A 71007-nucleotide genomic window follows, 5' to 3' on the forward strand; every position below is an offset into this window, starting at 1 on the left:
AGAGTAGCAGAGGCACACAATGTCTCATCTCATGACATGGAGTCTGAGCTTGCTAAATACACTGCTCAAAAAAATAAAGGGAACACTAAAATAACATCCTAGATCTGAATGAATGAAATAATCTTATTAAATACTTTTTTCTTTACATAGTTGAATGTGCTGACAACAAAATCACACAAAAATAATCAATGGAAATCCGATTTATCAACCCATGGAGGTCTGGATTTGGAGTCACACTCAAAATTAAAGTGGAAAACCACACTACAGGCTGATCCAACTTTGATGTAATTTCCTTAAAACAAGTCAAAATGAGGCTCAGTAGTGTGTGTGGCCTCCACGTGCCTGTATGACCTCCCTACAACGCCTGGGCATGCTCCTGATGAGGTGGCGGATGGTCTCCTGAGGGATCTCCTCCCAGACCTGGACTAAAGCATCCGCCAACTCTTGGACAGTCTGTGGTGCAACGTGGCGTTGGTGGATGGAGCGAGACATGATGTCCCAGATGTGCTCAATTGGATTGAGGTCTGGGAAACGGGCGGGCCAGTCCATAGCATCAATGCCTTCCTCTTGCAGGAACTGCTGACACACTCCAGCCACATGAGGTCTAGCATTGTCTTGCATTAGGAGGAACCCAGGGCCAACCGCACCAGAATATGGTCTCACAAGGGGTCTGAGGATCTCATCTCGGTACCTAATGGCAGTCAGGCTACCTCTGGTGAGCACATGGAGGGCTGTGCGGCCCCCCAAAGAAATGCCACCCCACACCATGACTGACCCACCGCCAAACCGGTCATGCTGGAGGATGTTGCAGGCAGCAGAACGTTCTCCACGGCGTCTCCAGACTCTGTCACATCTGTCACATGTGCTCAGTGTGAACCTGCTTTCATCTGTGAAGAGCACAGGGCGCCAGTGGCGAATTTGCCAATCTTGGTGTTCTCTGGCAAATGCCAAACGTCCTGCACGGTGTTGGGCTGTAAGCACAACCCCCACCTGTGGATGTCGGGCCCTCATACCACCCTCATGGAGTTTGTTTCTGACCGTTTGAGCAGACACATGCACATTTGTGGCCTGCTGGAGGTCATTTTGCAGGGCTCTGGCAGTGCTCCTCCTGCTCCTCCTTGCACAAAGGCGGCGGTAGCAGTCCTGCTGCTGGGTTGTTGCCCTCCTACAGCCTCCTCCACGTCTCCTGATGTACTGGCCTGTCTCCTGGTAGCGCCTCCATGCTCTGGACACTACGCTGACAGACACAGCAAACCTTCTTGCCACAGCTCGCATTTATGTGCCATCCTGGATGAGCTGCACTACCTGAGCCACTTGTGTGGGTTGTAGACTCCGTCTCATGCTACCACTAGAGTGAAAGCACCGCCAGCATTCAAAAGTAACCAAAACATCAGCCAGGAAGCATAGGAACTGAGAAGTGGTCTGTGGTCACCACCTGCAGAACCAGTCCTTTATTGGGGGTGTCTTGCTAATTGCCTATAATTTCCACCTGTTGTCTATTCCATTTGCACAACAGCATGTGAAATTTATTGTCAATCAGTGTTGCTTCCTAAGTGGACAGTTTGATTTCACAGAAGTGTGATTGACTTGGAGTTACATTGTGTTGTTTAAGTGTTCCCTTTATTTTTTTGAGCAGTGTATATCAACTCACACTGGTTGAATCAATGTTGTTTCAATTAAATTATGTTGGACCAACGTGGAATAGTTGTTGAATTAACGTCTGTGCCCAGTGGGAAGAATCACACGGACCAGTTTCATGGGCTTAATAGCCACAAATGCAGAGAACTTGCCTACGATTTGGCATATCGAAACAACTTCCCTGATATTGAACAGAGAGACAAAACATTAGGAACACCTGCCTAATTAATTAAAAATATATATATTTTACCTTTATTTAACTAGGCAAGTCAGTTAAGAACAAATTCTTATTTACAATGACGGCCTACACCGGCCAAACCCGGACGATGCTGGACCAATTGTGCGTCGCCCTGTGGGACTACCAATCATGGCCGGTTGTGATACAGCCTGGATTCGAACTAGGGTGTCTGTAGTGATGCCTCACGCACTGAGATGCCACTCGGGCGCAGCGGGGAGTTGCACCCCCTTTTGCAATCAGAACAGCCTCAATTCATTGGCGCATGGACTCTACAAGGTGTCGAAATCGTTCCACAGGGATGCTGGCCCATGTTTAGGAACACGTGCTTTTCCTTTAGGAATACCTGCTCTTTCCATGACAGACTGACCAGGTGAATCCAGGTGAAAGCTATGATCCTATTGATGTCACTTGTTAAATCAACTTCAATCAGTGTAGATCAGGTATTCTCAAACTGGGGTACGCGCAATGCCATTGGGGGTACGCCAAATAAAACTGTGATTCACGTTTTCACATTTTCAAACACTACATTTATATTTTCCAACCGGGCTATACATGTGGGTGAGGTTTTGTTCTCGCCTGAGTAGCCTCGTTTCACTGCCAAAAGTAAAATTAAGCCATCTAGTTTTCAGCGAAATAACAACACAATGTCAAATACAGGTAGTCCAGTCAAATAATTAACATCCAATCACATTAACCGTTACTCTCTCGCGGGAACCTTCACTCTTGTGCAAACATTTTGAAACGAAACTTGACAATTAGAAAAATAAGCCAGAGGATTTTTTTGAGCGAGAATAAAGATGACTTTTGAGTAGTTAGACATGTGTAAAAGCAACAGATACCATTAATAAAAAGGGGCTAGAAGCATCTTATATGGTGAGCTACCGAATGGCTATGACAGGCAAGCCCCAGACTATTGTGGAGGACTTAGTCGGGCCTGGCACAGCTCCTGGTATATGTCCGTTACATTTATGGCGGATCAATTAAGGAAGACATCCTCTTCTGCAAACCACTGGAAACCAAGACAACATGAGAGGATATTTTTAAAGTACTGGACAGCTTTGAGACGTCAAATGGACTTTGGTGGTCAAGATGTGTTGGTATTTGTACTGATAGCGCAGAAGCCATGACAGGGAGACATAGTGGAGTGGTAACGCGCGTGCAAGCAGTTTCTCCCAATGTCACTTGGGTACACTGCAGAATCCACCGAGAGGCTTTTGCTGCCAAGGGAATGCCTGACAGCTAGAAATACATTTTGGACACTACAGTGAAAATTGTTAACTTTGTTAAAGCAAGGCCCCTGAAATCTCGTGTATTTTCTGCATTATGCAATGATATGGGCAGCGACCATGTAACGCTTTTACAACATACAGAAGTGCGCTTGTTATCAAGGGGCAAAGTATTGACACATTTTTTTTATTGAGAGACGAGCTTAAAGTTTTCTTTGCTGACCATAATTTTCACTTGTCTGACCGCTTGCATGATGATGAGTTTCTCACACAACTGGCCTATCCTATTTTCTCGGCTGAATGATCTGAATCTAGGATTACAGGGACTCTCCGCAACTGTAATCAATATGCGGGGCAAAATTGAGGCTATGATTAAGAAGTTGGAGCTCTTTTCTGTCTGCATTAACAAGGACAACAGACAGGTTTTTCAATCATTATATGATTTTTTTGTGTGCAAATGAACTCAAGCTTACGGACAATGTCAAATGTGATATAGCGAAACACCTGGGTGTGCAATTCCGCAGGTACTTTCCCGAAATGGACGACACAAACAACTGGATTTGTTATCTCTTTCATGCCCTGCCTCCAGTCCACTTACCGATATCTGAACAAGAGAGCCTCATCGAAACTGCAACAAGCGGTTCTGTGAAAATTGAATTTAATCAGAAGCCACTACCAGATTTCTGGAAAGGGGTGCGCTCAGAGTTTCTTGCTTTGGCAAATCGCACTGTTAAGACACTGATGTCCTTTGCAACTAGGTACCTATGTGAGAGTGGATTCTCGGCCCTCACTAGCATGAAAACTAAATACAGGCACAGACTGTGTGTGGAAAATGATTTAAGACTGAGAATCTCTCCAATACAACCCAACATTGCAGAGTTATGTGCATCCTTTCAAGCACACCCTTCTCATAAACCTGTGGTGAGTAATTCACAATTTTTGATAAACAAATAAGGTTTTATATGTAAGCTGGCTAAATAAAGAGCAAAATGATTGATTATTATTATATTATTATTTTGCCCTGGTCCTATAAGAGCTATGTCACTTCCCATGAACCGGGTTGTGACAAAAACTCAGTGTCATTCTTATGTTTAACGAATGTATCATATAGTGTGTGTGTGGCAGACTTACAATGATGGCAAAAAACAACATTTGAGAGTGCGCTGACCTTGGTGCTAGAATGTTTGAAGGGGTACGGGACTATAAAACGTTTGGGAACCAGTGGTGTAGATGAAGGGGAGGAGACAGGTTAAAGAAGGATTTTTAAGCCATGAGACAATTGATGCAGGATTGCGTACGTGTGCCATTCACAGGGTGAATGGGCAAAAAGTGCCTTTGAACGGGGAATGTTAATGCTTCTACATCTGCATTGCTTGTTGTTTGGGGTTTTAGGCTGAGTTTCTGTATAGCACTTTGTGACATCTGCTGATGTTAAAAGGGCTTTATAAATACATTTGATTGATTTGATAGTAGGTGCCAGGCGCACCGGTTTGAGTGTGTCAAGAATTGCAACGCTGCTGGGTTTTTCACAATCAACAGTTTCCTTTGTTTATCATGAATGGTCCACCACCCAAAGGACATCCAGCCAACATTTGTTTAGCATAGCAAGAACGAATGAATAGAACGATTAGAATGAACGACTGGGTCAAAACATGAAAGAACTAACGACCAGCCTGCTTGGGTAACAACTTCAGAATGCAAAAAACGAATGTACTCATTAAAATGATGAAAACATTGAATTAATATGTATAAATAAGTTGGCAACCATTTTATAAAAGCAATAATGCCCTCGAACCCTGGAATTATCGTGTGACAACTCCCTCCAAGGGCTGCATCCTGGCCCTTGACTTCGCCTCGGCCTTAGAACAGCCCTTGTTGGGAGTTGTCACACTATAATTCCCAGGTATTGTGCTTAATTGTTGCACTTACAACTTGTCTAAGTCCTATCATCAACTTATTTCAGCCAGTGTATGGCTGTGGATTTACTACATTGTTGGAATGGAATGTTGGCACATTGGCATTTAACATTTAACATTTAAGTCATTTAGCAGACGCTCTTATCCAGAGCGACTTACAAATTGGTGCATTCACCTATAATATCCAGTAGAACAAACACTTTACAATAGTGCATCTAAATCCTTTAAAAGGGGGGGGGTTTAGAAGGATTACTTTATCCTATCCCAGGTATTCCTTAAAGAGGTGGGGTTTCAGGTGTCTCCGGAAGGTGGTGATTGACTCCGCTGTCCTGGCATCGTGAGGGAGATTGTTCCACCATTGGGGTGCCAGAGCGGCGAACAGTTTTGACTGGGCTGAGTGGGAACTGTGCTTCCTCAGAGGTAGGGAGGCGAGCAGGCCAGAGGTGGATGAACGCAGTGCCCTTGTTTGGGTGTAGGGCCTGATCAGAGCCTGAAGGTACGGAAGTGCCGTTCCCCTCACAGCTCCGTAGGCAAGCACCATGGACTTGTAGCGGATGCGAGCTTCAACTGGAAGCCAGTGGAGAGAGCGGAGGAGCGGGGTGACGTGAGAGAACTTGGGAAGGTTGAACACCAGACGGGCTGCGGCGTTCTGGATGAGTTGTAGGGGTTTAATGGCACAGGCAGGGAGCCCAGCCAACAGCGAGTTGCAGTAATCCAGACGGGAGATGACAAGTGCCTGGACTAGGACCTGCGCCGCTTCCTGTGTGAGGCAGGGTCGTACTCTGCGAATGTTGTAGAGCATGAACCTACAGGATCGGGTCACCGCCTTGATGTTAGTGGAGAACGACAGGGTGTTGTCCAGGGTCACGCCAAGGTTCTTAGCACTCTGGGAGGAGGACACAAGGGAGTTGTCAACCGTGATGGCGAGATCATGGAACGGGCAGTCCTTCCCCGGGAGGAGGAGCAACTCCGTCTTGCCAAGGTTCAGCTTGAGGTGGTGAGCCGTCATCCACACTGATATGTCTGCCAGACATGCAGAGATGCGATTCGCCACCTGGTTATCAGAAGGGGGAAAGGAGAAGATTAATTGTGTGTCGTCTGCGTAGCAATGATAGGAGAGACCATGTGAGGATATGACCGAGCCAAGTGACTTGGTGTATAGTGAGAATAGGAGAGGGCCTAGAACAGAGCCCTGGGGGACACCAGTGGTGAGAGCACGTGGTGCGGAGACAGATTCTCGCCACGCCACCTGGTAGGAGCGACCTGTCAGGTAGGACGCAATCCAAGCGTGGGCCGCGCCGGAGATGCCCAGCTCGGAGAGGGTGGAGAGGAGGATAAGATGGTTCACGGTATCAAAGGCAGCAGATAGGTCTAGAAGGATGAGAGCAGAGGAGAGAGAGTTTAATTAGAAAAATTGATGGAATCATTCCTCTAAAACTGGCTGGCTGGCTAGCTATCACACATACAGTGTATGTATGATGTAGTTGTTCAGCGGCTTCACTGCAAGTATATTGTATGTTTCAGATATTTAAAAAAAAAAATGTTTTTAATTATGTTTGTTTTCCCCAATTTGTGGCCGTGGTTGAGGGAAATTGCTCCCGAGCATTCTCACTCTACGGGTGTGTTCATAAATTCAATCTGGAGTGCCTAGGGCAAGTAAAATGGTCGGAATGAGGTGTTCTCACATTTGTTTAGAAGTAGCTAGTAAACTGGCCAACGTTAGTCAGTTAGCTTGGGTGCTTGACTCAAGCTAGCTCGGTTCAACCCTACTCCTCAGCCAGAGCGTCCAGTGTACGCTCTGAATGCTTCGAGAACGAAACGATCTGAATTTACGAACAGACAATCTGACAACACTCTGAATTTATGAACACCCAGAGCACACTATGGGAGCACTCTGGCACTCCACATGGAATTTACGAACGCACCCTACATTGAATATTGAACAGTCTTTTTAAAAACGTCAGGTTTGTGATGACAACATGCAAGAGATCTGTCATTCATTCATTGATATGATCATTTATGTCCTGAAAAAGCTGTCACTTTTCCTTTCTTTCTGTGCCCCCAAATGTTTGGATATACTGGTAAATTTACCAGAGGGGTACCTACGAAACACATTTGAGGAGTTAGCCAGGTAACTTTTGGCAAATCAGGATAACCGGTCATACGAAAGTGGCTCATCCTTTTAGTCAGGTAAATTTCTATGGCAACGAATCCTTCAGAACTAACCTGCTCCAGGGCAGGCTAACTCACGGCTAACTCAAATTACCCTGAATGAAATGACAAGAGCTACGATTTGAGGACCAATTAAATCAGATTCCCTCCCTCTTGCAAAGATTGCGTCATCATTGCCTTCATTTGAGGAAGATGACTGATTAAATATTTTATGTTTTTTGTGTGTTAAAAAATGGTAATGTTAAAATATATCACATTACGCATTTAGCGAACTTCACGCACAGTAACACTTTTACATGACTTAATATAATTATAAAACATTCAGTTCTGCCTGAGTGTGACGCTGCTTACCGCAATATTCTGGAAAAGTGCCTAATTAACCTATACTCTAGACAGAATCTAGATCCATTGTCTTACCTACTACTCCAACAGCTTGCGTCAATTATTTGCCCTTTAAAGACACTTCTAATGATATTGCATATTTTATTTGTATTTATTTTATTTTACCTTTATTTAACTAGGTACGTTTGCCCACTGATAAAGAAAGGATCAGTCTATAATTTTAATGGTAGGTTTATTTGAACAGTGAGAGACAAAATAACAACACAAATATCCAGATAAACGCATGTCAAAAATGTTATAAATTGATTTGCATTTTAATGAGGGAAATAAGTATTTGACCCCCTCTCAATCAGAAAGATTTCTGGCTCCCAGGTGTCTTTTATACAGGTAACGAGCTGAGATTAGGAGCACACTCTTAAAGGGAGTGCTCCTAATCTCAGCTTGTTACCTGTATAAAAGACACCTGTTGTCACAACTGTCATCATGGAGAGAAGAAGTGGACCAAAATGCAGCAGAGTTAGTGTTCAGCATCATTTAATTCAAAAAAAGATCACTGGAACACTACAAAACAAGAAAATAACGACAGCTCAACAGTACTGACAGCATAACACACTGAACAGAAACAATTACCCACAACCCCAAAGAAAAACACACACTCCTATATAGGACTCCCAATCAAAGGCAACTCAACACACCTGCCTTCAATTGGGAGTCCAATCCCAATTAACTCTACATAGAAAACAAATCTAGAACCTATACCCACAACTAACTAACTAAACCTAGAAATACATAAACACAGAGCAGTGCCCAAAACCCCCGGAATACATAAATAAAACAACCTACTACCTACACCACCACCCCAAACCATATAAAACAAATACCCTCTGCCACATCCTGACCAAACTCCAACAACAAATAACCCTTAACTGGTCAGGACGTGACACCTGTCCACAGAAGCAATCAATCAGATTCCAAACTCTCCACCATGGCCAAGACCAAAGAGCTCTCCAAGGATGTCAGAGACAAGATTGTAGACCTACACAAGGCTGGAATGGGCTACAAGACCATCGCCAACCAACTTGGTGAGAAGGTGACAACATTTGGTGCGATTATTTGCAAATGGAAGAAACACAAAAGAACTGTCAATATCCCTCGGCCTGGGGCTCCATGCAAGATCTCACCTCGTGGGGTTGCAATGATCATGAGAACGGTGAGGAATCAGCCCAGAACTACACGGGAGGATCTTGTCAATGATCTCAAGGCAGCTGGGACCATAGTCACCAAGAAAACAATTAGTAACACACTACGCCGTGAAGGACTGAAATCCTGCAGACCCCACAAGGTACCCCTGCTCAAGAAAGCACATATACGTGCCCGTCTGAAGTTTGCCAATGAACATCTGAATGATTCAGAGGACAACTTGGTGAAAGTGTTGTGGTCAGATGAGACCAAAATGGAGCTCTTTGGCATCAACTCAACTCGCTGTGTTTGGAGGAGGAGGAGGAATGCTGCCTATGACCCCAAAAACACCATCCCCACCGTCAAACATGGAGGTGGAAACATTATGCTTTGGGGGTGTTTTTCTGCTAAGGGGACAGGACAACTTCACTGCATCAAAGGGACGATGGACGGGGCCATGTACCATCAAATCTTGGGTGAGAACCTCCTTCCCTCAGCCAGGGCATTGAAAATGGGTCGTGGATGGGTATTCCAGCATGACAATGACCCAAAACACACGGCCAAGGCAACAAAGGAGTGGCTCAAGAAGAAGCACATTAAGGTCCTGGAGTGGCCTAGCCAGTCTCCAGACCTTAATCCCATAGAAAATCTGTGGAGGGAGCTGAAGGTTCGAGTTGTCAAACGTCAGCCTCGAAACCTTAATGACTTGGAGAAGATCTGCAAAGAGGAGTGGGACAAAATCCCTCCTGAGATGTGTGCAAACCTGGTGGCCAACTACAAGAAACGTCTGACCTCTGATTGCCAACAAGGGTTTTGCCACCAAGTACTAAGCTATGTTTTGCAGAGGGGTCAAATACTTATTTCCCTCATTAAAATGCAAATCATTTTATAACATTTTTGACATGCATTTTTCTGGATTTTTTTTTGTTATTCTGTCTCTCACTGTTCAAATAAACCTACCATTAAAATGATAGACTGAACATTTCTTTGTAAGTGGGCAAACGTACAAAATCAGCAGGGGATCAAATACTTTTTTCCCCCACTGTAGGTGTTCCTTTTGTCCAGGTGAGAAAGGGCAGTGTGGCGTGCGATTGAGATTGCGTCATCTGTGGATCTGTTGGGGCGGTATACAAATTGGAGTGGGTCTAGGGTGTCCAGGAGGATGCTGTTGATGTGTGCCATGACCAGCCTTTCAAAGCACTTCATGGCTACCAACGTGAGTGCCACGGGGCGCTAATCATTTAGGCAGGTTACCTTTGCTTCCTTGGGCACAGGGACTATGGTGGTCTGCTTGAAACATGTAGGTATTACAGACTCGGTCAGCGAGAGGTTGAAAAAATCAGTGAAAACAGTTGATAGTTGGTCCGCGCATGCTTTGAGTACACGTCCTGGTAATCCGTCTGGCCCAGCAGCTCTGTGAATGTTGACCTATTTAAAGGTTCGGTTCACATCGACCTCCGAGAGTGTTATCACACAATCATCCAGAACAGCTGGTGCTCTCGTGCATGCTTCAGTGTTGCTTGCCTCGAAGCGAGCATAAAAGGCATTTAGCTCGTCTGGTAGGCTCGCGTCACTGGGCAGCTCGCGTCTGGGTTTCCCTTTGTAATCTGTAATAGTTTTCAAGCCCTGCCACATCCAACGAGCGTCAGAGCCGTGTAGTAGGATTCAATCTTAATCCTGTATTGACGCGTTGCTTTTTTGATGGTTCATCTGAGGGCATAGCGGGATTTCTTATAAGCGTCCGGATTAGTCTCCCGCTCCTTGAAAGCGGCAGCTCTATCCTTTAGCTCGATGCGGATGTTGCCTGTAATCCATGGCTTCTGGTTGGGATATGTACGTACAGTCACTGTAGGGATGACGTCATTAATGCACTTATTGATGAAGCCGATGACTGAGGTGGTGCATTTCTCAATGCCATTGGATGAATCCCAGAACATATTCCAGTCTGTGCTAGCAAAACAGTCCTGTAGTGTAGCATCCGCGTCATCTGACCACCTCCGTATTGAGCGAGTCACTGGTACTTCCTGCTTTAGTTTTTGCTTGTACGCAGGAATCAGGAGATTAGAATTATGGTCAGATTTGCCAAATGCAGGGCGGGGGAGAGCTTTGTATGCATCTCTGTATGTGGAGTAAAGGTGGTCTAGGATTTTTTTCCCTGGTTGCACATGTAACATGCTGGTAAATATTTGTTAAAACTGATTTAAGTTTGCCTGCATTAAAGTCCCTGGCCACTAGGAGCGCCACTTCTAGGTGAGCATTTTCTTCTTTGCTTACGGCCTTATAGAGTTAGTTGAGAGCGGTCTTAGTGCCAGCTTCGCTTTGTGGTGGTAAATCGACCACTATGAATAATACAGATGAGAACTCTCTTGGTAGATAGTGTGGTCTGCAGCTTATCATAAGGTACTCTACCTCAGGCAAGCAATACCTCGAGACTTCTTTAATATTAGACATCGCGCACCAGCTGTTATTGACAAAAAGACACACACCCCCAACCCTCATCTTATCAGAGGTAGCGTCTCTGTTCTGCTGGTGCATGGAAAATCCCGCTAGCTCTATATTGTCCGTATTGTCATTCAGCCACGCCTCGGTGAAACATAAGATGTTACAGATTTTAATGTCCCGTTGGTAGGATAATCTTAATTATAGGTCATCTATTTTATTTTCCAATGATTGCACGTTAGCAAGAAGAATGGAAGGCAATGGGAGTTTACTCACTCACCTCCGGATTCTCAGAGACCCCCCTGTCTCTTTTCCGGTGTCTTTTCTTAATGCAAAAGAAGTGGATCTGGGCCTGTTCCAGTGAAAGCAGGATATCCTTCTTGTCGGACTCGTTAAAGGAAAAAGTTTCTTCCAGTCCGCTGTAAGTAATCGCTTTTCTGATGTCTAGAAGTTATTTTCGGTCATAAGAGAAGGTAGCAGCAACATTATATACACAATAAGTAAAAAAACAAGTTACACAAAACGCTAAAAAATATCAAAATAGCACAATTGGTTGGGAGAATGTAAAACATCAGCCATGTTCTTCGGCACCATCTTATAATGAAGGGGAGAGGCTGTGACTATAATTGATGTAGTAAATTACTTTTCCTGTCAATTACTTTATTTGATAAACGTCCTTTTTTGTGAAGGTGTGTATCCCTTTTGAAGGTTTAATAAAAGCCAAGAAATAAATATTTTCACTTATGGAATATTCAGACTGAACAGTCATTGAGATAAATTATTTGCATTGCAGTTATGTGTGGTGTTGTTGCCACTCAGCCCCATCTGGCCTTGGTATGGAACAACTGATAACTGACTGAATACTTCAGGTTGTGAATGTTAGCAACATTACCTCCTCAACACTGATTCTCAACACGGGGGCCCCACAATGGTGCATCCTCAGTCCCCTCATGTATAACCGGTATACCCACAACCGCGGGGCCTCACACAGATCGAATTCCATCATCAAGTTCACGGACGACACAACAGTAGTAGGTCTGATTACCAACAACGACAAGACAGCCTAAAGGGAGGAGGTAGGCACTCTGACGGTGTGGTAGCAGCTAAAAAACCTCTCCCACAATGTTGGAAAAATGGTGAACTTCAAGAGGAACCAGGCTGGGCATGCCCCCATCCTCATCAATGGGCGCACCATGGAGACAAACGAAAAAACATAAAGTTTCTTGGCGTACACATCTCGGAGGAGCTGAGATGGTCAAACCCAGGGGCGAAAATCTGATATCAACTTTGGAGGGGACAATAACATTAAATTTTCTCAAGAGCAATTCCTGAGGGGGACACCAAAAGTAGTGCTGTAACACATAGCCTACATTTAATATGGTAAATGTATATTGAGGAACCAAAGAAATAAGGTGTTTGCCATACTCCTAACTACCGGTACCCAAAACTACACAACTAATCACAACAGCAATACCATTGCCTTTAACAAATCTTAGTTCAGTCAACAGTTTAAGTTGAGAGTGGGGGTATCCATGGCATTTTCCAATTATGTTCCTATTTTACAAGTAAAAAAAATTGAGAACCTTTCATAATGTTGCCAAACAAAGACTCAACAAACTTACCTGAGACTCCCTGTCTCTGCCAGTCTGTCCCTGCATATCTGTCCCCAACTCTGCTGTCTGTGTGCCATCTGTTGCCTGCTCTGCCTAATGACATCATTGTGAAACATTTCCATTAGAATTTCATTTCTTTCTTATGAACATTTTATCAACTAGTCTTTGAGATATTAGGCTACTAGGGTTCTTACTTTGCGTTTTGGTGTACTGAAAAATACTCTGATGTCCATCTTTTTTCTGCCATTTTCTACCTGGTTGGCTACACACACACAGTATGTAGGTTATTTACAGTAGGAGATGGGCTTCTATCCTCTTATCTTCTATCATTCTATATGGGCTTCGATCTAAAAGGTAGCTAGCAAATGTGAAACGGATTGCAGTGACAAGAGTTGACAGCTGTATGAGTTCACCATTTACACAACATATGCTGCAACCTTTTGTAATTTTAATAATTGGTACATATTGGCTGGCTTCTAACAATAGCTGAATTTGCAAAGCTAGCGAGCACCAATTCAGTGGTGTTTGCTATAATCTTTGCTACCCGGGTTAAATAAAGGTTAAATAAAATATATAAATAAAAGTTCCCTTGCGACAATTTAGCTATTGCAACGAGACCATTAAATATATTTAAAACAATGGTAGAAGAGAGTGTAGTTCTGTTCAGTTTATCGCTAACCTTATCACAGGGACTTTGAAGCACTAACTTACATGCATGCTGATCTTGGAATAAATTGACGACAGCAAAGATTCAATCTTTGACGACGCCACATAAATGGAATAGGTACTAGCTAGCTTAATAGTTAATATTTGCGCGCTAGCTCTGCAAATTCAGCTAGTGTGTGTGTGCGATTGACTGGATTAACCTCACGTCAGTTACGTGCATTAAGTGCCTTTCAGACAGTAGATACGACCTCTACGTCACCTAGCAAGCTAAGGAACTGGCAGTGGATCAAACCATTGTGAGGCAAAGGGTGGGGGGGGTCGCAATCTTTTGAAACTTAAACGCACTATTAAGTGTCTATAATCAGCACAATTGCTTTCATTGTGTATTATTAATATTATTTAAATTACATAGTTATGTTTCAGTGATATATTGGGGGGGACAAATCATATTTTTCCCAGGATGGGGGGGTCGTGTCCCCCCCGTCCCCCCCGGGATTTACGCCCCTGGTCAAACCACACGGACACAGTGTTGAAGAAGGCACGACAGAGACTCTTCAACCTCAGGATGCTGAAGAAATTCAGCCTGTCCCCGAAGGCCCTCATGGTGTTCTATAGGAGCACCATCGAGAGCATACTGTCAGGTTGCATCCCAGCCTGGTACAGCAACTCCATCCTTTGCCTTGATGACAGCTTCGCACACTCTTGGCATTCTCTCAAACAGCTTCACCTGGAATGCTTTCCAACAGTCTTGAAGGAGTTCCCACATATGCTGAGCACTTGTTGGCTGCTTTTCCTTCACTCTGCAGTCCAACTCATCCCAAACCACCTCAATTTGGTTGAGGTCAGGTGATTGTGGAGGCCAGATCATCTGATGCAGCACTCCATCACTCTCCTTCTTGGTTAAATAGCCCTTATGTCACGGCTGTTGTAGGAAGGAGCAGACCAAAGTGCAGCGTGTGTGTCGTTCCACATTTTATTTTCCCTGTGAAACTATGCAATACATACACAATAAACTGCACGAACAAAAACAACAAACCGTGACGCAGAGTAGAAACATACACTAACTGAAAACCAATCTCCCACAAACCCAGGTGGGAAAAACACCTACTTAAGTATGATCTCCAATTAGAGACAACGATGACCAGCTGCCTCTAATTGGAAATCATCCCAAACAAAACCCAACATAGAAATACAAAACTAGAACATGACAACATAGAAAAACTAAACTAGAAACCCCCCTTGTCATGCCCTGACCTACTCTACCATAGAAAATAACAGCTTTCTATGGTCAGGACGTGACACCTTACACAGCCTGGAGGTGTGTTTTGGGACATTGTCTTGTTGAAAAACAAATGACAGTGCCACTAAGTGCAGAACAGATGGGATGGCGTATCGCTGCAGAATGCTGCGGATCACCATGCTGGTAAAGTGTGCCTTGAATTTGAAATAAATCACTTACACTGTCACCAACAAAGCACCCCCACACCATCATACCTCCTCCTCCGTGCTTCACGGTGGGAACCACACATGCAGAGATCATCCGTTCACCTACTCTGCGTCTCACAAAGACACAGAGGTTGGAACCAAAAATCTCACATTTGGACTCATCAAAGGACAAAGGACCTAAGGACAGATTTACACCAGTCTAATGTCCATTGCTCGTGTTTCTTGGCCCAAGCAAGTCCCTTCTTCTTATTGGTGTCCTTTGGTAGTGGTTTCTTTGCAGCAATTCGACCATGAAGGCCTGATTCACCCAGTCTCCTCTGAAGAGTTGATGTTGAGATGTGTCTGTTACTTGAACTCTGTGAAGCATTTATTTGGGTTGCAAATTTCTGAGGGTGGTAACTCTAATGAACTTATCCTCTGCAGCAGAGGTAACTCTGGGTCTTCCTTTCCTGGGGCATTCCTCATGAGAGCCAGTTTCATCATAGCGTTTGATGGTTTTTGCAACTGCACTTGAAGAAACTTCAAAGTTCTTGACATTTTCTGGATTGACTGATCTTCATGTTTTAAAGTAATGATGGACTGTCGTTTCTCTTTGCTTATTTGAGCTGTTCCTGCAATAATATGGACTTGGACGTTTACCAAACAGGGCTATCTTCCGTATTCTTTTATTTTATTTATTCTTTATTTAACTAGGCAAGTCAGTTAAGAACAAATTCTTATATTCAATGACAGCCTATCCCGGCCAAACCCTAAGCCAGATGATGCTGGCTTAGGGTTTGATGATGCTGGCTTGGGAGTCCCTATGGGACTCCCAATCACGGCTGGTTGTGATACAGCCTGGAATCAAACCAGGGTCTGTAGTGACGACCTCTAGCACTGAGATGCAGTGCCTTAGACTGCTGCATACCACCCCTACCTTGTCACAACACAAATGATTGTCTCAAACATATTAAGAAGGAAAGAAATTGCACAAATGAACTTTTAACAAGGCGCACCTGTTAATTGAAATGCATTCCAGGTGATTACCTCATGAAGCTGGTTGAGAGAATGCCAAGAGTGTGCAAAGCTGTCATCAAGGCAAAAGGTGGCAACTTTGAAGAATCTAAAACATATTTTGATTTGTTTAACACTTTTTTGATTACTACATGATTCCATATGTGTTATTTCATAGTTTTGATGTCTTCACTAGTTTTCTACAATGTAGAAAATAGTAAAAATAAATAAAAACCCTGGAATAAGTAGGTGTGTCCAAATTGTTTTATTTCTTATTATTACTTTTATTGTCCTGCAATGTTGCGGGGTACAGATTTTTACTGTACCCCGCATTTACATCTGCAACCCTGTGACTCAGACAATATCAATAATGACTATAGCGAAAGGGGAGGGTCAGTGACTTGAGGGGGAGAAAGAACCAGTGGAGGCAGCAACAGACAGGTAGCAGGTAGCAGGGGCCAGGTGGGATTGGGCCAGGTGTCAGGCTAGGGTGTCCTCAGTCACGGTCCTAGAGCATCAGGCCCTCCGGAAGGAGAGACAGAGAAAGTGAAAAGATGAGGAATAGTGAGAGCATGTCTAAAACCATAGTACACCACATACACTGGGTGTAGAGAATAATCAGTAGTGTTGCTGTGGACACTGGATAATCTGACTAAGACACACACTTGTTTGACCTCGCTGTGATACTGTCGGCCTACTTATGTTACTTTTCTGAGTCAATTCAGGTAGCATTCAATGTTCTGCGTTTGTGTTAACCATGACAGCCAGCATTGAAAATAAAGAGATGTGCAGAAAGACAATCAGCCTCTGTGTCTGTGGATCCTTTCCCCTTAATGTATTTTTCATGTCAGCCAGGCCCTTCTTTTCAAAGAACCCTTACAAAAAAACATTGCAGTCAGAGTGAAATATATTGACTCAGTACACTGTCCAAAATACCACAGTCAACTGCAGTTTTGAAACTGCACACTTTTACTGCAGTTTCAAAACTGCAACCATTTTTTATAATCTGTAATTGAGTAAAATATGTAGTTTTGGTGTGGTCACAAGATAATCCAGAAAATTGCGGTAAACAGCGCCACACTCAGATAGAAACTGAATGTTCTATTCTCAGCCAGGCCCATCTTTTAAAAGAAAAAACAATTTAAACAGAATCTTTATTTGAAAAAAAATAACCCGTTTTGTTGTGATGACAAGAAAATTCTAACATAATCAGGTAATGATGTCAGACAGTCAGGCATAAAAATCTGAATGTTCTATCATAAAGTGAAAACCATTACTTTCCCTGGCTGTTTTGTCACCCCACACCAGACCCGATCAGCACACGCAGCTTGAAATATCAAAACAAACTCTGAACCAACTATATTAATTTGGGGACAGGTCGAAAAGCATTAAACCTTTATGGCAATTTAAATAGCTAGCTTGCTGTTTCTAGCTAATTTGTCCTGGGACATAAACATTGGGTTGTTCTTTTACTCCTTCAGGCTTCTGCTGCTTCTTCTTCTTCAGGCTGCTGCTTCTACTTCTTCAGGCTGCTGCTTCTCCTTCTTCAGGCTGCTGCTTCTTCTTCTTCAGGCTGCTTCTTCTTCTTCTTCAGGCTTCTGCTGCTTCTTCTTCAGGCTTCTGCTGCTTCTTCTTCAGGCTGCTGCTTCTTCTTCTTCCGGCTGCTGCTGCTTCTTCTGCAGGCTGCTGCTTCTTCTTCAAGCTGCTGCTGCTGCTTCTTCTTCAGGCTGCTGCTTCTTCTTCAGGCTTCTGCTGCTTCTTCTTCTTCAGGCTGCTGCTGCTTCTTCTTCTTCAGGCTGCTGCTGCATCTTCTTCAGGCTGCTGCTGCTTCTTCTTCTTCAGGCTGCTGCTGCATCTTCTTCAGGCTGCTGCTGTTTCTTCTTCTTCAGGCTGCTGCTGCTTCTTCTTCTTCAGGCTGCTGCTGCTTCTTCTTCTTCCGGCTGCTGCTGCTTCTTCTGCAGGCTGCTGCTTCTTCTTCAAGCTGCTGCTGCTGCTTCTTCTTCAGGCTGCTGCTTCTTCTTCAGGCTTCTGCTGCTTCTTCTTCTTCAGGCTGCTGCTGCTTCTTCTTCTTCAGGCTGCTGCTGCATCTTCTTCAGGCTGCTGCTGCTTCTTCTTCTTCAGGCTGCTGCTGCATCTTCTTCAGGCTGCTGCTGTTTCTTCTTCTTCAGGCTGCTGCTGCTTCTTCTTCTTCAGGCTGCTGCTGCATCTTCTTCAGGCTGCTGCTGCATCTTCTTCTTCAGGCTGCTGCTGCATCTTCTTCAGGCTGCTGTTATTTCTTCTTCTTCAGGCTGCTGCTGCATCTTCTTCAGGCTGCTGCTGCTTCTTCTTCTTCAGGCTGCTGCTGCTTCTTCTTCAGGCTGCTTCTTCTTCTTCAGGCTGCTGCTGCTTCTTCAGGCTACTGCTGCTTCTTCTTCAGGCTGCTGCTGCTGCTGCTTCTTCTTCAGGCTGCTGCTTCTTCTTCAGGCTGCTTCTTCTTCTTCAGGCTGCTGCTGCATCTTCTTCAGGCTGCTGCTGCTTCTTCTTCTTCAGGCTGCTGCTGCATCTTCTTCAGGCTGCTGCTGCTTCTTCTTCTTCAGGCTGCTGCTGCATCTTCTTCAGGCTGCTGTTATTTCTTCTTCTTCAGGCTGCTGCTGCATCTTCTTCAGGCTGCTGCTGCTTCTTCTTCTTCAGGCTGCTGTTATTTCTTCTTCTTCAGGCTGCTGCTGCATCTTCTTCAGGCTGCTGCTGCTTCTTCTTCTTCAGGCTGCTGCTGCATCTTCTTCAGGCTGCTGCTGCTTCTACTTCTTCAGGCTGCTGCTTCTCCTTCTTCAGGCTGCTGCTTCTTCTTCTTCAGGCTGCTTCTTCTTCTTCTTCAGGCTTCTGCTGCTTCTTCTTCAGGCTTCTGCTGCTTCTTCTTCAGGCTGCTGCTTCTTCTTCTTCCGGCTGCTGCTGCTTCTTCTGCAGGCTGCTGCTTCTTCTTCAAGCTGCTGCTGCTGCTTCTTCTTCAGGCTGCTGCTTCTTCTTCAGGCTTCTGCTGCTTCTTCTTCTTCAGGCTGCTGCTGCTTCTTCTTCTTCAGGCTGCTGCTGCATCTTCTTCAGGCTGCTGCTGCTTCTTCTTCTTCAGGCTGCTGCTGCATCTTCTTCAGGCTGCTGCTGTTTCTTCTTCTTCAGGCTGCTGCTGCTTCTTCTTCTTCAGGCTGCTGCTGCTTCTTCTTCTTCCGGCTGCTGCTGCTTCTTCTGCAGGCTGCTGCTTCTTCTTCAAGCTGCTGCTGCTGCTTCTTCTTCAGGCTGCTGCTTCTTCTTCAGGCTTCTGCTGCTTCTTCTTCTTCAGGCTGCTGCTGCTTCTTCTTCTTCAGGCTGCTGCTGCATCTTCTTCAGGCTGCTGCTGCTTCTTCTTCTTCAGGCTGCTGCTGCATCTTCTTCAGGCTGCTGCTGTTTCTTCTTCTTCAGGCTGCTGCTGCTTCTTCTTCTTCAGGCTGCTGCTGCATCTTCTTCAGGCTGCTGCTGCATCTTCTTCTTCAGGCTGCTGCTGCATCTTCTTCAGGCTGCTGTTATTTCTTCTTCTTCAGGCTGCTGCTGCATCTTCTTCAGGCTGCTGCTGCTTCTTCTTCTTCAGGCTGCTGCTGCTTCTTCTTCAGGCTGCTTCTTCTTCTTCAGGCTGCTGCTGCTTCTTCAGGCTACTGCTGCTTCTTCTTCAGGCTGCTGCTGCTGCTGCTTCTTCTTCAGGCTGCTGCTTCTTCTTCAGGCTGCTTCTTCTTCTTCAGGCTGCTGCTGCATCTTCTTCAGGCTGCTGCTGCTTCTTCTTCTTCAGGCTGCTGCTGCATCTTCTTCAGGCTGCTGCTGCTTCTTCTTCTTCAGGCTGCTGCTGCATCTTCTTCAGGCTGCTGTTATTTCTTCTTCTTCAGGCTGCTGCTGCATCTTCTTCAGGCTGCTGCTGCTTCTTCTTCTTCAGGCTGCTGTTATTTCTTCTTCTTCAGGCTGCTGCTGCATCTTCTTCAGGCTGCTGCTGCTTCTTCTTCTTCAGGCTGCTGCTGCATCTTCTTCAGGCTGCTGCTGCTTCTTCTTCTTCAGGCTGCTGCTGCATCTTCTTCTTCAGGCTGCTGCTGTTTCTTCTTCTTCAGGCTGCTTCTTCTTCTTCAGGCTGCTGCTGCTTCTTCTTTAGGCTGCTGCTGCTTCTTCAGGCTACTGCTGCTTCTACTTCAGGCTGCTGCGTCTTCTACTTCAGGCTGCTGCTGCTTCTTCTTCAGGCTGCTTCTTCTTCTTCAGGCTGCTGCTGCTTCTTCTTCTTCAGGCTGCTGCTTCTTCTTCTTCTGGCTCCTGCTGCTTCTTCTTCAGGCTGCTGCTTCTTCTTCTTCTGGCTGCTGCTGCTGCCTCTTCTTCTTCTTCTTCTTCTTCTGGTGGTTGGCAACCAACTTCAAAGTGCATTACCACTACAGACTGGACTGGAGCATAGACCTCAGTTCATCTTTCCATCACCGACGTGGGTATATGCTCCTAAAAACCAATGAGGAGATGGGAGAGGCGTTACTTGTAGCGCGTTAAGCATCACAAATAGAACCACGTTCTATTTTAGCGTCTGGCTATGCAGATGCTCTTTTACATGCGTGAGCAGTGTGAGTGTAATGATTGAATAACATGTATGTGTACATTTATTTTGCAACGCTCGCGCACAAGACACGAGCGGTGTGGTCTGGTCAGGATAGAAACAATAACGATAGGTGTGATGGAAACAGGAAGTTCCGGTAGAATTGTATAAATGCCGACAGATAACTTGTTTGTTCAACATGGTGGGATCTTTTGGTGCCGGTAAAATTAATAATATGAGAAATGGCGGTGGAAGCGCCTTTTTGAGCAAATATTGATATAATAACCATCATATTGAAGTAAACTTGGAGTCACACGATGATATGGTGTGTGGTCTCCCCACTACTACACTGGAAACCATGCAGTTTAGGCCTATTAGGCTACAGATTAAATAATTTACGATGAACTTCACAGGGTGGTGAAAATGCACGATGACCTTGATGCTCCTTTCCAATAAATATTTCAGGTCTTATTATGGTGACAAGATGATCAATGCTAGACCGCTGTTTTATAAAATAAAATGATCGCTCTTATCCATAATCTCATCATGTAGACTATCCTACCTGCACAGTATACGCCTTCCTAATATTGATGGATATCCTTTTGGTGATGGACACTTGTTGATACACATGGGAAACTGTTGAGCGTGAAAAATCCAACAGAGTCGTAGTTTTTGACACAAATCGGTGTGCCTGGCACCTACTACCATACCCCGTTCAAACGCACTTCAATATTTTGTCTTGCCCATGCACCCCCCGAATACACATTACACAATCCATGTCTCATTGCTTAAAAATCTTTCTTTAACCTGTCTCCTCGCCTTCATCTACACTGATTGCAGTGGATTTAACAAGTGACATCAATAAGGGATCATAGCTTTCACCTGGATTCACCTGGTCTGTCTATGTCATGGAAAGAGCAGGTGTTCTTAATGTTTGTATACTCAGTGTACATGCCTACTGAGATGTGAATTAAATGCATGTTACTGGCTTTTTATCTATTTGACCACAAGAGGGACACCTCCTCCTATACTGTAGACAAACCACTGACAAAGTCACTGTTACTCACTGATCGAAATACTCAACACCCACACATACTCTCAAAGGGACAATTATGCTTTCACTCTTATGCCCTCATTCTTTTGTGAGCCCTCCAGATGACCCTAATCAGTGAGCTCAAATCTCTCCACTAAAAATCCCTGTAGTCACTGGAAACAGTGCACAATAACTCTGCTGAGTTTAAATAATTATTTGCAACCTTTTAACATCGTCATTTCACTGAAGGGCCAGATGGGAGGAAGAACATCAACATCCTCTGAGGTAGGCCAGTTCTGGAGGAACACATTTACTAACATCAGAGGCATACTCTGTGTGAGCGTCAGGTCTGTGTGTGTGTGTGTGCACGTGCCTATGAGGGGCCAAGAGTGTGTTAAAAGAGATGCGATTTTGTATGAAATGTTTCCATGTACACTCAGTGGCCAGTTTATTGGGTACACCCATCTAGTATCAGGTTGGACCCCCTTTGCCTCCATAACAACCTGAATTCTTTGGGGCATGGAAACATTGCTCAATTGGTATCAAAGGACCTAATGTGTGCCAGGAAAACATTCCCCACACCATTACACCACCGCCACCTGCATGGGGCAATGGACCCATGGTGCTTACACCAAATCCTGATCCTGCCATTGGCATGGTGCAACAGGAACCGGGATTCGTCAGATCAGGCAATGTTTTCCCACACATCAATTGTCCAGTGTTGGTGATTGCCACAAGAGGCTGCTGAGGGGAGGACGGCTCATGATAATGGTTGGAATGGAGTGAATAGTTTCAAATACATGAAAACCATGTGTTAGATGTGTTTGATACTGTTCCATTTATTCTGTTCCAACCATTACTATGAGCCCCTCCTCCCCAATGAAGGTGCCACTGGCCACCGATGGTGATCGCATGCCCCCTGGAGCCGTTTCTTCTTGTTTTTAACTGATAGGAGTGGAACCCAGTGAGGTCCCCTGCTACAATAGCCCATCCATGACAAGGACCAACGAGTTGTGCGTTCCAAGATGCCGTTCTGCACACCACTGTTGTACTGCGCTGTTATATGCCTGTTTGTGGCCTGCCTTTTAGCTTGCACAATTTTTGCCATTCTCCTTCAATACTCATCCACAAGCTGTTTTCTCCCACAGGACTGCCGCTGACTGGATGTTTTTTGTTTGTTGCACCATTCTCGGTAAACCCTAGACACTTTCATGCGTGAAAAGCCCAGGAGGCTGTCATTTCCCGAGATACTGGAACCGGCACACCTGGTTGCTTCGGTCACTTGTTTTGCCCATTCTTCATTTCTTACCCCTTTTTCTCCCCAATTTAGTAGTATCCAATTGGTAGTTACAGTCTTGTCCCATCGCTGCAACTCCCGTACGGACTTGGGAGACGCGAAGGTCGAGAGCAATGCGTCCTCTGAAACACGATCCTGCCAAGCCCCTCTGCTTCTTGACACACTGCTCGCTTAACCCGGAACCCAGCTGCAGCAGTGTGTCGGAGGAAACACAGTACAACTGCCGACTGAAGTCAGCGTGCATGAGCCAGGTCCGCCACAAGGAGTCGCTAGAGCGCGATGGGACAAGGACATACTGGCCAGCCAAACCCTTCCCTAACCCAGACGACGCTGAGCCAATTGTACACTGCCTCATGGGTCTCTCAGTCACGGCCGACTGCGACACAGCCTGGGATCAAACCCGGGTCTGTAGTGATGCCTCTAGCACTGTGATACAGTGCCTTAGAACGCTGCGCCACTCGGGAAGCCGTTTTGCCCATTCTAACATTGAATGAAACAGTAACTGAATGACTCAATGCCTGTCTGCCTGCTTTATATAGAAAGCCACATGACTGATTGTGGCTCATTCATTGAGTTCAATTGAGTTACAATTGGCTCATTCATTTCCCCTCCTCTCCCCTGTAACTATTCCCATGTCATTGCTGTCAATGATAATGTGTTCTCAGTCAACTTATCTGGTGAAATAAGGGTTAAATAAATAAAAAAGAAATAGTCTGTAAAAGAAAACCATTTTTGTGAACGGCGTGGTGTACCTAATAAACGGGCCACTGAGTGTATATGACCATTGTAACACAACACTCAAGTCCATATAAGAAGGCAAAAAGGAACACACAGTCACACACGATGATGAGTCAGTGCCCAGTGGCAGGGACATTGAGTGGGGTAAGAGAGGTCATCAGAAGGGAGCCTAGTGTCCAGTACATAACAAGCAGCCTGGGAACAAGGACATTAGCATGTACACAGCTTTAAGACTTTTCAACTATATCATCTGGATGAGAATCATTTCACCTATATCTTACCCATGTCACGTGGCATCAAATCAAATTGTATTTGTCACATGCTTCGTAAACAACAGGTGTAGACATATAGTGAAATGTTTACTTACGAGCCCTTCCCAACAATGTAGAGAGAAATAAAAACATTATCCCAAAAAATTGGACACGAGTACTAAATATACAATGAGTAACGATAACTTGGCTATAAACTGTACATGGGGTAGCAGTAGCAAGTCGATGTGGATGGGTAAGAGGTAGTTGAGATATATATGTACATATAGGTAGGGGTAAAGTGACTAGGCAACAGGTTAGATATTACATATGGCAATTCTTAAAACATTTGATGAATAACTAGCTTTATCGGCTGTCTGCTTTTCAGGACTGTTCCTTGAATATTTACAATGTATTAATTACATTTTAGTCATTTAGCAGACGCTCTTATCCAGAGCGACTTACAGTAGTGAATGCATACATTACATACATTTTTTTTCTCCATACTGGTCCCCCATGGGAATCAAACCCACAACCCTGGCGTTGCAAACACCATGCTCTACCAACTGAGCCACACGGGACCACATTAATCTGAATGAGTTTCTATAATCAGGAAAACACATCTACACACACTACTTTACAAAGTGACTGACTGTCCAACAGTTCATTGCTGAATGACAGAACAATCTAAAGCAGAGTTTCCCAAACGCAGTCCTGGGGTCCCTCCTGGGTGCGTGTCTTGGTTTTTGCCCAAGCACGACACAGCTGATTCAAATATCCAAAGCTTGATGATTTGAATCAGCTGTGTAGTGCTAGGGCAAACAACTAAACATGCACCTGGGGGATGGGGGAGTCTACTGCAACCCACTTCAATGTACTGTATCTCATCCATTGTCTAGCTCTTTTGTCATTCAAGCCTTGGATAGATTAGTAGTGGAAGAGATCCTTACCGAATGCTTCCCTCACCTTGCTGTCAGGTAACGGACCACACAGAGGTGCAGTGTACAGTATGTGCTGCTGGAGACAATTACCATGCTGAGAAACAAAAGGCATCTTGTTTTGAAAATAATCACATGCATGTCTGTAATCCATTAAAAAACCAAGAACATTGATTCAGTCAATGCACGTTTCCCTGCGAAGTCTAGGGTAGTATTTGTGGCGAGATCACATCCACTGGCCAGTCTGTCCCCACAAATAATTTAGTCACTTGTCCTTAACTTTGTCTTTCTCCTCTGTAGCCTTGCCTGCAATTGACCTCTATGCAAGACTAGTGTCTTCTGAACTAGGAAGGGTAACATATGCTGCCAATTGGTTACAAAAGCATGACTAAGATTAATATAATTAGGCCCCATTATCAATATTACTGCTCAGTTGCAGAAATAAATACTCAGGTTATTGGGATTGAACACAAAGCGTTCGCACTTCAGTGCTGAAAAGATCCAGAGAAGCACACATGCTGCCACCGTGGTTAACTCATTTGCCAGCCAATACCTGTCCTGATCAGTCTCTACATTGTTCCTGTTTGGGTGTGTAGTAACCTTACTGAAATCTAATGGCCAATAGCCCAAAGAATGTGTGTTGGATTCAACCCCCCATGGTTTTGCAGTACTGGCTACACATTCTACTGCATAGTCAAAGACATGGTTAAATTAGCACATCTGAAAGTGAACAGAATACAATGAAAACAGTGACTTGATTTAACATTTTATTGACTAAATTAAAGTTTTACTGGACAACTTTACCCCTTTAAAAGGGATACTTGGGATTTTGTCAACGAGGACCTTCATTTAATTCCCTGGAGTCAGAACTCGTGGATGTTATTTAGATGCGTTAAAGCAATGTTTGGAAGTATATGGTATCTACAAGCAACTTCCATTCATTGCACCAACACTAATTAATTAGCCAAACCATTTCCAACTTCCTTCCTACTAGTCCAACAAAAGGAATCCACAAGTTCAGCTGAGGAATTAGATAAAGGGCCTCATTGCCAAAACCCCAATTATTCCTTCAGTGAAGTGCAGTTGTACTCCCATGGAGCGAAGAGGTACACCTGTGCAAATCATATAGAAATTTGTATCAAACCATAAACAGAATAGAAACTACCAACAAGGCAGATGCAGTTAAATCACCAAGATATGTTAAGTCTACAAAAGGACCTAAATGCCAACATTCAGTCCTTTGTTGCACAGCCAGAATAGGTTCAAGTACAGATGGTGTCAACACTCTGCAAATGGAACCTCCAAGCCACCATTCTGAAAACATCTGCATGTTAACATAGGAAATTGCCAACACCCTTGCTATGCCAGAGGAGACATTCCACCTATGAGATGACTGGAAAAGGGATCAATAACAGCAGTTGAAAATCTGGGAAGATGTGTCCAAATAAATTGTGCTAGTCTCACTTGTACCTCTGGCAAGATACAGGCATTACAAACTGCTGTAGTAGTTCAAGGTCTGGAGCAACTAAGCACATTAAACAGTAGCACAGGAATCACTGAAAACAAAACAGCTCTCTGGGGTAAAGCAGATGCACGACTACATTCTCTAGCTTTCCTTTATTATACAATCAAAGGCCACTGTTAAAGCATTTACAACTTAAGTATAACAAAATGTAGAACAGCATGAACAAAAATCTCTTCCAGTTGCATTTTATGGCAACTAGTGAAAGTAGTATTTGTACTGTAACATATACACATTAAATATGGTACATCTTAGTCCATGCAGTTGCGCACAGCCAGTTGCGTATCATCATGGTATGTTTTCATTTTAATATTTGAAGTGTGTGGGAAGTTGTGACATCAGCCACCAGTGCATTACAGTCCAGGTTGGGAGGAGAAGCACTCCAGGCCTCAGAACTCAGCCAGACTTGAAGAGGAGGATGGCCACCTGCCCCAAATAGAAGTAGATGAAATGCTTTGTCTCATGAGTGACGTAGCTGCCGAAGTTCCTCCCAACAATGCAATGCCATGTAGGGTTATACTTCTTGTCAAATTCCTATAGGGATTTATAAAAACAAAACAGGGCTTTAGTAATCCATGACTACTTGAGGAAGAAAATGACCTCATGCTGCCCATTTGTCATATTTTAAACAGCTTGCACCATGGAAGACAATTGGAATACACAGGCCAAAAGTAGCAGGCCTGACTGGATTGATTCTCAATATGCACATTTCACCTTCTTTATGTAGGCCGCGATGTCCTTCTCTATATTGTACTTCTCCATGGCCTGGGTAGCACAGTCCACTGCATCCTGCTGCATGTCCTCAGACATGTCAGCATTCTTGATTACTGCCTTCCTGTCAGTCATGATGCCTGCAAACAAGAACAAAACGTCACAACTAACGTTGTCACTATAGATACAAAATTACAAATCTAGTGAAGTGATAAAGCCTGAATTCACAGGTAACCCTTGCAACTATGGGGACGCCAGGTAGCCTAATGGTTCGAGCATTGGCCAGTAACCGAAAGGTTTCCGAATCGAATCCCCGAGCTGACAAGGTAAAAATCTGTCCTTCTGCCCCTGAACAAGGCAGTTAACCCACTGTTCCCCGGTAGGCCGTGTAAATAACAATGTTCTTAACTGACTTGCCTAGTTAAATAAAAAAGGTTTAAAAAAACAAAAAAAATATTGCTTGCCCTTTGAACTTCACCATTAACTAACAGTCTTGTTTACTGTGAAAACCAAAGGACAAGCCAATTAAGTGCAGATACAATGTGACAAACAACTCGGTTCTATCAATGTATCCGAATGTACTGGGCTACTTTGTATTTCGACACTAGATTACGTTGTGACGACGACCCTGTGTAGGTTAGGTACAATACGAATAGGCTACGGAGAAACTCGATATAGGTCGAATTAAATTACAAGGCAAAAATCACATGGCGACATTACATTAATACAATTTGGAATTGGTCCCCTGGATGATGCAGTTCTAGTCTATTGCAAACATCAATGTACATTAGTTAGTCGTTAAATTTCTGCATAAAATCCTTTAGATTACGGACGATTGAACAGGTCCGAGGGAGATCTGATTCGTGCCAATCCCCTGCAGGTGGTAGCGACTGCGCATTAGTTCATAGATTCATCTTTACGATTTAAATCAAAATATTAAAAAAGTACACAACCTTGTATGAAAAACTTCGCTTCAATAAAAAAAAACCTGAATCACCACCATCCATGCAAGTCAAGGGTGAGTGCGTGTAGGCTACTAAATAAACATTGTCACTCACCTTATGTAGTAGACGAAGATACTTTCCACTTCGAAATCAAGTAATTCACCTTGATGGATATAAAGCTTTATTTACTTGCTAGATCGTGCTGCGACAAATTATTTTATAAGCTTTACTCAAAGCAAATGTGGGAAACTGCCCTGCAAAATACCTCCCCCGCCCTAACACGCTGCCCTACGCCACTTACACTGCGATTGGCTGCGCTGCCACCTCTTCTTGTGTTGCGAGCATTTTCTACCAGGTCCTCTATGCCAGCATCTTATTTCATCCCACAATGCATCGTTGACACTACATGGTGAGGTAGGTAGATAAGGCCCCCCTGGCAAACTCAGGTGTACGGAGTATTTATGCTCAATGTGTAATCTTATTGTTAGCAGCATCAATTAATGTATGCGTGATATCACATTATATAGGCTATGATATTACATTGTCTTATCATAGAAATACAACCCATGTTTCTACTGGACTTTATATTGTCTGTGTGAGATGTACACTGAACAAAAATATAAACGCAGCATGTAAAGTGTTGGCCCCATGTTTCATGAGCTGAAATAAAAGATCCCAGAAATGTTCCATACTCACAAAAAGCATATTTCTCAGATTTGTTTACATCCCTAGCTGTGAGCATTTCTCCATTGCCAAGATTATCCATCCATCTGACAGGTGTGGTATATCAAGAAGTTTGTTAAACAGCATGATCATTACACAGGCACACCTTGTGATGGGTACAATAAAAGGCCACTCTAAAATGTGCAGTTTTGTCACAGATATCTCAAGTTTTTCAAGGAGCATGCAATTGGCATGCTGTTGCAAGAGAATGTAATATTAATTTCTGTTTAATAGAATTTGGCAGTACTTCCAACCAGCCTCATAACCACAGACGTGTATGGCGTTGTGTGGACAAGTGGTTTGATGACGCCAACGTTGTGAACAGAGTGCCCCATGGTGTCGGTAGGGTTGTGGTATGGGCAGACATAAGCTACGGACAACAATCACAATTAAATTTTATTGATGGCAATTTGAATGCACAGATCTTACCGTGACAAGATCTTGAGGCCCATTGTCGTGCCATGCATCCACCGCCATCACCTCATGTTTCAGCATGACAATGCACAACCCCATGTTTTAAGGATCTGTACACAATTCCTGGAAGTTGGAAATGTCTTGGTTCTTCCATGGTCTGCATACTCACCAGACATCGAGCATGTTTGGGATGCTCTGTGTTGACGTGTACGACAGTGTTCCAGTTTCCGCCAATATACAGCAATTTCGCACCGCCATTGAAGAGTGGGACAACATTCCACAATCAACAGCCGGGTCAACTCTATTTAACCAGGCAAGTCAGTTAAGAACAAATTCTTATTTACAATGACGGCCTATACTGGTCTAACCCGGACAACGCTGGGCCAATTGTGCGCCGCCCTATGGGACTCCCAATCACAGCCGGTTGCAATACAGCCTGGATTCGAACCAGGGTGTCTGTAGTGACACTTCAAGTACTGAGATGCAGTGCCTTAGACCGCTGTGCCACTGACTGGTTTTCTGATCCATGCCCATACTTTTCAAAGGCATCTCTGACCAACAGATGCATACCTGTGCTCCCAGTCATGTGAAATCCATAGATTAGTGCCTAATGAATTTATTTCTATTGACTGATTTCCTTATATGAATTGTAACGCAGTAAAATCTTTGAAATTGTTGCATGTTGCATTTATTTTTGTTCAGTATATAAGCACGTCTGCTTGACATGACATTTTCCTGAATACTTTTCATTTCCTCACTAATACATACAACTCAAAACAGGTAGTTCTATCACTTATTGACAAGTTTATATTCAGTTATTTCATACAACCCATGAGGTTGGTTTCCTGATTAAGCCTAGTCCTGGTCTAAAAGGTTTGGTCAATTAAGAATCTCCATTGAAATATACTGAACAAAAATATATACACAACATGCAACAATTTCTAAGACTTTTCTGAGTTACAGTTCATAATGAAATCAGTCAATTTAAATTAATTCATTAGGCCCTAATCTATGGATTTCACATGACTGGGAATACAGATACGCATCTGTTGGTCAGATGCCTTAAAAGAAAGGTAGGGCTGTGGATCAACAAGTCAGTATCTGGTGCAACCACCATTTGCCTCATGCAGCTCAACATTTCCTTCGCATAGAATTGATCAGGCTGATTGTGGCCTGTGGAATGTTCTCCCACTCCTCTTCAGAGGCTGTGCGAAGTTGCTGGATATTGGCGGGAACTGGAACACGCTCTCATATACGTCAATCCAGAGCATACCAAATATGCTCAGAGTGACATGTCTGGTGAGTATGCAGGCCATGGGAGTACTAGTACTGGGACATTAACTTCCAGGAATTGTGTAAAGATCCTTGCGACATGGGGCAGTGCATTATGGTGAAACATGAGGTGATGTGGCGGATGAACGGCACAACAATGGGCTTCAGGATCTTGTCACGGCATCCCTGTTCATTCAAATTGCCATTGATAAATGCAATTGTGCTCATTGTCCGTAGCTTATGCCTGCCCACACTATAACCCCACGGCCACCCTGGTGGCAATCTGTTCACATAGTAGACAATAGCAAACTGCTCGCCCACTCGACGCCATACACGAGGCCGGTTCGACGTACTGCCAGATTCTCTAAAACAACACTGAAGGCGGCTTATGGTAAAGAAATGAACATTACATTCTTTGGCAACTGCTCTGGTGGACATTCCTGCAGTCAACATTCCAATTGCACGCTCCTTCAAAACTTGAGACATCTGTGGCATTGTGTTGTGACAAAACTGCACATTTTAGAGTGGGCTTTTATTGTCCCCAGCATACAATGCGGCTGTGTAACGATCATGCAGTTTAAATCAGCTTCTTGATATGCCACATCTGTCAGATGGATTATCTTGGCTAATGAGAAACGCTAAACAAATTTGTGCACAACATTTAGGAGAAATAGGCTTTTTGTGTATATGTAACATTTCTGGGCTCTTCATGAAACCAACACTTCACATGTTGCGTTTTTACTTTCTTTCAGTGTAACTTTAGTCCAGGACATCGCCCCATAATGTAATACATTAGAGTAGATGGTCTACTGGGTTATTCTTCAATTTCGCCTCTTATTACATCATAGGGCCATTAAGTTCATTTTTACATTAATTCAAAAGAAAAAAACAACTAAAAAACAGGTACGTCTTTTCAGGATTTTATTGAAAATGCTAAACTAAAAGAGTAAATTATATTTAAGAAAGACAGACTAACTATACTAAATATAATACCCAACCATCACAAATTTGAATCCCTTATTTACCAGACTCCTATGTCTCCTTCCATTCTTTGATCCAACTTCCTGGTCCTCAGTTTCCTTTTCTTACTCCAAAAACGTAAATAATCCTTATCCATATCCTTTGACTCTGCGCATATTTACCGCTCAAAAATTGAAATAAACTGGGCCATTCAAAAAGTTGCATCTAGGATTCCTTAATTAGTTCAATTGATTTGATTCCTGGAAAATGGATCCCGCTCCAAGCATCCATTCTTGCCTATCCCTTCCCTAAACGCTCCTCTGATCCGGCTCCAAGCATCCATCCTTGCCTATCCCTTCCCTAAATGCTCCTCTGATCCGGCTCCAAGGATTGGGATCCACTGAGCCACTCCTCCAATCAAAACCTTGAAATACCAGGAAAAAAAAAATCAGAGGGAAACCATTAGAATCATGTCTGATTTGGGCCCAGCCCACTTCTTATTTTGTGCACTCATGACATGTGACTACTAAAGATCAATTTGAAAATGTCAGTGAGCACCCAAACCATCAAATTCTTACTTTAGAAAATGTCTAATATTTCTCAATGTTTAAGCTGAAACAAGCCCAGAGCCACTGTCTAATATTAAAACAGCATCTTTAAAAAAAAAAAAAATTATTAAATGGTTCTTATGTAGCATTAAAGTTAAAAAGGTACATCTAAGAAGGACCTTTGTGCTGGCACAAAACCAAAGAGATACACTGTTTCAGTGCTAAAAAGGTTGCCAAACAATAGATAGGGCAGGAAAATTGTACTATATTCAAGGGCAGGAAAATTGTACTATATTCAAGAGACAATCATGCATCCTGTAGCAACCACTTTATCAATAGATGCAAATAATCAATACTAAAGCATACCATTGCCTCGACCTGACTCCTCCTAAGATGTCCTATCCTGATCAAACAAATGAAATGTGCTCCACAACTTTTATTCCAAATCACTCTTTAATCCTTATCTTCAGATGTCTAAAGGAAGACACAAGGGTAAAATACAGTTTAGCAATGAGACTCCCGCCATCCCATGAAAAAGTACATACATTTTCCAATACTTACAAAAACATTGAACTTGTTAAGATCAACATTTTTGAAGTTCAGAGCAATAGGGTTTCAAATGTTGCAACATTTTTGGAGGAAAGACAATAGGTAAATTAAAATGAATTGAGAAAGGAGATGAAAACAAAAGGACTAAAGTAGGGAGGGTCAGGGAGGAAAGGTGACAGGAGGGGGATTCACCTACATACCAACACCTTCCACTAGGACATCAGGAGATGGAATGCAAAAACTAAAATCTATAGTTGACTTCTGAAAAACTCAAAAGGAGGTAAAAACAAGTGGAAAGAGGAACTGCTAACAGGGGATCCACCAAAAGGGCAACACAGAGTTTAGGAACGGGAGCGAGAGCGGCTATGGCGAGGAGAGTAGCGAGGAGATCCTCTGCCACCACGGGCACCACCACCACGAGAGTTGCTGCGGCTGCGACTGGCGGCACTGCGGCTCCTGCTTCGACTGCGGCTCCTGGAACGGGATCTTCCATAGCTCGGGCTGCGGGGACCATCTACTTTCACGCGAACGTAAGCGGTCTCTCCCTGGTAGACACACAAAAAGAACTAGACGTTGAAACAAAAAGCATTTCCACCTCAAACGGTTCCTTCCATTGCATCAAAACAAGCCTTAAGTTCTTGAAAGGCTGCACAAGTAGTCACTGAAAATGGGGAGAGGTTGAGGGGAAAGATTCAATAGTGTTGGTAGTCACTTTACTTACCTTTAACGAAAATATCATCCTATCCTTATAATCAAATCCAATTAAACCTAAAAGCATACCTCGTGTGATCGGAATTTGGTGTTATCCAGCTTTCGAACAGCGTAGGTCATGTCTTCCTTGCGCACAAACTCCACAACTCCAGTTCCATCTCTGAAAACGTCAGCATAACATACATCCCCAGCCTCACGCATGTGATCCTTGAGGTCCTGCCAGCTGCCACTCTGGGGAAGCCCTTTGGAGAGAAGAGCGAATAAATTAGATGTTTAACTCAAAGTGATTACTTTCAACACTTTACTGAAATGGTACAAACTTGCTCAATAGATCTGTGGCATAGCAATATAAATCAGAATCTGCAGAGACCAACTAAACCAGGCTGGTTCTACACAACCAGAAACAATGAACTAATGTGGAAGGAATGGATATCACTATTTAGCAGAGACCAGTGCTTCTGTCTGGTGAAAAAGGAACTAGCCAATTAGACAGTAGCCTCTGCAGAGTCCCCAACAACCGGATGTTCTGGTTTTCAGGGGAAATGGAAAGAGCACCGGTGACATGACTTCTGCTTTTGGAAGTTAAGGCGACACCCCATCTTAACCACTCCTCCACATTTACTGGATTGGTTGAACAGTGCAGAAGAGAACCTCCCGACAGTTTATTTTCCTTCTTGTCAAGACCTGAGGTGCATTCAGTACGCTTCAACGTTTGCTACATTCTTGAACAGACTGAGGTTTGCTGGGTATGGTGAGTTTTTAAATGGCAGTGGCCATGTTGACAGCATTCCCTAAACCCTGCCAGTCTTTCAACTGGCCGTTCAGTACAGCAGGGGACCTAGTTTCAAGTGTTTCTTCTTTTTTTGTTGTTTTTTTACACCTGCTACGTTACAGTAGGTCAATCAGGCGGTAACACAGGGAGTCTACTTGTTAGTGAAATAGAGAAGACCACCAAGCACAGTGTCATTGAAATATTAAAGACCGGTAAGTTACCAATTGCACAGTGCGGTAGGTCAACCTGGTGGCGTGCAGTGCAACCAATGATGTATATAAACCCAACCCACATTATACTTGGGTGTTAAGTGACGAAACAATGGACACTAGGTGAGAATTCTACAAAACTGCAATAAATCAAATTCATTTTCACTAATGTGGTCATACAAAACTCAAAAGGCACTCGCACATCTGAGCAATCTTTTTGCAGGTGCATGGTAACAGTTGAACAAGATGAAGGAAAAAGGAAACCGCACACTGCTCTTGATAGTATAACTGACCTTTAATAAGCTTACGTATCGGCCTCAAGGCCTTCGTCAGAGCTTTTGTAATGTGGTCATCAAAATATAGAAACAATTTGAAAACATGAATGTGGAAGTTTTAACCTTGTCTAAAAATCACAATACTGGAAGTTTTGATATTTACGTGATATGAGCCCAACTGTAAAGTGCTGTGCTTAGAACGTTCAATTCTGTGGGACACCATTTTTATTTTATTTTTTAAACGAAACAGTCAAAATCTGAGCTTTCATATTTGCTCTTTGCAATGGGTATTCATCACTACCAGAGTAAGATCGATGTGACATTGTATTGCCAACAAGTATGGGAATGTTTAGAGGGTGTTTTACAGTCATCAGACGTCCTTGGACTGCAATTTAAGGTAAAAGGTTTTTCCTTCCCCTTCGGTCATTCCATTATGGTCTCAGACTAGACTTAACATAGTGAATGTAAATCCAGGACACTCAAATTAGTATGATATGTTAGGTTCTTAAGGCATAACAGAAAGGAGGGCGGACGGTCGGGGTGGATGGGTGAGCGTATAACGCCAACATCTAGCAACCCATAGGTTGCATGTTCGAATCTCATCAAGGACAACTTTAGCAACTACTTACTTTGTAACTATACTGAACAAAAATAACACATGCAGTGTTGGTCCCATGTTTCATGACCTGAAATAAAAGATACCAGAAATGCTAGCTAACATTAAACTTATCTTATAAAAAGCAATCTTCACATAATCACTAGTTAACAATACATGGTTGATGATATTACTAGGTTAACTAGCTTGTCCAGCGTTGCATATAATCAATGTGGTGCCTGATAATTTATCATCGAATCACAGCCTACTTCACCAAACAGGTGATGATTTAACAAAAGCACAATCGTTGCACGAATGTACCTAACCATAAATGCCTTTCTTAAAATCAATACACAGAAGTATATTTTTTTAAACCAGCATATTTAGTTAAATGAAATTCATGTTAGCAGGCAATATTAACTTGGGAAATTGTGTCACTTCTCTTGCATTCATTGCACGCAGAGTCAGGCTATACAGTGGGGAAAAAAGTATTTGATCCCCTGCTGATTTTGTGCATTTGCCCACTTACAAAGAAATGATCAGTCTATCATTTTAATGGTAGGTTTATTTGAACAGTGAGAGACAGAATAACAACTAAAGATTCCAGAAAAACACATGTCAAAAATGTTATAAAATGATTAGCATTTTAATGAGGGAAATAAGTATTTGATCGCTCTGCAAAACATGACTTAGTACTTGGTGGCAAAACCCTTGTTGGCATCAGAGGTCAGACGTTTCTTGTAGTTGGTCACCAGGTTTGCACACATCTCAGGAGGGATTTTGTCCCACTACTCTTTGCAGATCTTCTCCAAGTCATTAAGGTTTCGAGGCTGACGTTTGACAACTCGAACCTTCAGCTCCCTCCACAGATTTTCTATGGGATTACGGTCTGGAGACTGGCTAGGCCACTCCAGGACCTTAATGTGCTTCTTCTTGAGCCACTCCTTTGTTGCCTTGGCCATGTGTTTTGGGTCATTGTCATGCTGGAATACCCATCCACGACCCATTTTCAATGCCCTGGCTGACGGAAGGAGGTTCTCACCCAAGATTTGACAGTACATGGCCCCGTCAAATGATGCGGTGAAGGTGTCCTGTCCCCTTAGCAGAAAAACACCCCCAAAGCATAATGTTTCCACCTCCATGTTTGACGATGGAGATGGTGTTCTTGGGGTCATAGGCAGCATTCCTCCTCCTCCAAACACGGCGAGTTGAGTTGATGCCAAAGAGCTCCATTTTGGTCTCACCTGACCACAACACTCACCAGTTGTCCTCTGAATCATTCAGGCGGCATGTATTCTTGAGCAGGGGGACCTTGCGGGCGCTGCAGGATTTCAGTCCTTCACAGCGTAGTGTGTTACCAATTGTTTTCTTGGTGACTATGGTCCCAGCTGCCTTGAGATCATTGACAAGATCCTCCCGTGTAGTTCTGGGCTGATTCATCACCGTTCTCATGATCATTGCAACTCCACGAGGTGAGATCTTGCATGGAGCCCCAGGCTGAGGGATATTGACAGTTCTTTTGTGTTTCTTCCATTTGCGAATAATCGCACCAAATGTTGTCACCTTCTCACCAAGCTGCTTGACGATGGTCTTGTAGCCCATTCCAGCCTTGTGTAGGTCTACAATCTTGTCCCTGACATCCTTGGAGAGCTCTTTGGTCTTGGCCATGGTGGAGAGTTTAGAATCTGATTGATTGCTTCTGTGGACAGGTGTCTTTTATACAGATAACAAACAGATTAGGAGCACTCCCTTTAAGAGTGTGCTCCTAATCTCAGCTCGTTACCTGTATAAAAGACACCTGGGAGCCAGAAATCTTTCTGATTGAGAGGGGGGCAAATACTTATTTCCCTCATTAAAATGCAAATCAATTTATAACATTTTGACATGTGTTTTTCTGGATATTTTTGTTGTTATTCTGTCTCTCACTGTTCAAATAAACCTACCATTAAAATTATAGACTGATCCTTTCTTTATCAGTGGGCAAACGTACAAAATCAGCAGGGGATCAAATACACCCCCCCCCCCCCCCAATGTATGCAACAGTTTGGGCCGCCTGGCTTGTTGCAAACTAATTTGGCAGAATTTTACATAATTATGACATAACATTGAAGGATGTGCAATGTAACAGCAATATTTAGACTTTGGGGTGCCACCCCAGAACGGTTTCGTATTTCACTGAAAGAATAAACATTTTGTTTTTAAAATGAGTTTCCGGATTTGACCATATTAAAATGACCAACGGCTCGTATTTCTGTGTTTATTATATTATAATTAAGTCTATGATTTGATATTTGATAGAGCAGTCTGATTGAGCGGTGGTAGGCAGCAGCATGCTCGTAAGCATTCATTCAAACTTTACTGCGTTTGCCAGCAGCTCTTCGCAATGCTTGATCACAGCGCTGTTTATGACTTCAAGCCTATCAACTCCTGAGATAGGGCTGGCAATACTAAAGTGCCCATTAGAACATGCAATAGTCAAAGGTATATGAAATACAAATGGTAGAGAGAAATAGTTGACACATAATTCCTATAATAACGGCAACCTAATATTTCTTTACTGGGAATATAAATAAAAAAAACAGCTTTCATATGTTCTAAGCAAGGAACTTAAACGTTAAGCTTTTTTACATGGCACATATTGCACTTGTACTTTCTTCTCCAACACTGTGTTTTTGCATTATTTAAACCAAATTGAGCATGTTTCATTATTTATTTGAGACTAAATAGACTTATGTATTAAGTTAAAATAAAAGTGTTCATTGTTCATTCAGTATTGTTGTAATTGTCATTATTTCAAATATATAAAAATTGCCCGATTAATCGTTAGTGGCCTTTTTTGGTCCGCCAACAAAATCGGTATCGGCGTTGAAAAATCATAATTGGTCGACCTCTAATACCAACCCTACCTTGTCACAACACAACTGATTGGCTCAAAAGCATTAAGGAAAGAAATTCCACAAATTCACTTTTAACAAGGCACACCTGTTAATTTAAATCCATTCCAGGTGACTACCTCATGAAGCTGGTTTAGAGAATGCCAATTGTGTGCAAAAAGTTGTCATCAAGGCAAAAGGTGGCTACTTTATAGAATATAAAATATATTTTGATTTGTTGGTTTGGTTACTACATGATTCCATGTGTTATTTAATAGTTTTGTGTCTTCACTATTATTCTACAATGTAGAAAATAGTAAAGATAAAGAAAACCCCTTGAATGAGTAGGTGTGTCCAAACTTTTGACTGGTACTGTATGTTAACAATATGACCACCTTATTTTAAATGAATGGGCCTACCATCCTGTTATCTTATTTAATTCCATATAGTAATTTGCGTATTAAGTACCTATTTTGCATAAAATCGTATAACAAGTTTATTCTAATATATGAAATTGTTGCAGACTTACTTTTGCACAAAGCACGAAGATGTGTTAATAAGACCTTAACTTTTGGTCTTAAATCACTGTAATTGTGTATTCTGCACTGACCCATTTGCATAATATCACAGTTTAATTTCATACATTTTACTTGTATTTGAATAAACTCTGATTTATTGATTTAACTTGGCAAGTCAGTTATGAACAAATTCTTATTGACAATGACGGCCTACACCGGCCAAACCCGACGACGCTGGGCCAATTGGGAGTCCTATAGGGCTGCGCACAATCACAGCCTGTTGTGATACTGCCTGGATTCGAACCATGGTGTCTGTGGTGACGCCTCAAGCACTGAGATGCAGTGCCACTGAAAATGTCATTACAATGTGGCCACCCTATCTTGAGATATTGGATAAAACCTGTTGAAATATAGACTACAGACAGGTGGATTTGAGGCCATTATTGATTTGGGATTAACATTGACAAGTCCACGACCTTTTTCGATCACTTGTAAATGAGATCTCAGCAATTGTAAATCCCTAACCTCATAAAATGGTGTTCCTGAGAAGATTCTCTATAACATTGAGTACAAAGTATAATACCAAAACCAGTTTCATTTTGACCCTTAACACCCTAGTTACATGACTCACCTGAGACAATGACCCTGTACTCTGAGCGTCTGGATGGCGGCCCGTATCTGCCTCTAGGGGCGCCACCAACCCCCCCACCACCACCACCACCACCACCAAAGCCGCCTCTCCCCCCACCCCTGCCGCTCCGAGGGAATTCAACTCGCAGCCGATAACCGTCGTAGTCATAGCCGTCTCGTCCGTACACTGCATCGTCTGCGTCCCTGAAAAAGTGATCATAGAAAAGTCTTATTAAACAATCGTCCACACAGCACTCTGCGGTGTGCCTCATTAGCATAATATATGTTAACAATAGTTAACCGGCCCAACTTAACTCCACGATTTACGATGATAAATCGTGGGGTTTAGTCGGTTAGCCAAACAAAGACACCTTCACAACATGTAAATGCAGAAACGGAAGCAACTTGCTATCAGGCCAATTGATGTTACTGTACATTCCTAAAACGAAAATAGATAGTTACGTTAGATACATGTGCAGAGAAGATTCACGATCTCGCATGAGCAGATAGCTAACTAACGTTAGAGCAGTGCACGAGTTGCTAACAAGCTAGCCTTTAACGTTAGCTACCTGGGATCTTCAAATTCGATGAAGGCAAAGGGAGGTCCCCCTCTCCGATTTTTCAAATCGATGTCTCGAATAGCTCCGTATTTGTAGAACACGTCCTCGACATCTTTAGTGCGAATATCAGGGGGTAGATTTCCGACATAAATTCGACAATCGTTATTTCCTGCTGGGCCTCGCACGACGCCTCCCGACATAGTAGCTAGCACGCTAACGTTAGCTAGTTTATTTTAGCGGTAGGTTGAAATAAAAAGCGATTTCGCAAGACGGTATTCAAGTATATCACCGCCGATTAGAAATTCATTTGAGTATAGTACACAAACACTGCTGAAAACAACACGAAATAAGGTAACACTCGCGCTTAAAGTTGTGTACTAGATAGCTACCCTTCTCCCCGTTCAGAATCGCGCTTCTCCGCGAGGGCATTCATGAGTACCGGAAATGTGCTCAGTAGATTACTAGAAATGGCTACGTCCGCCAAATAAAATAGTCCACGATAGTACAATCTGTAAAAGAGACCTGGGTCTAAGTATGCCTCTCTCATAGAATACATGTCAAATAAGTAAACACAGGTGTGAAATATTGGTATGATTACGCGAATAATTTCAGGTGAGCAGATTCTTAGATTATTATTGTTTGGCCATTTTCATCTTGCAATTTTAAATCGCCATTATTTATCAGTTGGCCTTATGAGTAGTGTCCAGCAACCTATTATTATAGGTAGACGGCCTACACCAATAATAGTGATTTCACAAGTGAGTGTGCATCTCAAGTATACAGACACTACATTGATTATGAATTAGGACCTTGGAGCCTAATATACTGTATCAACAACCTCTACCTCAACGTGATCAAGACAAAGGACATGATCGTGGACTACAGGAAAAGGAGGGCCGAGCATGCTCCCATTGTCATCGATGGGGGCTGTAGTGGAGCAGATTGAGAGCTTCAAGGTTCTTGGTGTCCACATCACCTACTATCATGGTCCAAACATACCAAGACAGTCGTGAAGAGGGCACGACAACGCCTATTCCCCCTAAGGAGACTGAAAAGATTTGGCATGGGTCCTCAGATCCTCAAAAAGTTCTACAGCTGCACCATCGAGAGCATTCGGACTGGTTGCATCACCGCCTGGTATGGCAACTGCTCGCATTCCGACCGCAAGGGGCTACAGAGGGTAGTACATACGGGCCATTACATCACTGGTGCCAAGCTTCCTGCCATCCAGGACATCTATACCAGGCAGTGTCAGAGGAAGGCCATAAAAATTCCCAAAGACTCCAGCCACCCTAGCCATATACTGTTCTCTCTGCTACCGCACGGCAAGCGGTACTGGAGTGCCAAGTCTAGGTCCAAAAGGCTTCTTAACAGCTTCTACCCCCAAACTATAAGACTGCTGAACAGCTAATCAAATGGCTACCCGGACTATTTGCATTGACCCCCCTCCCTTTTTTACACCGCTGCTACTCACTGTTTATTATCTATGCATAGTCACTTTACCCCTACCTACTGTACATGTACATATTACCTTAATTACCTCGACTAACCTGTACCTCCCCACATTGACTTGGTACCGGTACCCCCTGTATATAGCCTCGTTATTGTTATTTTATTGTTGCTCTTTATTTTTTTACTTTAGTTTATTTAGTAAACATTTTCTTAACTCTTATTTTTCTTAAAATTGCATTGTTGGTTATGGGCTTGTAAGTAAGCATTTCACAGTAAGGGCTACACCGAAAACGTGGATGCCGATTATGGCAGCCCCCCGCACTTCTCTGATTCAGAGGGCTTGGGTTAAATGCAGAAGACACATTTCAGTTGAAGGCATTCAGTTGTACAACTGACTATATATCCCCCTTTCCCTTACCTGTTGTATTTGTCGCACGTGACAAATACAATTTGATTTGATTTGATCATCAACTACAATCTTTGGGCCAGTAGATGGTGCCATGGACCAACGTATAGGAAAGCAAATCAGATGACAAGCTACAAATAGCCTACTAGTTTATGGGTGAGGATAAATTAACTAAGAATATTTTCCAGATACACTACCGTTCAAAAGTTTGGGGTGTAGACATTGTTAATGTTGTAAATGGGCAGAGTTGCAAAGAAAAAGCCATATCTCAGACTGGCCAATAAAAATAAAAGATTAAGATGAGCAAAAGAACACAGACACTGGACAGAGGAACTCTGCCTAGAAGGCCAGCATCCCGGAGTCGCCTCTACACTGTTGAATGTTTAGACTGGTGTTTTGCAGATACTATTTAATGAAGCTGCGAGTTGAGGACTTATGAGGCGTCTGTTTCTCAAACTAGACACTCGAATGTACTTGTCCTCCTGCTCAGTTGTGCACCGGGGCCTCCCACTCTGTCTATTCTGGTTAGAGCCAGTTTGCGCTGTTCTGTGAAGGGAGTAGTACACAGCATTGTACGAGATCTTCAGTTTGTTGGCAATTTCTCACATGGAATAGCCTTCATTTCTCAGAACAAGAATAGACTGACGAGTTTCAGAAGAAAGTTATTTGTTTCTGGCCATTTTGAGCCTGTGATCGAACCCAGAAATGCTGATGCTCCAGATACTCAACTAGTCTAAAGAAGGCCAGTTTTATTGCTTCTTTAATCAGAACGAACCATTTTCAGGCGTGCTAACATAATAGCAAAAGGGTTCTCTAATGATCAATTAGGCGTTTAAAATGATAAACTTGCATTAGCTAACACAACGTGCCATTGGAACACAGGAGTGATGGTTGCTGATAATGGGCCTCTGTACGCCTATATAGATATTCCATAAAAAGTCAGCCGTTTCCAGCTACAATAGTCATTTACAACATTAACAATGTCTACACTGTTTTTCTGAACAATTTTATGTTATTTTAATGGACAAAAAACTAGCTTTTCTTTAAAAAACAAGGACATTTCTAAGTGACCCCAAACTTTTGAATGGTAGTGTAAGTATTCTGTTAAAGTCAAGAACTGGATAACATTCTCAGAGTTTAACCCTACGGGAGAAAATAATCTAAAAATAGTGCAATGTGTAGGTAGGCCTACTCTTTGGTGCAGTTACAACAAAACACAAAATTATGACTAGGCCTAATCTCTCCTGGACAGACTATGGAGCATGAGCATCTGACCAAATTACGGGATATTTTAGTTATGGTGTATCCAAGATTAATTATGAGAAATAAAAACAGAATTCTCAGATTGTTTCAACTGAACTTAATTTATTGTTATTATGATTTACTTTTGCATGACAGTATTTGATACATCACTTGCATAGAGAACAATACTTAGCTAAATCACAAAAATAAAATGTTACACCTAACATTATTTACTGTAAGTCCAGCTGTCCATTAGTTAATCCAAAACGAGAAGTCTTTGGAACTTTGTGCCACTATGAAAGAAGAACACCCAATTTCTACAAACTAGTGTATTCACACAACTATTTTGTTTAGACACACATCTCTAATACGAATCCTGAATGTGGAATGGCAGTATGGTTTCTTAAAAAAACCTAGAGTTCTCCATTCCCATCACACACAATGGGCCTACACCATGCACCCTATCTGACGCTTATCCGAGTATGCAGCAGTTTGGAAGGTGTCTTTACATGGCAAAAGATCATTCTGAATCTCATCAAAATATGGAATGAAACAACCAAAACATCAATTAAGTTTCATTTTGCTACTACCACAAGAACATGTTGTCATCTCAAAGGTTACAATAATATTGTTGAACGTGTCTAATCAAAGGCCGTCCTTCAATGACTCGTTTTATTAGACCCTTATATCTAGTGTGTCCACCAATGTGCAACATTTTTGAATTACCAGTGTGTACATTCAAATAACTATAATATAACTCTTAGAATACAGATTGTTGACAGCATATGCCTGCGATTGGCCGTTGGTGTGGCAGTGACAGCGGACTATGCTATTGGTTGGCCAAAGCTGGAATGTGAGGCATCACTTGCTCATTAGTATGCATGATTGGCCACATAGATCTGGTCGGATTCACTGTCCCCGCCACCAGTGTACTTCCCCTGACAGGCCAGGCCATTCACCTGATAGTAAGAGAAAGGGGATGGGGGTATGAGGGGCAAACACACAAAAACTGTTAGGAGCAAACTCACTTCATGTCAACTGAAAACATAGATCACTTCCTCAAATGACCGTTCCACATTTGCAAAATTGTGAAATGTTCTTAATAGCAGTGTCCAGATTTATTAAAAAAAATATTCAGAAGAAATATGTTCCTCAACAATGCTAAGTGCTAAAAGACGAAAGTCAGGTTGATCAAGAGTCTGAAAACAAAGTGATCTACATGCCTCTGCTCTCTTGATAAACTGCTCAGTTGCAGCACTCTCATTCTCTTTATGTCCACGCCAGGTCTTGAGTGCGGACACCTGCAGGGCTCGGCCGTACGAGAAGGTGAGGGTCCAGGGCTTCACCAGGGAGCAGTTGTTGATGGCATTCAGGTGGACAGAGGCCTCCTCTTCACTCTGACCCCCAGAGAGGAACGTCACTCCTGCACACACAGAAAACAAATAGAGTGAAAGTCAATGGATTTCTATCAGCACCATAAGTGCTTTACAAACTGCCAATAAATTAACCTATGTTCAATATGCCAAATCACTGGTATAGTGACTGAATCTGACACTAGTACTGTATATACCCTCTTTCTGAACTTCTCTGAGAGGCCAATGGCCTATGACCTTACCCGTGACAGCAGGAGGGACGGTGCGGCGCAAGGCAGTGACTGTTGCCATGGCGACCTCCTCTGCGCTGTATTTGGTGGGGCAGCTGTGGCCAGGAGTGGCCATATTAGGTTTGAGCAGAGTGCCCTCCAGGTACACATGATGGTCAGACATGGCCTTGTACAATGCAGCTAGCACCTGCACAACATGGAACACATGGAACATGATAAACTGGCAATGTTAGAAATACATATTACACACTAACAGGTTAAGAGTTGGGGTAAGGTCCCACCTTCTCTGTGACATACTGACAACGCCTCAGATCATGATCTCCATCAGGCAAAATCTCTGGCTCCACAATAGGCACAATCCCATGCTGGGTGACAGAAAAAGGACATAATTAGCATCATGATTAGAACGTGATGCTGATGTTACGTACTGCAATTATAATATTTCCTCATATCTGACATTGTGCCTTTACACTGCGTTTGTGGAGTTCTTACCTGCTGGCAAATGCTTGAATATCGAGCCAGAACATTTGCATTCTCCTCAATGGACAGTTTAGAGGGGGTGGTCTCACTGATCTTGAACACACAGCGCCACTTAGCAAAGTTTGCCCCGTCCTTCTTATACTGAGCACAGCGTTCTGAGAGCCCATCCAGTCCTACAGGATGAGAAAGAGATGATTAAGGCTGTAAAGGATTGGGATTCACCAGTGAATGGCAGACTACATTTTGTATTTGTCAAATTCAGATAGTTTTGATGATCAGATTGAGTGGAACCCGAGGGGTCTCGGCCCTACCCTGAGTGGTAGATTCTCCATTGGTTCCTGCTAAGGGGACAACACCCTTGTCAACCTGAAGAAAAGGAGGTAGAGCAGATAAAAAAATACAAATTACAATGGTTCTTCCTCCCCTTCACACTGATCATCTCTTTGTCTTAAAGCCAGCTCATTTTCATCCAGATGGTGTTGATATTAATAGCAGCCATTCTATCCATAGCACTGCCATCCATCAGGGGTAGAACTCCTGATCAGAGTGTATCTGTACTACCCTTTGGTCTCCATAATGTTGAAACCTGCTCCCTTCCTGGGACTGTCCATTGGAGCATATCAAGTAGCCTTATGCTCCACATTCTCATTCCTTCCCTCACTAATGTTATATACAGTAGAAGTAGGGTCAAGACGTATTCTTGCCCAAGCTAGAGACCAAAGACATAAAACATACTTCAGATATCACCATTGGCCCTTTTGAACCTTGTGCTCATACAGTACCTTGATGCCCACAGAGATGCCCCTGTCCTTGATCATCTTGACAAAGGGTGTGCCGTCGTCAGCGTGCTGGTACAGCGTCTCGTGGAAGAAAATGACTCCTCCGATGCAGCTGTTGATGCGGTCATCAGCACTGAAGAGAATCTGGCGGTACTGCCGGCGGTTCTCCTCGGTGTTCTCAACCCCTATCTGGTTAAGGCGCTTCGCCATGCTCCCTGTTTCCAGGAACATTAGAAAAAGCATGTTCACAGTCTGGTAAACCTACAATTATAAAGACGGAATAATCTATTGGACACCATCCTGTACCACTGCTTTGTAGAGGGTTCTGTCAAGCACCACTGGAAATGAAGATTTGTCTGATTTCTTGAAAGTAGGTCCCACTGTCTTGTTAATACCGTACATAAATGTAAATTGTTGTATAATAATTTTCATTACGATGGTTTTCCAATGCATAGAGAAGATGCAGAGCTCCTTACTGACCCACAGACTCATCAGCAGCCAGGATGCCCTTCCCTGGAGTGACGATATGAAGTGCAATCTCCTGGAGCTCCCTCTTCTGACCACTGGAGAGGGCTGGGAACTGGTGCGTCATCCTGAGAGATGGTCGATCACACAACCTGCATAGGGATATCATTAGATATCAGATCTTGCACATCTTTGCTGGTCTAAATTGATCAAAATTCACTCAGGGAAATATTTAGCTAGAGACAGATCAACAGTAGGGGCATATCTCTCCCAACTAATGGAGTAAAGTACTTAAGTAAAAACACTTTAAAGTACTACTTCATTAGTTTTTGGGGGTTTCTGTACTTTACTATTTATATGTTTGACAACTTTTACTTCACTACATACCAATTTGTAAGTCGCTCTGGTTAAGAGCGTCTGCTAAATGACTTAAATGTAAATGTACATTCCTAAATAAAATAATGTTATTTTTACGCCATACATTTTCCCTTACACCCAAAAGTACTTGTTACATTTTGAATGTTTAGCAGGACAGTAAAATTGTCTAATTACATGTACTTATCAAGAGAACACGTGGTCATCCCTACTGCCTCTGATCTGGCAGACTCACTAAACAAAAACTCATCGTTTGTAAATTATGTTGGAGTGTGACCCTGGCTATCCGTAAATGTTAAAAACAAGAAAAGGATGCCGTCTGCTTTGCTTAATATAAGGAATTTCAAATAATGTGTACTTTTACTTTTGATACTTAAGTATATTTTAGCAATTATGTTTAGTTTTCATACTTACGTATATTTAAAACCAAATACTTTTATACTTTTACTCAAGTAGTATTTTACTGGGTGACTTTCACTTTTACTTGAGCCATTTTCTATTAAGATGTCTACTTTTACTCAAGTATGAGAATTGGGTACTTTTTCCACCACTGCTCTCATCCTCTCAAATCCCAGGGATTTTGGCTGAGTGACTGTCCTTATTGGCACATTGTCAGCAGGGATTAGGGATGTGTGGACCTTTGTGCTGACTATGCAGCCCACCAAACAAATAGCCCAGGAGGCACAAGAAAGGTGAGGGAATTCTGTCAGTCCAAACCAGAGAGTTTTTCAGAAATATTACCCTGGTTCTGTGTAGCTGTAGTAGCAACATCAAATTGGCAGTGAAAAAAAAAGTGAAAAAAAAACTTGAGGTAGCAATACATAAAACTCACATAGAGACTATACATTTCTACTGTATGAGTACTATTTATTGAGAGCAGAAGGCCCCTAATCACACTTCCCACTTGCTGATGTAGCAGCACTGACTACAGTGATCTGTGGGGTAGCACAATGCACTTGTTGATTCATGCATTCATATCACATCCCTTGATAGTGGGTATGGCAAATCACCATGTCAACACAGACCCTCAGCTTTCGCACTCCACTGTCTGCAATAACCAAGGAAAAATAAAACAATAGCCAGTAAAAAAAGTACATCTACCATGCATTGACTTATCATAATTTCACTCCAATCCACTCCTTTAATTTGGTTTAGTAAATTGCAAAACAATAACAATCCATTGTAATATCTTTAGTTTTCCAAATAAAACATAAAAACATTACTTTAATAGCATCATCAGCATCTCTGTGTACCACTCATCCAATAGTTGAACATTCATAGTAGCTCAATATCATATTCTCTATCCTGTTAACTAAAGTTTGCTGAAATGAAAAGTACATGTAAAAAAACTTAAGAACCTTACCTGACAGGATGCTAATTCAGAATTCACTTTTTCACTGGAGAAGTGATAGCCACTGCGCTGTCTGACAGACTGCTGCTCCCTTGTATCCCACTCAGCTCTGTGACCTCCAAAACCAACACCACTAGGGCGGGGCTTAATGACAGGGTGGGGCTTGTTGATGTATAATAAATAAATATGGATGAATACATTCAACAAGAGGAGGCTGTTGGGAGGAGCTATAGGAGAACCGGCTTATTGGAATGGCTGGAATGGCATCAATGGAACGGAGTCAAACAAGTTATTGTCATGTGTTTAATTTTTTTATTTATTTTATTTCACCTTTATTTAACCAGGTAGGCAAGTTGAGAACAAGTTTTCATTTACAATTGCGACCTGGCCAAGATAAAGCAAAGCAGTTCGACAACATACAACAACACAGAGTTACACATGGAGTAAACAACATACAGTCAATAATACAGTAGAAAAAAAAATAAGACTATATACAATGTGAGCAAATGATGTGAGATAAGGGAGGTAAAAGCAAAAAAATGCCATGGTGGCAAAGTAAATAAAGTATAGCAAGAAAATAATACCATTCCATTGATTCCCATCCTCCTGTAGCTCCTCCTACCAGCCTCTTCTGCATTCAACGTAAACTCTGCATTCAACATAAACTAATCCATCATTCCAAGTCTTTACAATAATATACACTTGTATTGCAGGTACAAGTTGTCTTGTTCTGACAAGTTGTCCCAATGGCAGTTCAATCAATAGTTCAGTGGATGAAACATGAAGCTAATTAATCATTCCAAACAAGTTTTGTGTTTCTCTACATTGTTTTTACATAGAAGTTAGATTTCAAGAAGCCTGGCTACTTAAAACAGTACCATTGTGTACACCCAGGTTCATTACAGTATGTTGGCCCAATAACGTTTTTTTAAGCTATAATAACTCTGAACCCTTCAGCGCAACCTCATTTAAGTGTTAAACCAATTTGCTCACTATTTTCTTCTAATTAGTTGAAATCATAGACTTATATAATTAGGTTGAACTATGCCTTAGGCACATTTCTGAATCTCTTGGCAATTCAGACCTCCCCCTAAGACCCAGAAGAAAAGCTCAGTCTCAGAGCAATTCAAACACTCCTATGCATATCTGCATTAGTAGTAAATCATGTGTATTAATAGGTTCAGAAATAATGTTTCCAGGTTTACAGTGGATGTAAATGATGAAATATAGAACTGTGACATAGATAGAAATGGGGTCAATTTTTTTATGTGAACAAGATACAACAATCAATGTTTGAGTAGTTTACATAGGTCGATAATCGAGATCAGGTGAAGATCAACAGTGATAGGCTACATTGTCTTTATGGTGGCATTTTCAGTTGTTACATTTTCACTTGAAGTGGTTGGATAAAATGTACAGTGGGGAGAACAAGTATTTGATACACTGCCGATTTTGCAGGTTTTCCTACTTACAAAGCATGTAGAGGTCTGTAATTTTTATCATAGGTACACTTCAACTGTGAGAGACGGAATCTTAAACAACAATCCAGAAAATCACATTGTATGATTTTTAAGTGAATAATTAGCATTTTATTGCATGACATAAGTATTTGATACATCAGAAAAGCAGAACTTAATATTTGGTACAGAAACCTTGGTTTGCAATTACAGAGATCATACGTTTCCTGTTGTTCTTGACCAGGTTTGCACACACTGCAGCAGGGATTTTGGCCCACTCCTCCATACAGACCTTCTCCAGGTCCTTCAGGTTTCGGGGCTGTCGCTAGGCAATACGGACTTTCAGCTCCCTCCAAAGGTTTTCTATTGGGTTCAGGTCTGGAGACTGGCTAGGCCACTCCAGGACCTTGAGATGCTTCTTACGGAGCCACTCCTTAGTTGCCCTGGCTGTGTGTTTCGAGTCGTTGTCATGCTGGAAGACCCAGCCACAACCCATCTTCAATGCTCTTACTGAGGGAAGGAGGTTGTTGGCCAAGATCTCGCGATACATGGCCCCATCCATCCTCCCCTCAATACGGTGCAGTCGCACTGTCCCCTTTGCAGAAAAGCATCCCCACAGAATGATGTTTCCACCTCCATGCTTCACGGTTGGGACGTTGTTCTTGGGGTTGTACTCATCCTTCTTCTTCCTCCAAACACAGCAAGTGGAGTTTAGACCAAAAAGCTCTATTTTTGTCTCATCAGACCACATGACCTTCTCCCATTCCTCCTCTGGATCATCCAGATGGTCATTGGCAAACTTCAGATGGGCCTGGACATGCGCTGGCTTGAGCAGGGGGACCTTGCGTGCGCTGCAGGATTTTAATCCATGACGGCGTAATGTGTTACTAATGGTTTTCTTTGAGACTGTGGTCCCAGCTCTCTTCAGGTCATTGACCAGGTCCTGCCGTGTAGTTCTAGGCTGATCCCTCACCTTCCTCATGATCATTGATCATTGCATGGAGCCTCAGACCGAGGGTGACTGACCGTCATCTTGAACTTCTTCCATTTTCTAATAATTGCGCCAACAGTTGTTGCCTTCTCACCAAGCTGCTTGCCTATTGTCCTGTAGCCCATCCCAGCCTTGTGCAGGTCTACAATTTTATCCCTGATGTCCTTACACAGCTCTCTGGTCTTGGCCATTGTGGAGAGGTTGGAGTCTGTTTGATTGAGTGTGTGGACAGGTGTCTTTTATACAGGTAACGAGTTCAAACAGGTGCAGTTAATACAGGTAATGAGTGGAGAACAGGAGGGCTTCTTAAAGAAAAACTAACAGGTCTGTGAGAGCCGGAATTCTTACTGGTTCGTAGGTGATCAAATACTTATGTCATGCAATAAAATGCAAATGAATTACTTAAAAATCATACAATGTGATTTTCTGTATTTTTGTTTTAGATTCCGTATCTCACAGTTGAAGTGTACCTATGATAAAAATTACAGACCTCTACATGCTTTGTAAGTAGGAAAACCTGCAAAATCGGCAGTGTATCAAATACTTGTTCTCCCCACTGTATATATAATTCTATCAAGAATGACATGCATTTCACAGTAAATACTTAAGAGAGAAATTATATAAAGTCTCATCAAGTGTTTGAACTTTATCCTTTATTTGGCAAGTTGAATATCTCCCATTTACTGTATAGAAATTAGAAAATACATTTTCCACTTTTCTAGGACATCTCACTTGTTCTAGTGTTATTTTATGGGACTTCTCCATCCCTCCCTCCATAATTGTGTCAGTGTGCTAGAGGTGTCTACCAATGTAAAGATGTGGGTCACTGGACTAACACCACAGACGTACTGTACCAGACCTGTTTAAGACAAGGGCCTGAAGAGGGATTCAATGTCAGACCGCAGAGAGAGAGGAGCCCACTACACCTTCCAATTCAGGAGACATTTTAGGAAGATGACTGGGACTTGTGCTTAGATTATATTTAGCCGTCTCCATTGGGGTAGTGGCTATTTTTTTCTGTTTAAACCTAATTAAAACATTTAATGACGATGCTTTATCTGGTCTTCAATTTTACGTCCTATTAGGTTGCTCCCTTAAGGATTTCTCTGTATTCTCAGAGTTTTACCAAATAGGTCACCGTCACACCAAGGTCTTGGAAAAAAGTTGGATGTTGTGTATCCAGGTGTAGCGCAATATAAATACTGTACAGTATGTGTTAAAATAATATATAAAATATGCCATTTAGCAGATGCTTTTATCCTAAAGGACTTACAGTAGTGTATCATCCATACATTTTCATATGGGTGGCCTGGGCTCCAGCAGGAATCGAACCCATGACCGCGACGTTGCAAGCTCCATGAACCACACAGATTTCAGAGGAAAAAAACATTTGAAATACCCAATGAATGATACTCCGTCAGATTTATACTTTTCTGTTTGGTAACAATAAACTGAAAGCCTCCTCTTGTATTGTTCTGGCTCAAATGTGTGTATGTTCTCTGCTGTCATGACTGATGATGAGGTGTCTGAAGTGACTCAGGCTCTATATCTGGAACAGCTAACAACATCTAACCTAAAAAACCTGTGGAGCTTATCAACTCTTATTCAACACTTCAAGTGGCTCCAAAGAAGAGGCTATGCTTAAACGTACATATTTCCTTTGATATTTCTTCTAGTATATCATAACAGGAGACAACTCCATCGTGCGTTTATAGGGGCTTTCAAATTCAGCTGTTACTGTGGTTGGGTAAAACACAGCAATTAGTGAAATCTAATGAGAAATGGGTATACAGCAGGACTTTGTGAACAGTCAAAGGCATTGTGATCAGTCACACAACAGTCAATCAAATAATTGATGGCCTAAGCAATCAAACATAAAATTACACAGAATAAAACATTTTGTTAAAAAAATATATATGTGAAAGTATTTTCAGGAAAATAGAGATCTTCTTATATAAATTTAATGACAAAGGTAAACGGTCAAACATGCAGGTCCACATTTTAAAATAGTGTGCTGTTACAGGTAGTGCCTTCAGAGGCTTTGAGTTTCAGTACTGTTAATCTCAATGGGAAATATAATTGTTTTAAACCATTTTTGGTAAATGGTGATTTTCAGTGTATTAAAGCTCATCTATATTTATCACCCCATTAAATGGGTATGCAAAGAGGTATACAGATGAAGAGAGGGAGCCAAATAGGCCAAGTAAATAAAGAAAACATACAGTCGTGGCCAAAAGTTTGCAGAATGACACAAATATAAATTTTCACAAAGTGTGCTGCCTCAGTTTGTATGATGGCAATTTGCATATACTCCAGAATGTTATGAAGAGTGATCAGATGAATTGCAATTAATTGCCATGCAAATGAACTGAATCCCCCCAAAACATTTCCACTGCATTTCTGCAGAAGGCTTCAAGGCGCCCAAAAAAATCCAGCAAGCGCCTGGACCGTCTCCTAAAGTTGAAGCCTTGGTTTCATGCATGTCAACATCCCTAAGTTTGTTTTACTCACTGCTTTAGCACACTCCGCCAACCCTGATGTCCTTGCCGTGTCTGAATCCTGGCTTAGGAAGGCCACCAAAAATTCTGAGATTTCCATACCCAACTACAACTTTTTCCGTCAAGATAGAACTGCCAAAGGGGGAGGAGTTGCAATCTACTACAGAGATAGCCTGCAAAGTTCTATCATACTTTCCAGGTTTATACCCAAACAGTTCGAACTTCTAATTTTAAAAATGAATCTCTCCAGAAATAAGTCTCTCACTGTTGCTGCCTGCTATCGACCCCCCTCCGCTCCCAGCTGTGCCCTGGACACCATTTGTGAATTGATCGCCCCCCCCATCTAGCCTCAGCGTTCGTTCTATTAGGTGACCTAAACTGGGATATGTTTAACACCCCGGCAGTCCTACAATCTAAGCTAGATGCCCTCAATCTCACACAAATCATCAAGGAACCCACCAGGTACAACATTAAATCCGTAAACATGGGCACCCTCATAGACATTATCCTGACCAACTTGCCCTCCAAATACACCTCCGCTGTTTTCAATCAGGATCTCAGCGATCACTGCCTCATTGCCTGTATCCGCTATGGGTCTGCGGTCAAACGACCACCCCTCATCACTGTCAAACGCTCCCTAAAACAATTCTGCGAGCAGGCCTTTGTAATCAACCTGGCCCGGGTATCCTGGAAGGATATTGACCTCATCCCGTCAGTCGAGGATGCCTGGTCATTCTTTAAAAGGAATTTCCTCACCATCTTAGATAAGCATGCCCCGTTCAAAAAATGCAGAACTAAGAACAGATATAGCCCTTGGTTCACTCCAGACCTGACTGCCCTTGACCAGCACAAAACCATCCTGTGGCGGACTGCAATAGCATCGAAAAGTCCCCGCGATATGCAACTGTTCAGGGAAGTCAGGAACCAATACACGCAGTCAGTCAGGAAAGCGAAGGCTAGCTTTTTCAAGTAGAAATGTGCATCCTGTAGCTCTAACTCCAAAAAGTTTTGGGACACTGTAAAGTCCATGGACAATAAGAGAACCTCCTCCCAGCTGCTCACTGCACTGAGGCTAGGTAACACGGTCACCACCGATAAATCCACGATAATCAAAAATTTTAATAAGCATTTCTCAACGGCTGGCCATGCCTTCCTCCTGGCTACTCCAACCCCAGCCAACAGCCCCCCCCCAGCTACTCGCCCGAGCCTCCCCAGCTTCTCCTTCACCCAAATCCAGATAGCAGATGTTCTGAAAGAGCTGCAAAACCTGGACCCGTTCAAATCAGCTGGGCTAGACAATCTGGACCCTCTCTTTCTAAAACTATCTGCCGCCATTGTTGCAACCCCTATTACCAGCCTGTTCAACCTCTCTTTCGTATCGTCCGAGATCCCTAAAGATTGGAATGCTGCCGCAGTCATCCCCCTCTTCAAAGGGGGTGACACCCTAGACCCAAACTGTTACAGACCTATTTCCATCCTGCCCTGCCTATCTAAAGTCTTCGAAAGCCATGTTAATAAACAGATCACTGACCATTTAGAATCCCACGTACCTTCTCCGCTGTGCAATCCGCTTTCCGAGGCGGTCACGGGTGCACCTCAGCCACGCTCAAGGTACTAAACGATATCATAACCGCCATCAATAAAAGACAGTACTGTGCAGCCGTCTTCATCGACCTGGCCAAGGTTTTCGACTCTGTCAATCACCGTATTCTTATCGGCAGACTCGACAGCCTTGGGTTTTCTAATGACTGCCTTGCCTGATTCACCAACTACTTTGCAGACAGAGTTCAATGTGTCAAATCGGAGGGCATGTTGTCCGGACCTCTGGCAGTCTCTATGGGGGTACCACAGGGTTCAATTCTCGGGCCGACTCTTTTCTCTGTATATATCAATGATGTCGCTCTTGCTGCGGGCGATTCCAAGATCCACCTCTACGCAGACGACACCATTCTGTATACTTCTGGCCCTTCCTTGGACACTGTGCTAACAAACCTCCAAACGAGCTTCAATGCCATACAACACTCCTTCCGTGGCATCCAACTGCTCTTAAATGCTAGTAAAACCAAATGCATGCTTTTCAACAGTTTGCTGCCCGCACCTGCCCGCCCGGCTAGCATCACCACCCTGGACGGTTCCGACCTAGAATATGTGGACAACTATAAATACCTAGGTGTCTGGTTAGACTGTAAACTCTCCTTCCAGACTCATATTAAACATCTCCAATCCAAAATCAAATCTAGAATCGACTTTGGCGATGTCATCTACAAAATAGCTTCCATTACTCTACTCAGCAAACTGGATGCAGTCTATCACAGTGCCATCCGTTTTGTTACCAAATCACCTTATACCACCCACCACTGCGACCTTTATGCTCTAGTCGGCTGGCCCTCGCTACATATTCGTCGCCAGACCCACTGGCTCCAGGTCATCTATAAGTCTATGCTAGGTAAAGCTCCGCCTTATCTCAGTTCACTGGTCACCTGGTTAAATAAAAAATGATAATAATAATTCAGCTGCGGGATCAGGGCACCACCAGTACAGAGCTTGCTCAGGAATGGCAACAGGCAGGTGTGAGTGCATCTGCACGTACAGTGAGGTGAAGACTTTTGGAGGATGGCCTGGTGTCAAGAAGGGCAGCAAAGAAGCCACTTCTCTCCAGGAAAAACATCAGGCACAGACTGATATTCTACAAAAGGTACAGGGATTGGACTGCTGAGGACTGGGGTAAAGTCATTTACTCTGATGAATCCCCTTTCCGATTGTTTGGGGCATCCGGAAAAAAGCTTATCCGGAGAAGAAAAGGTGAGCGCTACCATCAGTCCTGTGTCATGCCAACAGTAAAGCATCCTGAGACCATTCATGTGTGGGGTTGCTTCTCAGCCAAGGCAGTGGGCTCAATCACAATTTTGCCTAAGAACACAGCCATGAATACAGAAATGGTACCAACACATCCTCCAAGAGAAACTTCTCCCAACCATCCAGGAACAGTTTGGTGATGAACAATGCCTTTTCCAGCATGATGGAGCACCTTGCCATAAGCCAAAAGTGATAACTAAGTGGCTCGGGGAACAAAACATCGATATTTTAGGTCCATGGCCAGGAAACTCCCCAGACCTTAATCCCATTGAGACCTTGCGGTCAATCTTCAAGAGGCGGGTGGAAAAACAAAACCCCACAAATTCTGACAAACTCCAAGCATTGATTATGCAAGAATGGGCTGCCATCAGTCAGGATGTGGCCCAGAAGTTAATTGACAGCATGCCAGGGCGGATTGCAGAGGACTTGAAAAAGAAGGGTCAACAATGCAAATATTGACTCTTTGCATCAACTTCAGGTTCACCTTTCAACAGGACAATGACCCTAAGCATACAGCCAAGTCAATAAAAGCCTTTGCCACTTATGAAAAGCTTGTAATTATACTTCAGTATTCAATAGTAACATCTGACAAAAATATCTGAAGACACTGAAGCAGTAAACTTTGTGGAAATAAATATTTGTGTCATTCTCAAAACTTTTGGCCACGACTATACAGTGCATTCGCAAAGTATTCAGACCCCTTGACTTTTTCCACATTTTCTTGCATTACAGCATTATTCTAAAATTGATTTAATAATTTTTTTCTCAATCTACACACAATACCCCATAATGACAAAGCGAAAACAGGTTTTTAGAAATGTTTGCAAATGTATATAAAAAAAAAGTATTCAGACCTTTTGTTATGCGACTCGAAATTGAGCTCAGGTGCATCCTGTTTCCATTGATCATTCTTGAGATGTTTCTACAACTTGATTGGAGTCCACCTGTGGTAAATTCAATTGATTGGACATGATTTGGAAAAGCACACGCCTGTCTATATATGGTCCCATAGTTGACAGTGCATGTCACAGCAAAAATCAAGCCATGAGGTCAAAGGAATTGTCCGTAGAGCTCTGAGACAGGATTGTGTCGAGGCACAGATCTGCGGTAGCGTGGCAAAAAAATTATTCAGCATTGAAGGTCCCCAAGAACACTGTGGCCTCCATCATTCTTAAATTCAAGAAGTTTGGAACCACCAAGACTCTTCCTAGAGCTGGCCACCCGGCCAAACTGAGGAATTGCGGGAAAAGGGCCTTGGTCAGGGAGGTGACCAAGAACCTGAACACTCTGACAGAGCTCCAGAGTTCCTCTGTGGAGATGGGAGAACATTCCAGAAGGACAACCATCTCTGCAGCACTCCACCAATTAGGCCTTTATGGTAGAGTGGGCAGACGGAAGCCACTCCTCTGTAAAAGTTTGCCAAAAGACACCTAAAGCACTCAAACCATGAGAAACAAGATTCTCTGGTCTGATGAAACCAAGATTGAACTTTTTGGCCTGAATGCCAAGCGTCCCGTCTGGAGGAAACCTGGCACCATCCCTACAGTGAAGCATGGTGGTGGCAGCATCATACTGTGGGGATGTTTATCAGCGGCAGGGACTGGGAAACTAGTCAGGAAGGAAAGATGAACAGAGTGATGTACAGAGATACACTTGATTAAAACAAGTTCCAGAGTGCTCAGGACCTCAGACTGGGGCGAAGGTTCACCTTTCAACAGGACAACGACCCTAAGCACACAGCCAAGACAATGCAAGAGCGGCGTCAGGACAAGTCTCTGAATGTCCTTGAGTGGCCCAGCCAGAGCCTGGACTTGAACCAGATCGAACATCTCTGGAGAGACCTGAAAATAGCTGTACAGCGACGCTCCGCATCCAACCTGACAACGCTTGAGATAATCTGCAGAAAATAATGGGAGAAACTCCCTGAATACAGGTGTGCCAAGCTTGTAGCGTCATACCCAAGAAGACTCAAGGCTGTAATCACTGCCAAAGGTGCTTCAACAAAGTACTGAGTAAAGGGTCTGAATATTTATGTAAATGTGATATTTCAGTTTTTATACATTTGCTAAATTTTCTAAACCTGTTTTTGCTTTGTCTATATGGGGTATTGTGTGTAGATTAAGAGGGGGAAAAAACAATGTAATACATTTTAGAATAAGGCTGGAACGTAACAAAATCTGGAAAAAGTCAAGGAGTCTGAATACTTTCCAAATGCACTGTACAGTAGCGTTTTCACAAACAAGTATACAGGTGGTACAAAGTACAGTGAGGGAAGAAAGTATTTGATCCCCTGCTGATTTTGTATGTTTGCCCACTGACAAAGAAATTATCAGTCTATAATTTTAATGGTAGGTTTATTTGAACAGTGAGAGACAGAATAACAACAAAAAAATCCAGAAAAACGCATGTCAAAAATGTTATAAAATGATTTGCATTTTAATGAGGGAAATAAGTAGTTGACCCCCTCTCAATCAAAAAGATTTCTGGCTCCCAGGTGTCTTTTATACAGGTAACGAGCTGAGATTAGGAGCACACTTAAAAAGGGAGTGCTCCTAATCTCAGCTTGTTACCTGTATAAAAGACACCTGTCCACAGAAGCAATCAATCAATCAAGATTCCAAACTCTCCACCATGGCCAAGACCAAATAGCTCTCCAAGGATGTCAGAGACAAGATTGTAGACCTACACAAGGCTGGAATGGGCTACAAGACCATCACCAAGTAGCTTGGTGAGAAGGTGACAACAGTTGGTGTGATTATTCGCAAATGGAAGAAGCACAAAAGAACTGTCAATCTCCCTCGGCCTGGGGCTCCATGCAAGAGCTCACCTCGTGGAGTTGCAATGATCTTGAGAACGGTGAGGAATCAGCCCAGAACTACACGGGAGGATCTTGTCAATGATCTCAAGGCAGCTGGGACCATAGTCACCAAGAAAACAATTGGTAACACACTACACCGTGAAGGACTGAAATCCTGCAGCGCCCGCAAGGTCCCCCCTGCTCAAGAAAGCACATATACATGCCCGTCTGAAGTTTGCCAATGAACATCTGAATGATTCAGAGGACAACTGGGTGAAAGTGTTGTGGTCAGATGAAACCAAAATGGAGCTCTTTGGCATCAACTCAACTCGACGTGTTTGGAGGAGGAGGAGGAATGCTGCCTATGACCCCAAGAACACCATCCCCACCGTCAAACATGGAGGTGGAAACATTATGCTTTGGGGGTGTTTTTCTGCTAAGGGGACAGGACAACTTCACCGCATCAAAGGGACGATGGACGGGGCCATGTACCGTCAAATCTTGGGTGAGAACCTCCTTCCCTCAGCCAGGGCATTGAAAATGGGTCGTGGATGGGTATTCCAGCGTGACAATGACCCAAAACACACGGCCAAGGCAACAAAGGAGTGGCTCAAGAAGAAGCACATTAAGGTCCTGGAGTGGCCTAGCCAGTCTCCAGACCTTAATCCCATAGAAAATCTGTGGAGAGCTGAAGGTTCGAGTTGTCAAACGTCAGCCTCGAAACCTTAATGACTTGGAGAAGATCTGCAAAGAGGAGTGGGACAAAATCCCTCCTGAGATGTGTGCAAACCTGGTTGCCAACTACAAGAAACGTCTGACCTCTGATTGCCAACAAGGGTTTTGCCACCAAGTACTAAGTCATGTTTTGCAGAGGGATCAAATACTTATTTCCCTCATTAAAATGCAAATCATTTTATAACATTTTTGACATGCGTTTTTTTAATTAATTTTTTTATTCTGTCTCTCACTGTTCAAATAAACCTACCATTAAAATTATAGACTGATCATTTCTTTGTCAGTGGGCAAATGTACAAAATCAGCAGGGGATCAAATACTTTTTCCCCTCACTGTATATATAAAATGTTTCCATTAATTTGCAGGCAGTATTGAGGCAAAGTAGAACAGGCACATCTCATTCACTACAACCCTGAGCTGTAGCCAGAGCCTGGCTCAGGTCAATGTTGGCCAAGGTAGGTGACAGGTCAGTGGGGCTGGTAGGGGAATGGAGGATGTCACAGTCAAAGTTCTGGAAGTAGTCCATAGACAGGCCCCGCATGGCTTTGACTGGACGATCAGGATGGTTCTTCAGTTCAAGAATTAATTCAACAGGTCTCTTCTGTAGTAGCTGAGAGTCAAAGGAAGTGCCATCGAAAAACATCTGCCTTTTGAAGCGCTCCAGGTTATGCAGGCGATTGGCTGGGTTCTTGCATAGGAGCTGGAGTCACAAGCAGGATGGAGAAAGACAGAAGAGCATTGAGAATTTGTTGTTGATATTCTGAGACAATCCTACTACAGATGACTTCTGACCTCTGTGAGCAGAAGGGCTAGTGCAGGCCTGAAGGTCTTGGGTATGGAGTATGGGCAGTCTCTGACCTTTCTCAGCATGTTGCAGTGGTCTGGCTCTGGAGGCACAGGGAACTATGGAGATGACAGAATTATCACCAACAACATCTCTAGACTGGCATTTAGATTTGCATGACAGGACAGACTAAAAGAAGAAGAAATACAACCTTTCTAACAACTATTACATATTCATTTAATTAAGATGAACTGTGGTGATGACCGCACCTTTCCAGTCACCATTGAGAACAACAGAACGCCGAGAGACCACCAATCAGCAGCATGGCTGTAGGGACCCCCACTCAGGACTTCAGGAGCTGTTTAGACAGAGGACCATCCCAGTGAGATTATAATAGGTGCTTCATGTGTAGTGACCATTAACTTTGCCTGATCCCAAGAATCTCACCCATGTATTGGATTGTCCCACAAATTGTAAATGCTCTTGCGCCCTGCTCAAGACGACGAGAAAGTCCAAAGTCAGCTAAACGCAGATGACCTGCATTAAACAGATACAGCCGTATTTTACATACAGTACTTTACAAATCCAATTCCGGTTATTCTACCTGACTAATATGAAGCTTAAACTACTTTCACTATAAAAATGATATCTTCGAGAATATTCCCAACAACAACAATACTGAAGTGTCCACTGTATTATAAGGCCCTCTAGTGTTGTCTAATATTTTTTTGCAGTAGAAAGTAAACTAAACCATACGTCAAATGTATGCATGTGTAAAGAACGTCACGCTGCTTTCTTAGCGAGTACAACTTCCTCCCGATTCGGCCGATACCCGTGCGAACTCGGGATCTCTGCCTCACAAAATACACGTGACCGTCCTCCCTCAAGCGTCTTAGCCGATCGCGCCACCTCAAAAGCTAGCTAATGAGACGACGCAAGCAGGACACTTAAGGCTGAGGAGTACGTTTCACATATCCTCATGTGCTACACATGCATGACTGTACTGTAAACTGCTTTGGATAAAAGTGTCTACTAAATGGCATATATATGAATATATTATTTAAGCCAGCATTACCTTGGTCAGACAGAAGGACATTCTCCATCTAAAAAATCCAGAATAATCAGATGATTATAAACTTTCCAGTGAAGTTATAAATATGAGTCATTTAGAAGCAAAAATACATTAGTTATGTACAAAGAATAATGTTCATGATCAAAACAAACGTTCATACCTTCACATCCCTATGCATGATCCCAAAGTCGTGAAGGAAACCTACCGATCAGACACACCCATTATAATAAGTAAAGGTGAAACTTAAACAATGCTCTCATACACATTTTTGGAGAACTATATTGTGTATATACACTTGAGGGACACTCACCCAAAGCACAGCCTAGCTCTGCAGCGAACACCCGAGCCTCATCATCCCCAAACTGGCCCTTCAGTATCCAGTAGGTGTACAGGTCTCCAGTACTGCAGTACTCACACACTGTGGGAAGACAGACAGTCACACACAATGATCCATCTTAGTACATAAAAAGGCTATGTCCAGTACACTGATCCAGGGCTGGGAGTAGATGACCCCTGCTGAAACACAAGCACTTGAAAAGGAAGGAGCAGTGGAGGAGAGAAGCAATAGGAGAAAACAATTCATTTGTCAGAAGTCACACAGTTGCAAGTTTTTTTTAAGGCTGGGGGAAGCGTAGGAAGGGAAAGGGCTGATGTTGGGGAAGGAGCTAAGTGTCAGTGAGAGACAGAAATTAACTCAAACATGCCTTTATCCACTAATAAGGGTGTTATTAAACAATCTAAAGGAAGGGAAATTCGGTTCAGAGGCCACAGGACTGTATGATACACACTGAAATCTCAGTAGATGGCAGTATAATTCTTCAGACGAGTCATGGGGCTCAGACTGAGGAGACAACAGTAAATCGCAGAAAGGCCAGATAATGCCATAGTTGACACTCCTGCTAGGGAGAGCGAGACAACCCATTGGGCACACACTGGTTGAATCAACGTTGTTTCCACGTCATTTCAATGGAATGAGGTTGAACCAACGTGGAATAGACGTTGAACTGACGTCTGTGCCCAGTGGGAAGTTCCTATGTGAGACACAGGGAGGGTAAAGAGGAGCGGATAAATAAGGATCTAGCTATATCACTTTAGTCACTCACTAATGAAGAGGTGGCGCTGGGTCTGCCAGCAGTCCTGCAGATTGTGGAGGAATGGGTGGCTGAGCTGCCGCTGCAACGCAACAGGCAACACACACAGCAATAGTGTGGATGTCAGCAAAGACACTCAGTATAACTAAATGTGACTTAGGAGGGATCTGAATGTAACCAGGTATCTTCAACGATGGCAAATGGTTTTATTTTATTTTCGTTTAGCAAAAGCTCCATGGGACCATGTTTGTTGTTGCATAGAAGCTCATCGGGATAATTGTCATAGTCATTGTTAGAGCTCAGTGAGTCATTGTTTCCAGCATGTTATCCCTAAACTAAGCCAGGAGCTAAGCTAGGATAGCAGCTTTACAGGTCATCCTGGGGTGTGACCTACCTGAATGATGACCTCCTCCTTTGACTGTTCCAGGACCCCATGCTTCAGTATCTCAGACTTGGGTAAAACCTGTAGAGCAACACAATACAATAAAATGAAGAGTAGGAATAGAATACACTAGATGTGTGTAGATGTCACATGAAATATAGTGCTGGTTAAATGTGATGTGGCAGGAGGCTGAGGAGATTCACCTTAACTGCATAAATCTTCTCCTTCGACCTGTCCTTTACTTTCAAGATGGGACCAAAGGAGCCTTTGGCTATGAAGCCCAGGATCTAAATGTCATGGAGAGAGAGTGAGATTCAAATGTTGCAATATTATTAAACAGTATCATGCAAGGTAGCTTTCACACCAGATAGACCATCATATAATTTATTCCCCCATATAGAATAACTTAGTCAGCATCCAGTCAAGAAGTAATAAGTTACTGATTTATCGGTTGTTTGCTTATCAATGAATGATTTCATTACATCTGCCGAAGAGACAACTTTTTCATCAAAGATTGAAATCATGTGTGGTCCAGGTGTTCAATCCAAATGGTTAAGGAGGACTACCTGGAAATCGTCTTCCCCAGGAAATGTACGGTGTGGGAACTCAGGCAGAAAGACAGAGATGAAGCCAGGGAGAGTTGACTCCACGCCAGGCTTCTGAGGGCTGTGTCCTGGGGGGAGGAGGTCCTCAGGGATTGGGGCTCCGCTGCCGAGCACCATGCCCTGTGTGGCCAGAACAGGTGGGCCAAGGTGGCGAAGTCCATCAGTAAAGGATATTCCAATATTGGAGAGAAGGCCATGCCAGCCTTGATTGCGTCGTCTCTCCTGGCTTGGCACCTGTTTCTACATTTAGGACAGCGGCTTTCTAATAAGTGATGGTTCTAATTACAAGTTGTGCTGTAAGTAGCAAGTAACTATAGCTAAATGTCAAACATCCGTTGATGTTACTTACTGGCATATGCCACACTAGAGTCATGCAGGACTAAATCAGCATTGGATAGAGATTTCACATGAACATGTGCCAACATAAACAAACGATTGTTGAAGAAATTCATTAAAAACCTCTTAAAGATCAGCCCCTTTTTTTGCCTAAAATGACATACATTTTACAGGCAGTTAGATTTGGGTATCAAAATGTATCAAGACTGCCCAAATGTGCCTAATTGGTTTATTAATACATTTTCAAGTTCATAATTGTGCACTCTCAAACAATTGCATGGTATTATTTCGATGTAATAGCTACAGTAAATTGGACAGTGCAGCTAGATTAATAAGAACTTAAGCTTTCTGCCCATATCAGATATGTCCTGGGAAACGTTCATGTTACTTACAACCTCATGACACATGAGCTTAACCGTCACACACACACACACACACACACACACATCCTGTATTTCTCATTAATTCTATTTTCATGTAGATTATCTCAAAGTCCAGTCTATTTTTAATTACTTTTAGTCCATTCTACTCCAGACACCAGAGAATTTCCCAGCAGCCACAGTGAGCCACTCCCCCGTCCCTTTTAATAGAACTCCCCAAGGACCCGTAGGCGCTTTGCATTAAAAACAGTTCAGTGCACTCATATCATATTGGCCAGCTCCACGTGCCCCTGAAATGTATTTATAAACAGTTCAATTTACATATACATTTCATTAATCTGTTTACTATTCCAATGCATATCCATAAACAACTGTTCAAAGTAAGGTGCTCATCACCGGTTTATGTTCGCTGAACTCACGTGTTTCTAAACGCCACTATTGTTGCGAGCTAGCGGCTAGCCTACTATATAAAGATATACATGCATCAAGTATGTGGAACAGACTTTAGATTTGTAGGCTTAAGCAGTATACTGCGCAAGCGGTCTAAATAAACGTGATCAAACCTGATAACTTTATAGATCGGTGTAGACTACGTCTGAAGACCTCTTACCTCGTGTTTACTTGAGTTGCTGCCCATCACATTGCTTGGTAAACCTCGATCAACCCCACATCATTATTTTCCAATTGGTTAGTTTCAACATTGTAAGACAATCAGTGGCGGTTCTAGACCATTTCAACTGGGGGGCCAAGCTGGGGGCAGTTGTACTGTTAGAGGGGCCAGTTACATTAGACGTTATTGTTGTCATATCGTTTTGCATGTGTTACGATACATGCATGTGTTCCGCCTAAAGCCGTCCCTCTAGTAAATGTGTGGGTTAAATTAGTGTTCCGCGTTGCCACTATCTAATAACGGATGTAAAAAAATAACGATAGCAAAAATGTGTTATGTAAAAATGGTTTCATACTCCCCCAGAACCGCTAGTGCTTACAATGCCTTGTAAAGCATCGAGCGCACATTCCTGACCCGCCACGACTGAACAGCGCGCAGGGTGGGTCTGATCATCTCGAGAGACGAATGATAACCTCACATTCCTGACCCGCCATGACTGAACAGCGCGCAGGGTGGGTCTGATCATCTCGAGAGACGAATGATAACCTCACATTCCTGACCCGCCATGACTGAACAGCGCGCAGGGTGGGTCTGATCATCTCGAGAGACGAATGATAACCTCACATTCGATGGTATTCTACAGAAGGCGAAATTCCGCTCCAGTTAACCCTGTCAGATGAAATGATAAATCAGCCACTCATAACATTTCTGTTACGCAATCATACATCTATTTATAATTAGGAGATAAATTCTAAATTGACAGTGTAGTGACCTCCTGAGAACATACATGATACATTCAGCTATAAGAGACATTAGAACAACTATTTTATTGACAAACATTTAGTTACATATATGGTGCTCATTTCATTGAGCTATAATCAATTTTTCTTGAAATATTTTGACAGAAATATCTGACATCTTGCACTTGAAGGAAGCTGTAACTGAATAACAAGCTCAGTAGGTGTAGGTACAGTTGTGATTGAAAAGAAATAACCATGGTTACAAAAATATCTGAAAATACTTTGCTTAAAAAGTGCTGTAGTGTTAAAATTTCAAAACATTATCAAGACAAGCTGCAACAAAATAATTTTTTGCTGAGACTATCAAAGCTGTCAGAATAACTGCCATAAAATAGAAAACAAGAACATATTTTTGCTGCTCGGTTGTGATATATCGCACAGATATGTTTAGGAACTGCAGTATAAAACTTAAGTCTGCTGTGGCATATATGTTGTTGGAGAAGTCTCATGCAGGATACCAAATTATACATTTGTGTTCTTTTACAGGGATGCACTTTCCAGTCAGTGTGACAGTATCATACAGACTTGAGTAAAATCCCAACACTATAATAAAAGCATAAGGCTAGAATATATCATTACAGTACTAGTGAATCAGGTATTTCTAACTGTTGCAACAGACAGCATTTCTATGGTTGTCAAGGTGCTTTCATTTGAGATTCAAATATTTTACAATCTACCCGATTTACATTTGCTTGAGGATACAGTATTCCTGAACCAGCAGGAAACGATGCTCTCAAATCACATTAGCTGCATCTTAAATGGCATCCTATCCACTATATAGTGCACTACTTCAGCATCCTATCCTCTAAAGTAGTGAACTATATAGGGAAGAGGGTGCCATTTGAGACAGTCAGTCAACATATAAACTATGAAATGTTCTAATTGATTTACAGGGGAAATGAGCAGACAGTGAAACTAAAAAAAGACCCATCACCCCAGTCATGCAACAAGTATAGGCAGCTCATTGTGAAAGTTCAGGACCATGCGTGATGCATTGAATGAAAATGAAATGTTTACTATATGGCACAAAAAACAAAAACAAAACAAAGATACATTTGGTCAATAAGACCCTGGCATGTTTTTAGCAGAGAAGTGGGCCCCGTATCCATAACACCTCTTAGAAAAAGAGTGCTGATCTAGGATCAGTTGTGACTTTTAGATCATAACAAATACAATTATATGGACAGGAGGGGATATGATCCGAGATCAGCACCCCTACTCAGACACATTTAATACGGGCCCTGGTCATACATGAAAATACATGCTTCATTGGACAGCAGTTGAGAGAGAATTCTTACATACTTTCTATTTAGTTTTATATGTTCAAATATCGCCTGGAGTAGTTAAATTAAAATAATAATTTCAGCCATCGTGGGCCATATTTCATTGGCTGGCGTGCCGGACTTGGCTCGCAAGACGTAGTTTGTCCCCCTCCAGGTAAGAAAGAACGGTGTGTTTTATTATCAATCTCTGTTCCCCATAATGACCTGCTACCTCCGTCTTCACACCAGAGCATACAGTATTTGACCAGGTCAAGTGTCATCAGATAATACGCTAGTAAAGACATTGACCTCTCCATGATTCCCTGGGCTGGGTGTGTGCTACTGTAGCTGCCATAGACTGCATCCCAAATGGCACCCTATTCTCTATACAGTACACTACTTCTGACCAGGACCCATAGGGCCCTGTTCGAAAGTAGTTCACTATGTGGGGTATAGGGTGCCATTTGGGACACTTCCATAGACTAGAGCGCAGTGGTCCAGTACAGTACTGGTTCAGTGTATGTAGGCCTATGGGTCACTTGCGTCGGCTGAAGATGCTCTTCTTGCTGGAGCTCTTGTCTGAGCTGCTGAGACCGATGAGGAGTCGGGCCTTCTCATCCTCCTCCTGCTGCTGCTGCATGCTACTGTCTGACTTCCCCTCAAATGCCTTGCTCCGAGAGTCAGAGCCCGACGCCGGCTTCAGACGCAGCTTCTCCTTTATCATCTACACAGAGAGGGAGGGGAAGACATATGTCGTAGGTCACTTCAGAAAATATGAAATAACATATGGTTCAAGAACTCCTTTATCGTCTATGGATGTGAAAAGGAACAAATTAGAAATATATAGGACATATGACTGAAGTAACCTATACATAGTTCTATATTGTGACAGTTTAGGCAGGGATTGGCATTTTGGCAGCTTGGAACGTCATGATGGTAGAAGTGCCATTTTTGCCATCAAACTGCTACTGTAGGACATGACCGTGTTGGTAATGAGAGAGGCCAGGGTTCTGTGCAGTACGGAGTAGGATGAAGTTGCCCCTATATGCTGGCCCTGGGTTAGTTTGTCATTTCCCCAACTAATGATCAAGGGGAAGGGGAGGCTGATCCTAGATCTGTATCTAGGCGAACTTCTCCCCACAATGGTTGGGTTAGTAATAAGCGGGACAGAGTTCAGTGCAGTACCTGTGCTACCAGTGCTTTCCTGCTGTCCCTCTTAACAGCCATGGCAAAGTCCAGCCAGGTCCACGTGTTGTTGTGGTACTCCAGACAAGGTAGAACCAGGTTCAGATCCTTCCAGTCAACACTGCTTTTCTCTCCCTATGTGGACACACATGCACAAAATCCATAATGAAACTGCATTGTCTGGGTGTTAAAAAGTACAGCAGTTGTTCATATAATTCTACAATAATCATACCTTCTTTACATGTCTGTGTTCATTTATCTCCCGTTTAATGATATTACATATTCATACACCAATATTACATTTTCAATATTAAACATTTACTCAAATCAGATATGGGATTATGTAATCTGGAAGGCAAGACAATGCAGTCATTGGAAAATAACGATTATTTTGCAAATCCCTGAAGACATGAAATTGAAAAATCGTCGGATTAAAAAACGACGTCCAAGTCACAAACAAGCCAACAGTGTGAGAAGGTTTACATATACAAACAGATAAAACACATGACAACACACCAGATGTTGAGGTATTTTTTCCAGTCTGAGAACAAAACATGTGACCTGGTATGGGGTCAACACAGAATCATGATGACATCTCTCTTCATCTAATAATGGCTGAGTGAGCGTAAACATCTCTCTTCATCTAATAATGGCTGAGTGAGCGTAAACATCTCTCTTCATCTAATAATGGCTGAGTGAGCGTAAACATCTCTCTTCCTCTAATAATGGCTGAGTGAGCGTAAACATCTCTCTTCCTCCAATAATGGCTGAGTGAGCGTAAACATCTCTCTTCCTCTAATAATGGCTGAGTGAGCGTAAACATCTCTCTTCCTCTAATAATGGCTGAGTGAGCGTAAACATCTCTCTTCCTCTAATAATGGCTGAGTGAGCGTAAACATCTCTCTTCCTCTAATAATGGCTGAGTGAGCGTAAACATCTCTTCATCTAATAATGGCTGAGTGAGCGTAAACATCTCTCTTCATCTAATAATGGCTGAGTGAGCGTAAACATCTCTCTTCATCTAATAATGGCTGAGTGAGCGTAAACATCTCTCTTCATCTAATAATGGCTGAGTGAGCGTAAACATCTCTCTTCATCTAATAATGGCTGAGTGAGCGTAAACATCTCTCTTCATCTAATAATGGCTGAGTGAGCGTAAACATCTCTCTTCATCTAATAATGGCTGAGTGAGCGTAAACATCTCTCTTCATCTAATAATGGCTGAGTGAGGTTAAACCTCTCTCTTCGAGGGGAATGTTTATTTATGAACTCACTGACATGTATATAGAATCAATAACTGGCTTGAATCAAAGCATTGAGTACCGTTCTTTAGCTAGTTGCAAAATCCACAAAACGTCTGGTACATTTCCAGAATTCCAGAAATCCCAGTTGGAAGAAATCCGGGAATTATCCAACCAGGAAAATTTCTGGAAAATGTGCGGAATTTTGGTACCCTTAACTTCAGAAAATGGCGACACCTACCTTATAGCTGACACACAGGGGAACCTGGGGGATCTTGATGTAGATGAAGGAGTTATTCATGGCTGCTCTCTCCTTCATCTTGTCGATGTCATCTACAGGATGCTAGGTAGGGAAATAAGACATACTTCGGTTTCAATACAGTATGGAAGAAGGCTGCGTCTGAAATGGCACCCTAAATACTCATCATAGTTCACTACTTTTAAACAAGGCCCATAGAGTGCTGGTGAAAATAAGTATATAACGAGAAAGTTGGGAAGTGCTTGTGAAAACAACGAGCCAATTACCCCAGCAGATGTAGCTGGGTGGCAGCGTAGAACGGCTGTATGAACATTGGGGATACATCAACACAAAGATAGATATTTTCTAATTAAAAAAAACCCCAAATACCTCAACAGCCTTTCGGAAGGACCTCCTGACCCCAGAGGTTCGGTTCAAGCCCTGGGTGACCCCTTTGCTGGGGCCCATGACCCCCATGGTGTCCTCTGAGAGCTGCCGAGGCTTGATGACAGGCATGCCTGAGATACAATTTACATTAGTCATTTAGCGGACACTCTTATCCAGAGCGATTTACAAGTCAGTGCATTCAACTAAGTGTAATAGGAAAAACAACCACATAACATAGTAATTGTAGTGCTACACCCTTCTTTGAAATAGCCGCAATCAGTAGAACCAGTGCCAGGAAGAAAAACAAGTGTGGATGTGAGTGCAAGAAAGACAGCAGCAGCACCACGTCCTCTGAATGACTCCACCACGCCTCAGAGTCCACACCCTATACTCCTGTAACTCTCCAAAATGTCCAATAAGGCATCCTATCCCCTTTATAGTGCACTACTTTTGACCAGGGTCATAGTGCACTATGTAGGGAATAGGTTGCCATGTGGGATGCACCGTCTCACACAGCCCTCAAGGTCACAGTAGACCCAGGCTATTAATAGCCACCAAGGGTGACACAGCAACTACCAATCCAATACCATGTGTGGTATTGAAGAGCTGGCAACAATAAAGGAAACTAATATTGATTGGTTGGGTGGAGAGAGGTGTGGATTATAGGCTGGTCAACATGTAGAGGATGGATGGAGACTTGAGGGTAAGTGAACGTATATAGTACAGCATAACGGTTGCACGTCAATAACTGGTAAGTAAGTAAGCCTTGTCCGAGTCAGAATGGTCCATAGGGCAGGCACCTATCTTCTGTAGCTTGATGTACTCCCCCTGGACAGGATGCTAGCAGGTAGAGGCAATACACACCAGTAGTGACCATTCGGGACTTGTCCTCCTCATCAGCAACTTCCTCCTCCTCCACGTTCCTTCCTGGGAAGAAGAATCCCATCATCCTTTTGAAGAACTGGTACATGAGCTGGATGGTGAGAGGAACCACGTTCACCTGGCGACACAAACATTACAACAGAGAAACACTATCTACCTGTATGCTCCCAATGCTTTCATAATTAAAAAGGTTATGATCACACACGTTAACACATCTCTAATGTTATGATCACACACGTTAACACATCTCTAATGTTATGATCACATTAACACATCTCTAATGTTATGATCACATTAACACATCTCTAATGTTATGATCACATTAACACATCTCTAATGTTATGATCACATTAACACATCTCTAATGTTATGATCACATTAACACATCTCTAATGTTATGATCCCATTAACACATCTCTAATGTTATGATCCCATTAACACATCTCTAATGTTATGATCCCACACGTTAACACATCTCTAATGTTATGATCACATTAACACATCTCTAATGTTATGATCCCATTAACACATCTCTAATGTTATGATCCCACACGTTAACACATCTCTAATGTTATGATCCCACACGTTAACACATCTCTAATGTTATGATCCCACACGTTAACACATCTCTAATGTTATGATCCCACACGTTAACACATCTCTAATGTTATGATCCCACACGTTAACACATCTCTAATGTTATGATCCCATTAACACATCTCTAATGTTATGATCCCATTAACACATCTCTAATGTTATGATCCCATTAACACATCTCTAATGTTATGATCCC

At 42.8% G+C, this 71007-nt stretch overlaps 5 protein-coding genes across 13 annotated transcripts in view; all 5 read right to left on the reverse strand.

Moving 5' to 3' along the window:
- Positions 1 to 25440: 25440 nt before the first annotated feature.
- On the reverse strand, positions 25441 to 28307 carry LOC115206339 (dynein light chain 2, cytoplasmic). Its single transcript, XM_029773167.1, has 3 exons — positions 27978 to 28307; positions 26923 to 27059; positions 25441 to 26742 (listed from the first exon to the last, which is right to left on the reverse strand). The coding sequence occupies exons 2-3, from the start codon at positions 27052 to 27054 to the stop codon at positions 26605 to 26607; spliced, it is 270 nt and encodes an 89-aa protein (XP_029629027.1). The 5' UTR covers positions 27055 to 27059; positions 27978 to 28307; the 3' UTR covers positions 25441 to 26604.
- Positions 28308 to 31180: 2873 nt separating this feature from the next.
- LOC115206340 (serine/arginine-rich splicing factor 1B) lies at positions 31181 to 39926 on the reverse strand. 2 transcript variants are annotated; one of them, XR_003880784.1, is made up of 5 exons: positions 39482 to 39926; positions 38914 to 39116; positions 33110 to 33282; positions 32147 to 32874; positions 31181 to 31656 (listed from the first exon to the last, which is right to left on the reverse strand). XR_003880784.1 is itself a non-coding variant. In XM_029773169.1 (4 exons), the coding sequence occupies exons 1-4, from the start codon at positions 39670 to 39672 to the stop codon at positions 32671 to 32673; spliced, it is 771 nt and encodes a 256-aa protein (XP_029629029.1). In that variant the 5' UTR covers positions 39673 to 39926; the 3' UTR covers positions 31181 to 32670. The 2 variants fall into 2 exon arrangements, 1 of the variants encoding a protein (XP_029629029.1); XM_029773169.1 differs by having other exon boundaries at positions 31181 to 32874.
- Positions 39927 to 42675: 2749 nt separating this feature from the next.
- Positions 42676 to 47738, reverse strand: LOC115206341 (fructose-bisphosphate aldolase C). Its single transcript, XM_029773170.1, has 9 exons — positions 47638 to 47738; positions 45915 to 46051; positions 45438 to 45649; positions 44967 to 45021; positions 44668 to 44828; positions 44457 to 44540; positions 44188 to 44362; positions 43796 to 43995; positions 42676 to 43531 (listed from the first exon to the last, which is right to left on the reverse strand). Exons 2-9 carry the CDS (start codon positions 46024 to 46026, stop codon positions 43445 to 43447), a joined length of 1086 nt encoding a protein of 361 aa, XP_029629030.1. The 5' UTR covers positions 46027 to 46051; positions 47638 to 47738; the 3' UTR covers positions 42676 to 43444.
- An 11579-nt stretch (positions 47739 to 59317) lies between these two features.
- LOC115206342 (ribosomal protein S6 kinase-related protein) lies at positions 59318 to 64457 on the reverse strand. 2 transcript variants are annotated; one of them, XM_029773172.1, is made up of 12 exons: positions 64220 to 64457; positions 62855 to 63013; positions 62492 to 62575; positions 62301 to 62369; positions 61919 to 61988; positions 61126 to 61233; positions 60976 to 61016; positions 60819 to 60846; positions 60191 to 60280; positions 60013 to 60101; positions 59752 to 59862; positions 59318 to 59659 (listed from the first exon to the last, which is right to left on the reverse strand). In XM_029773172.1, the coding sequence occupies exons 1-12, from the start codon at positions 64244 to 64246 to the stop codon at positions 59357 to 59359; spliced, it is 1179 nt and encodes a 392-aa protein (XP_029629032.1). In that variant the 5' UTR covers positions 64247 to 64457; the 3' UTR covers positions 59318 to 59356. The 2 variants fall into 2 exon arrangements, with proteins under 2 accessions (XP_029629032.1, XP_029629031.1); XM_029773171.1 differs by having other exon boundaries at positions 62855 to 63133.
- A 570-nt stretch (positions 64458 to 65027) lies between these two features.
- LOC115206343 (protein KIAA0100) overlaps positions 65028 to 71007 on the reverse strand; it is a 35972-nt gene continuing 29992 nt past the window's right edge. For all 7 annotated transcript variants that reach the window (XM_029773174.1, XM_029773177.1, XM_029773173.1 and 4 more), the window contains 5 exons: positions 70197 to 70332; positions 69336 to 69463; positions 68949 to 69050; positions 67467 to 67601; positions 65028 to 67005 (listed from right to left, as the gene is read on the reverse strand). In XM_029773174.1, the coding sequence (XP_029629034.1) occupies positions 66817 to 67005; positions 67467 to 67601; positions 68949 to 69050; positions 69336 to 69463; positions 70197 to 70332 (690 nt within the window). In that variant the 3' untranslated portion in view covers positions 65028 to 66816. The remainder of the gene's footprint in view (positions 67006 to 67466; positions 67602 to 68948; positions 69051 to 69335; positions 69464 to 70196; positions 70333 to 71007) is intronic.

The sequence above is a fragment of the Salmo trutta genome, chromosome 13 (assembly GCF_901001165.1).
Source record: "Salmo trutta chromosome 13, fSalTru1.1, whole genome shotgun sequence".
Lineage (NCBI taxonomy): Eukaryota > Metazoa > Chordata > Actinopteri > Salmoniformes > Salmonidae > Salmo > Salmo trutta.

Coding starts and splice junctions, on each gene's coding strand:
- LOC115206341 (XM_029773170.1), bottom strand. CDS start 46,026: ATGACGCACCAGTTCCCAGCCCTCTCCAGTGGTCAGAAGAGGGAGCTC. Junction 45,650..45,914: donor GGCTGCTGATGAGTCTGTGG/GTCAGTAAGGAG, acceptor TCCTGGAAACAG/GGAGCATGGCGAAGCGCCTT. Junction 45,022..45,437: donor GCATCTCTGTGGGCATCAAG/GTACTGTATGAG, acceptor CCTTTTCTTCAG/GTTGACAAGGGTGTTGTCCC.
- LOC115206340 (XM_029773169.1), bottom strand. CDS start 39,672: ATGTCGGGAGGCGTCGTGCGAGGCCCAGCAGGAAATAACGATTGTCGA. Junction 33,283..38,913: donor GTACAGGGTCATTGTCTCAG/GTGAGTCATGTA, acceptor TTCTCTCCAAAG/GGCTTCCCCAGAGTGGCAGC. Junction 32,875..33,109: donor CCAAATTCCGATCACACGAG/GTATGCTTTTAG, acceptor TGTGTCTACCAG/GGAGAGACCGCTTACGTTCG.
- LOC115206342 (XM_029773171.1), bottom strand. CDS start 64,246: ATGGGCAGCAACTCAAGTAAACACGAG. Junction 61,989..62,300: donor AGGAGGAGGTCATCATTCAG/GTAGGTCACACC, acceptor GTTGCGTTGCAG/CGGCAGCTCAGCCACCCATT. Junction 60,281..60,818: donor TGTCCTTCTGTCTGACCAAG/GTAATGCTGGCT, acceptor TGTTTAATGCAG/GTCATCTGCGTTTAGCTGAC.
- LOC115206339 (XM_029773167.1), bottom strand. CDS start 27,054: ATGACTGACAGGAAGGCAGTAATCAAGAATGCTGACATGTCTGAGGAC. Junction 26,743..26,922: donor TCGCGGCCTACATAAAGAAG/GTGAAATGTGCA, acceptor AAATCCCTATAG/GAATTTGACAAGAAGTATAA.